The sequence below is a fragment of the Micropterus salmoides genome, unplaced genomic scaffold (assembly GCF_014851395.1).
Source record: "Micropterus salmoides isolate LMB-PRFRI ecotype aquatic unplaced genomic scaffold, ASM1485139v1 Ms_hic_scaffold_9, whole genome shotgun sequence".
Classification (NCBI taxonomy): Eukaryota; Metazoa; Chordata; class Actinopteri; order Centrarchiformes; family Centrarchidae; genus Micropterus; species Micropterus salmoides.
This window is the reverse complement of record NW_024044681.1, coordinates 10,539,401-10,611,489: the sequence shown is the minus strand read 5'-3', so window position 1 is coordinate 10,611,489 and position 72,089 is coordinate 10,539,401.

Here is a 72,089-nt window from a genome sequence, read left to right as displayed (position 1 = left end):
AACACTGAGGAGGAATTTGCAGAACGCCATCAAAAGGGCTCCACATTGTCAGCCTCAGGTGCATGTAGACCCTCTGGACAATTAAACCTCTGCTGCTGGACTTCAAAGACAAACATTACACAGCGGAGAAGGTCGAAAGAGAGTTACAGGTCACAATTGAACAAACATGTTTTGAGATGACCTGCTTGATAGTTGGAGGTCTGTGTGGATGTCAAGGGTGTCACTTTGTGTTGAAAAGTGGTGGGGACATAGGGGCTCAGATTAGGGGTGTGAAGAGGCACTTGCTCGCGAGACTTATTATCACAATAAGTGATATTAGGTTCACAAGAACAAGATGAAAAGATCCCTAAACAGCGCTTTAAAGGTATCCTCAATGCTGGGATACATAGGCTCGGCTGAGAGTTCTGGGGGAAATTTTGATCATTACATTACATTTAGCTTGACGCATCCAAAGCGACTTACAATTGCTATGTATGTAGGTCGCAAGCTGGTCTCTCACACCAAAGGCATGTGCCTTATCCACTGCCCCATCACCACCCCATTAAAAACTTCATTTCCTGCTTTCTGGTGAAAGGGTGTGCACCAATTTATGGTGGATTCTTTTTAAAATTTATGTTAAAGGGAGACACAAAATTCAGGTAGCACATTGCATTTTAAAATATATAAATATAAAAGAATATAATGCAGTGCAGCTCTCAGGCATTCTGTGTTGCTTTCAGATCTGTTGTCTTCCCTCCTCTTTTGTCATGTTCACAGGGAGAGAACGGAAAACTTGGCCATTAAGAAACTGTGGCAAGAAGTTAATTTTTTAACAAATTATCCTTCATAAAAGTGATGGGGGAAAAAATCAGCCATTTCAAAAAGTGGTGGGGAAATGGCCCCACGTCCACAGTGTAAATGACACCTATAGTGGATGTGTGTATTGGAGTTTAACCCTGCTCCATTCATTCAGGTCTAAGAGCAACAAAAATATTTCAGCCTGTCTCAAAGCCAATACTGTAAAATTATTTTTTGTCCTCTCTCTATTAATGCAGCTTTATGTAATGTTATAAGAACTGAGATGTGTAGATAAGATAGCTAGAGAGAACGGAGAACAAGAGCAGACCGCCAATCTATTTGAAGTTTCTGAGAATAAAGCGAATATATCTAACAAAACAAGCAATTAAAAACAAAACAAACAATTAAAAAATAAATAAAATCAGAATCAGAATCAGCTTTATTTGCCAGTTATGTGTACACATACGAGGAATTTGACTTAGGATTGTTCATTGCTCACGATGTGTCATATCGAAATCATATCAAAGTAGCATGAAGACTGTAGCATTAAGGTTTGTCCCTCTAAAATGTCCTCCTTTAGTGCAAAAAGATAAGTTTACATTAAACTCAATCACCAGATAGAGAACTGACATTGGATTAATCTACAAAATGCTAGATAATATTCAATGGCATTTTTAACAGCCAATACAAGTGTTGAAACTGTTTTTCTACAAGGTACGTGCATAGGAAATAACATTAGGAAAAGATGGTGGCTATGGCACATACACTTTGGATAAGGTATGCTTAAGGTTAGGCAACTAAAACAACTGGGTATGGTTAGCATTAATAAAAGTGAAGTAGTTAACCTCCTACCTTCAGATTATTCCGAGTATTTGTTTGAGTACTGTTTGTTTAGTTTTAGAAAGATGTTGACTGATGATTAAAAAGATTACACAAATGTAAGGAAATGAATCATGGTAAGTAATGGACAGTAAAGATGATGAAGATGATTATAGTGTTGTGATAATGATAGTAATGGGGTAAATTGTTCTTTCCTTCATAGCTATCTGGATTTACCTGTGAATTGTGGGTGTGATGCAACGAAAGCCTCTGGTTGGCTGTTTGGACTTGAAGACCGCATATTGACCGAGGGAGGAACCTGTGAACAGTCTTCAATTGTTCTCAGGAATGACGCCTCCAACGCAGGCCTGTTTACTTTTCTTTGAGGTAAGAGTGTAAGCATTGATCCAGGTAAACCCAGAACTGGTATACTTCATTATGTCAGTTCATCAGCAGTATGTACAGAGGTGAGACCTTGTCATGGTCAAGGTGGTGGGAGGAGGAGACAAGAAACAATAGGGCAATGGAGGACGTTTTTTTCCTGATGGATTTTTAACAAGTAAAGAAAACGATGCTGCCATAGATGTGAAACACAATCATACATACACCCGCTCGCACCGTAGCGTCCTCTTTTAAAAGGAAAAAAAGAAAAATGTTAAAGCTGCACCATTCAATATTTTATATTAACAACGGATCGATTTCAAAGTGTAATGTAAAAGGGGCTGCAGATGACCTCAGCTCTACAGAGCGTTTTAGGATGTTTTAGCAAATTGTTTTGGTTTTACTAACTGCTTTTAAGTGTTTTGGTTGACTCCCACAACCCAATTTCCTACTGGATAAGACAGCAGAAAGGCTCTGACAAATTTAGAGACTAGTTGATGATGTACATAGTGGAACATTTAGCAGCTATACAGTCAGAAAAATCCCTCAGGAATTGGGGGAGACCACAATAGAGCTAAAATGAGAGTGGATATTGGACTTGATGCATGAGCTGAACAATGAGACATTTGTTGGTGTTGTAAGAAACAAAGAGGGAACCACAGTTAAAAAAGAGGAATTTCATAACAAATATTGACGCAAATCACAGTATTATATTAGTATCATTTGGATCACTGCCAGGTTATATATGCTGATGGCACCTCACTTCCTATGAAGGCAAAGCAAGATTCGTCATTTTAGAGCTCTTATCTGTCCAGACGCGGCAATTCACTAATCACTGTGCTATCATTTTATTGATTGTATTCACAGGAAAGAGACAGACAGACCTTGACCCTATAGTATTCTACGGTCAAAACTGTACAGCGCTCGTTGAGTAACCATGACATTTCAATAAACAAACAATGATTTTTAAGGCAAGAATGTCAAATCAAATTTGACTTTACAGAGTTTATGGCTTAACAGTACAACAGGCTGTTATAGATTCATTAGCACCTATGGATTTATCACAAATATTTTCTCTTAAATTGTGATTATACACAACAGTAAAAACAGATTAGTTGAAATTACTTAGAGTAGTGATTAACTGATTAAAATGATAAATGTTTGTAACAGCTGAGAGTATTTGTTCAGAGATTGCGCTCCATTTTATTTATTAACAGCTAAAAGTCGAAAGAGTACGTAGTGTGCGCAGAAAGGAGTCTCAAACCTCTTGATTATTCGTGCTATGATTTTTAAAGAAACATGGTAAGCTTGAAAACTTGAGAAACATGTTAAAGCATTGACATTAAAAGTACACTGACATTTTACTTAATGTAATTTTACAGAATGTTTTATCAGCAAGGGGACTAACACAGTTTAAGGCCATATATTATTAGCAGACACGAAAGTCAGCAATGCACTGCAAAATATGGTGAGGCTGAGAGGGAAACATTGCTGGCACGGCAATGTGGCAATATATTTTCTGTGTCTGGAAAATTTACTTCTTAAAGACAATGTTTAAATAGTAAAATCCGCAAGCAGCTAGTCTGTCCATATTATTAGACTTTTATTCCAAATTGATCAGAAATAGAAAATGGACACATAACCAAGTATGTTGAGCTATCTTCACTCCTGCATGTGCATGTTAGAGATCATCTGAGAAAAAAATACTTGAGGCTTTTAACTACAATTTCGTTTGTATTCATAATAACTTAAAGGACCAGTGTGGATGATTTAGGGGAACATTTCCCAACATACTGGCAGAAATGGAATATGATATTCATAGGTTTGTTTTCATTAGTGTATAATTCCCCGGAAATAAGAACATTGGTGTTTTTATTCCTTTAAATTAGCCACTATATATCTACAGAGGGAGTGGGTCCTCTTCCATGGAGTCCGCCATGTTGAACTGCCATTCGACAGCCCAGAATGGACAAACCAAACAACCTTTTACATTGTTTGTGAGTTTAGCTGCCAACATAGGTTCTCGTACATGCTTGGAATAAGAGGGTGAGCAGAAGGGTTATTAGTTGGTTGCAATCTGCAAGTTCAAGTTCAAGTTTATTTATATAGCACATTTAAAAAACAACCCTAGTTGACCAAAGTGCTTTCCAGGTTCAGAATAACAAGAAATATGGATAGAGATGGGTCTTTAGCAAGAATTTGAAAGTGTCAGCAGTCCAGGCAATTCTTATTTCAACAGTTAAAGTATTCCAAAGATTGGGAGCAGCTACTGAAAAGGCTCGGTCACCATTAGTTTTTAACCTGGATCTGGGGACATCAAGGAGCATCTTGATTGGATGACCTCAGTGCTTTGACCGGAGTGTGTACATGTAAAAGTTCTGATAAATAAGAAGATGCCAACCCATTTAAAATTTTAAAGACAAGCAATAAAATCTTAAAATCAATCCTTAAGCGGACAGTTCCACTTAGAAGTCGAGCTGCTGCATGCACCCTGATTGGTTGATGTATCCCGGATCCGATATTTTTTATTGTTTTTAATAATGTCATAGAAGCCATTGAGTCATCCCAGAGAGTATTTGCATTTCAGACTTAGCAAACTAAAACATAATATTGTACCCCTCTTGCCAAATACCTCAAGCAGGAAGAAGCAAGAACTGTGTTTCACAACCCGGAAGTTGCTGTTAATCTTGGAGGATGTGTGACCATATTTGGATTTCAGGAAGTCCTGGAATTCCTTTAGATGAGATATGAGAGAGTTGGTGACATCATCATGCAGAGGAAAGGAGGGGTTAGAGTACACACTCAATGCTGTCTTATTTGTTTCCTCTAGCTGATAATTTGGCTGAATCAAACCACACTATACCACCACAGTGTGTGACCATGACAACTGCAAATCACTGCCATCCTGTAACCCCAAATGTATACAGATTCACTGATTAACAGATTAAATTTTGATTTAAAAAGCATAAACACTTCACTACAAATGGGCTAGGGTTAAAAGTACAATGACTACAGCTTTCAAACTTGGATAGAGAGCTTTTCTCCTCTGGCCTCAGCAATAGCTTTATAGCCACAGTTTTGCTGAGTAAACAACAGATTGTTGATTGTTATTTTAACCCCTGAAGACAGCAAGCTCCCACCATATCAAGTTACCCCTCCACCTGTCTGTGAGGGAGAAACCAAGGGGAAAAGGTGAGAGATGACTGCAGGAGCAAAGAGAGGTGGGCTAAGCTATTATTAACTCCTCATTGTTGGCGTGTAAAGTGGAAAACCTCCCCACAGGGTCACAAGGATTCAACCCACTCAAATGTGCTGCTTTTGTCTCCTGCTTTTTCAGGCTGAGCTGTGTCTTCCCATCAGCCACCTGGCTCTCTCTGGGACACTTAATCATGACAGATATGTGCAACACGTTACGTTAAGGCTTGCTGTGTGCCCCATTATGTAGTGACAATATCTTACTATGATGTATATAGTGCAGGTATTCAGTTAGTATTATGTACTGCGTATTATGTACTGTATTATGTATTATGTTAGTATTAACTTTAAAACATTATTAATTTCAATATATAGGTAGATATTACTGCTGGAGCTGTATTATATAGAGTACATGTGGTTTAAATATAAATACTGCATTTCTTAACATGGACCACTGAATAGTAGTTTTTCCGCGAAAGTAGCAACTGATCAACTGATACAATCAACGTTGTTTTTTGGTATTAAGGTTCCTCTCAGGTATTTAAATAACCAGGGAGCGGGTTGGAGATACAGTGCTAGAAATGATGTAGGTGGGTGCTTCAGGAAATACGATCATCTCCAGGATACAGTGTTTCCTCATCCATAAAACTGGTCTATATGTAACACCTGTTATCTGTTGAAGAGAGTGAATAATTCTGACATGATGCAATACCCGAGTCCAGTAAGCGTGGTTATGTACATACAATGAACTCACTATGGCTGCTGTGAATGGGCAGAGCTGCCATACTGGGACACTAAACACTAGAATTATGCCACACATATTTATCCCTTGACTGGCCAATATACTGCATTGCACACTGCAGTGCAAAACCCCTACTATACCAATGCAGCGGTCTTCATCAATCATTTTTTGACACAATGCTAATGTCGGTCTGAATGCAGCCTAAAAAAAGTAAAAATTGTCAGAATAAATATGATCCGCACAAGATACTGCGCAGATAGCGGGCTGTGAAATGTTGAACAAAGGCCATAAATGAAGTTTCCTGACACACAAAGGGTCCGAATTTGTAGATTTGTATGATGCAAGTTTGGAACTGAGGTTATACAAGCAAGCAGCAACCACCATGGTTGAGTTTGGCAGGGTTGAGAAATCTGTCAAACAAAGCAATTTCTATGAGTCTTGATGCACTTGATGCTGCTAGCTTCATATTGATAACAATTGATTGTTTTTCAAAACAGAATTATTGAGCCTGAGTTATGAGAACTAATAGGCTATTTCAATTTTATTACTTTTCAATTTCATTAAGAATACTGTTTTGTTTGTTACAAACTCTGCTGCTTGACATTGCTTCTCTTCTGTTTAGGCTTCAGCAGTTTACTTCTGCTTCTACTTATTTTATGATTTAGTGATACGCATGATGTTTACATACAGACAGAAAAAATGTTTTCTTAGAAATCATGGCATCTTTTTATTCCCTGAAACAAAGAGATAAGGCTTCTCTGGAAACTCATGAATCACACTTTCAGACAGAATGATGTTGGTGTGTGGGTGATCATTCATTAATTCATTCAATTTGTTGTCGCAGTTTTTCATAACCACTCATTCCTGTTGTGGAATAAAATGCCAAATAATAATCCTTATTATTAAATACTGAAATACAACACTGTATGTCTCTGTGAATGTCTTCAAGTGCTTTTATTCAAAGTGTTCTCTCTTTTGGCATCATCTGTTGATTTGGCAATGCCACGGAAGCACAGAAAATTATTGCAGGAAAATAATAACAATGTCTCATTTTTTTTTTTTCTTTTACTGCCAAATGCCTTGTGATTTCTGCTGCAACCTACTTTCCCCATGAGGACAACAAACAAACAAACAAACAAACAAACATTTGATAACAACAGCAAAAAAACAGGTAGTAAAGTGAAGTAACTAAATACCTGTAGTACACAACTTAAATATAAGTGAAACAGTAGAGGGTTTCCTGATTTGAGTCATCACAGTCGCTTCTACTGGAAGAAACTTCTGGAAGAGCAGTAATCGAAGTCAATCATTTACAACCAACATAAAACTGGTGGCACACATGCACATTAATTGATGAAATGTCAGAGACAACTCCACACACACACACACACACACACACACACACACACACTCTCCGTGCAAAGCTCATGATCACTTCAGCATCAGGTTCTCTGGCTCTCCAAGCAGGTGTCACTGTGTCACACCAGGGTAACTTAAACCCATCACGACACACTCTCAACATGTCAACGGGAGCACTGCGGACCACAATGCGCCATTGAATGGGTGACAGCCAAGTGGCGCTTCATTTACTTGCAGGCAAACCCCTGGAGACCTGACACGTTCAGTGTATGTGTTTTTGAGGTTTATGTTTGTAAAGAGGCAAAAAAATTATGTGTCTTAGGACTTTCACCCAGGAGACTGCAGTTTGCGTCCTGTGTAAAAACCAAAGGTCAACATTGGCTTATTTTAAGTAACATACGTGTTAAATCACCTAACGTGACTTATTGTGACTTACTAACATAACTTACTTATTTTAACCCAAACCACAATCTTTTCCTTACTTTAACCAAGTAGTTTTGGTGTCTAAACCTAACCAAACTGCAATTGTTTCACAACATTAACCATGAGTTTGTTGCCATGATGATGAAGATCCTGTCGTATGTCATTTTGGCAATTCTATTCTGTAAATTAGATATAAGGATATGTTTTCAAACAGTATGAACTATGTTTTCCAATTAGAAATGGATAATTATCAAAAGCACTAAAATCTACCGTAATGGCTACAATTATTATTATTCCGTACCGCAGTCATGACCGTGACAGAGCTTTGAGGGGTGTCGGTATTGTGCCAAAAATCTGAGATCAGATTTGTCAGAAAAAGCCTTCTTTTCAATACAGCTTGGAGAGTGAGCAGAAAGCAAGTTGAGTCAAGTAAGCGCTGATGGGCTTTGAGCGCACGCAGACTAGCTCTGTGTGAGAAGGGCAAAGCATGCTCAACACACGCCATAGCAGAACCCCTGAAAGTTTGTTTCCATGATATTTTGCAAAAGCTCACAGGGACTATGACTATGTAAAGACAGAGATGTAGAGACTTGGACTGTATCATCAACCTGGTTTCTAAAAAAGCAAAATTTAGACCACGTCCTACATTTGCAGAATTAAAGGCTTATCTGTCCTGTGAGATGGACGGTGTTTAAAAGGCTCTGAAAAGGCTTAACAAAAGCTGGTAGTGTGGATTGCCTTTAAGACAGTAGCAGGTGACACATCATATGTCTGCAAGACCATTACTGCCAGCAGTGTTGTTATGTGATAAATTGACAGCCATTAATAATGAGTGAGATAATGTGTTATGCCTGGTTGACTGGGGAACGGACACCAGACTCCCTGAACCAAATGACAGACACGTGTAGGTCATGTGTGTCAACAGAGACACATGATAAATTAATAAACAGGATGATATTTTTGCAGCGAACAAGTTTTGTTTTGTATTTTTTTACTTGAACTTATAAGACTGCAGGATTCTCTAAAGGTGAAACATCTTCAAGTCTAAAGAAAGCTTTTGAAATCCCACCAGTTAAAAGCTACACAATGAAGGTGAATAAAGTATCCTGGTAGACCCAGCCACGTCTCCCAACCGTGGCCTGAAGTCAAACATTCAGTGGACAGTTTAAATAAACTTAGTACTGTGTGTTTAAGTACACTCAAACAGTTTGAATACTGTTTTGTCTTCATACAATGTAGTTATCACTGTAGTTATCACACATCATTATAGTACCCTACATTTTGACAAAAATTTATATTCATAAAAGATTAAAGTGGCCTTGCCCTAAAAATGACTTTCCGGCCTTTGTATTGTATCGGTATACAACATGAAAAATTTAAATTTAAATTTTTAATGCTTAGATTAGTCAGTGTTAATGACAAGTGGTGTAATTGTCATCCAATAAGCAGTCAGGTATCAACACACATTTCCACACATTATTAAGAGAAAAGTCATCAGAGTTAACATGTGATGTCAAATTCTTTACTTTATGAAATCTTCACCCCACAGACATCTGTGATTCCAGTCTTGTACTGATGCACTGATGATCTTCACGTCTTGCTGAATGCAGGAGCACATGCAACTGACTTGACCAAACAACAACATTTTGCTGTTTGACTCTAGTCAGTAGACTAGGAGCCAGAGCGTTCAGCTATCAAGCTCCTCTCCTGTGGAACCAGGTACCAGTTTGGGTTCAGGAGGCAGACACCATCTCCACATTTAAGAGTAGGCTTAAGACTTTCCTCTTTGATAAAGCTTATAGTTAGGGCTGGCTCAGGTGAGTCCTGAACCATCCCTTAGTTATGCTGCTATAGGCCTAGACTGCCGGGGGACTTCCTATGATGCACTGAGCTCCTCTCTCCTCTACTTTCTCTCCCTCTGTATGCAACCTCATCCCATTAATGCATGTTACTAACTCAACTTCTCCTCGTCCCTCTCCTCTCTCCTCCTATCACTTCCTGCAGGTGTTTCTGGCTCTGGAGCTGTGGAGTCTGGATCTGGTCACCTGCTGCCCCCGTGTTCCTGCTCGACACCCTCTGCTGCAACAACTATTTCAACAACTTTTCCTTGCCTCTGTCGCCAAGTGCTTGCTCTTGGTGGGAATTGTTGGGCTTCTGTAAATAACATCACAGACTACGGTCTGGACCTGCTCTTTTATGAAAAGTGCTGTGAGATAACTGTTGTTGTGATTTGGCGCTATATAAATAAAATTGAATTGAATTGAATTGAATAAACCTGCTTGGGCTCTTTAAGGTTGGAGTGATTAGGTCTTATTCATGCTCACAAATTTTAAGTATGGTCACAACCACAAGTGAAACAGTGATTCTTAATAGGTTTTTTGGCAAGTTCTACACCGTGAAACAGCAAAAAAAAAAAAAAAAATTCCAATAGAGATTGTGTCTTTTTGTCAAACCTGTTTGTTGTAGAATAATAGAGAAACAGCTTTGTGATTTTTGGAGTAAAATAGGTCAAAACTGTTGGCGTACTTTTTTAACCTAGTCCTCAACAAAGATATCACTTCAGATTCTAAATACCTGACCTTAATACCTGATATCTTGAGTGTGATAATGATAATGCTTCAGTTGCACTTCAGGGCACCATTTCTGGACTTTGTTGTTTTCTAGGTAATACTTCCTCTGTGGAAAAGCATCACAAGCTGGCAGTGAAGTTGTTAAACTTGATTGTCACACTTTAAGGATTTCTTGGTATTAAAGTACAGACATCACCCCAAGGGACTTCTTGGTATCGGACATTTAAATTATACAGCACTGTAGTTGGCTCGCTGCCATTTTCCCCTGTCACATTCCAAATTTGCTCTTTAAACTAAAACCCAAACTCCTGTCAGATGAATCACAGGGGAAAAACCTAGATAGTCTTTAACGTGATTTAGATAAACCTGAGCAGCAAAGTTCATGTTTTAGTTAACATGATAATGTAACAGAATACCGGTTGTTCTCTGGAACAGAACTACCAACATATCTCTTCCCTGATTCATCATGACGACGTCTATTCAACCAGAAAAACTGAAACACCTGTGTAGGTGTGCAGCACTTTAATATATTAATTTGGAGTGATGTCCCACAGAAGGCCTTTTGGGTACATTTATGTGTACCTCGTGATCCAGTGATTAAGGGAGTAACGCAAGTAAAGTGGAGCTCAAGAAAACCCCATTTGTTACAAGTTGGCTCCTGCTTGTAACAAAGAGAGGAAGCTTGGTTTTATTGTACCAATTGAACATAAACATAAACTTCAAGGCAAATGTGGAAATCAATATTATCAGGAGTGTCATGAGTGTATGGGTGAGTGTAAAATGTAATCAGTGCAATAGGAAACGCTACATAATAAGTCAAAAATGAAGAACTGGCGTGTCCCGTGGGTGGTGCATGGTGCTGTGGGAAACAAAAGAGTGGGCAGGGTTGTCAGCCATCTTAAATACTTATAAGCCAGGCTGAACTGGTGAGCCACATCTTCTGACGACTGTGGCCTTGGCTCCGCTTACGGACAACCTGGAACACACAAACACCAAACCAGCACAACACAACACACAACCACAGGGTCGTCACACACCAACCCCCCCATAAAAAGGTTTTTTGTGCAGCGCTAATTACATTCAAATCTTAAAGTTAGAATTTACAATTTATCTTAAGTATAGACAATCACATGAAAATGGCTTTTCTAATGTTACAATTCCCTCATCCACTCAGCAACTTGGTACCTTAGAAGCAATTTAAGAGACAGGATAAAGAAACACTGGAAACCAATGAGAACAGGAACCATAACCACCTTAAATTGATGCTCTAGACAATGCATCAGCCGTAACATCAGAACCTTTAATGTGCCAAACATCAGCATCGAAAGGTTTAGGTTCTGTGACGAATGTAGGAAGGTGAGAGGCTTGTGATCTGTGGACATGACTAGAGGCCTACACCATCACCTGTGTACACTTCAAAGTGCTGTAGAGCCCAAATCAACGTGAGTGCCTCCTTCTGTACAGTCTGAGTTAAACTTGCGCGAGAAGTATCAGACTGGACTCTCAATACCAGATGGATCTGTTTGCGGCAACACAGCCCATATTGCTGGCATCCACTTTAATCTGAAATGGTTCCTTTAGATTTGGGGCTGCAAGCACTGGTGCACAAGAAAGGAGAGCTTTAACATCGTCAAAAGCTTACCGACAATGGTCTGACCAATAAAACTTGACCTTAGGACTCAGCAGGTCAGTCAAAGGAGCAACTACTGCTGAGAAATTTTCACACCATACTCTGATTGTTACATAAACATCAGGAGTTTTCAGAATATTTTGACACAAAGCAACTGCTTGATGACATGCCAAATACAGTATGTTACGGTGTTACAACCCTGTTTCCTAGTGTCTTTTTGTGGGGAAATCTGTGGACTGTGGGTTCTTTCCATTTGGCTAATGAAGCTCATGCACGTCTCTTCCTGAATGATTGTGGGATTTGTTGCTCTGAGGTAACAACTTTAGATAGGCTACACCTTTGTTTTCTCACTCGAGCTCTTCTAGAAGCCTCCTTTTGGTTTCTTATTTTATCTTTTAAACTTCCAATGATCTTTTAACCAGAAGGACTATCAGTAAGGGTGCTTTTACACCTGTAGTTTGGTTAATTTAGTTTGGACGAGGGAAACAATGCTACTGATTGTTGCATTTTAATTCTGGTTCTGGTTTATTCCTTTTTACCAACAATCCAAGATGAATAAACATGAAGTTACACAGACTGACAGGCACACAGACTCCATAATTTGTACTATCTTTGCACCGTATTTGCTTTCAGTTTTACCAGTATATTACACATACAGTAAGTGCCAGGCTTAGCCACAGGGCTTCCTGTACCTGTAAACAGACAACTGTGCTCTTTAGAATGGGAGCCAAGCCAGAGATACCAGTGATGGGAATTTAATCATGGGTTCTGCAGTGGTGGGAATGAACTTTGAATGAATGACTACATCCTCTTTTCCAGTTTTTAAACAGTTTCACAAATACTGTACAATTACAACTGTATTCAATGATTGCATCACAATCAGATCAGGTTTTGGGCTGAACACTGGAGGGAAACTGACATCAAGTGACTTATAAACAATGTGAACATCTCAGTATTGTGTGTTACTCTGAATTGCCTATAATTGAATTATTATTTGCATGTAAATGCAGCACCTGCCTAAGGGGGAACTGAGCCTGAGGAGTTACATGTTTGAACAAATGCTAGCAAAGAGCAAATTAGAGTTTGTTTGTTCCATGTCCACACGCACCATCAGCAGCAAGCAGAGCACTTCCTCCCTTTGCGTCACATACAACATTCCTTCAGCTTCGCTGAAGAATCCTGTCTGGCTGAATCAAACTAAACTCAACCAAACTATCAAACTGTACAAAATGCAATGGCTGAAGGGTAGCGAATGACATCTTTATTCTGTTGTGAATATGTGTTGCTACGGATTATCACCCAAACATGTTGACCCAATGTTTGAGGAGGAACAAGCTGTAGGTGATGTTGCTGTTCCAACACGGGATAATATACTGTAAGCATAGATGCAAAACGGGAGATTTTTCGGTGGTTGCCACTGCTGAAGATAACAAAAACTCCTGACCAATCTCTCCTTTTATGGGTCTACCTGCTGCCATTTCATCTCTTGCCAAACTCCTCCGAGGAAAAACCTCCAAGGCTTTGGGACTAGTTGAGGCATGACAGAAACACTGAGCAGATTGGCAGAAAACATCCAACCATCCAGTCGTGTTTGTTTTGGGACACACTGCTCCTGGTTACTAAAAGTGATTGGACTTGGAGATGAAAGGCAATGGCATCACCCTTTTAAGATATTATCAACATTTTTACAAACAGACATCATTCTGATAGATCAGTTTGCACCAGGAGATAATGAAAGTTGCACAGTTGCATGTAGCTAGACAGTGGGGATTGCATTGTGTTATGTAGAGTAGAAATTCTCACTACACTTGTGCATGTAGTATAATTCGAGCAGCCAATCAAATGAGCAGGAAATTGCCTGGAAAAAATTTCAGTTTCTACTACATTCAACAAAACAAATAATTAACTTCAACTTCACATTTTCCCTGGTTAAATGGGGCGCCAGGCTGCCTCGGTCTCCCCTCCCCCCTTTTTGAATCGTAACAGTCAGGCTGAGTCTGTGCACAGGTGAATAAAACATTTTCTTTGTTTGAGGTTTGATTCACAAAATACATAATGATGGAATAAAAAGGAAAACTGCAATGACTGAAATGAAAAATACATGTTAGTGACAGAAGAAATCAGCTTCAATTTTAACAACAGGAGATGGGGCCAGTTAACATTTAACAAAAGTACATAAATAATTGATTCCAATACACATTATATTTTCAGAACATGATTCTCCTCATTAATTGAATTCTATGGATTATGGATTTTTTTTTGTTGAGTTCATCATTGTCAGTGTCAACAAACATCAATTTTAAGTCCACAAATTTCCCAAACAGACTAGAATCAGAAACCTGTACAGTAAAATGTATACGTTTTGTATCATTCATCACCATTTTATACATTATGTTTGTCTCTTTTACTTTTATTGCACTTAAAATGAGTGGAATTAAAATTATTTGTTGCAGGGTAGGAGTTCCTATGGAATCTTATCTAATCTCAGTCATTTTTCTAATGTCAGGGATGGAAAGTGTTAAAACATAACTAAAACTTCAAGATATGTCTATATGTGAATTAGTAAAAAATCCAACACCTCTCTTGTTAGACCAACTACTAAATATTTAGATTTCACTCTCGGAAGAGTAACCGCAATAGTGGAAGCTATTCAACTAAACACCAAGTCAGTTTCTGAAAAGTTGATGCTTTAGTGATGACGGGGCAGGACCTGAGGGAGACAGTGTAAGAAAAAAAAAAACTACTGAGTGCGAATAGCTGAATGGTCTAGTGTTTGAGCCACAGAGCGGCTGCTGTGTCACCAGAGGTTGACTGCTGCAGGATGTCAGAACGGAGTTTAGCACTCACCTTTGTTCTCACTCAGGTATTGTTCTACATCCGTTCAGTGGGCGGCGGCAGTGACTTCATCACTGACGTGTGATACGCCTTTCTAACTATGCTGACTCAGGCTGAGGAATGTGTTCACACGCGCCTGTACACAACGTACATTTGGAGTGGTTACGCATGTAGAGGAAGTTATGTGGGGGTGGGAGATTTAGGGATTTTTAAAAGCACTTATAAATAAATAGAGACTTACTATATATATACTATATAATCTTACCAATTATACCAATTCTCTTTCTCAGACCCTTAACACAGTATTTGAGGTGTATTTGAAGTATTTAGTGGTGACAAAAGTAAATTACCTCACCTCAAGTAAAATACAATATATGGGCCTAAAAAGACAATACTCTGGCAATTATTCAGTATTACTGAATAATACTTATTTCATTTGTAGTTTTACAAACAACAAAAACTATTATGCTACGCTAAACTATCGTAGTGGTTTCAAAACCAAAAAAAAAGTTTTTGGTGTCAGAATCAACACAGCATAGTATAGTGGATTCTTATGACAATATTATATTATTAATTAAATTGTATTTGATAATGACAATGAAACAGATGTGCAAAGAGTTTATAGCTATTGCTAATGTTAAACTCTAGTCCCTATGGGCTTTTACATGTACAGTCTCCTTCAGATATACAGCTTTCAGTATCATAAAACCACAATACACTACAGATACGGAAACACAATAAAAGAGAAATACCACAGTACTCATAATGACTGTTATCATGGCAACAATCATTTTATCTTAATTAATGCTGTTCAAAGTAATTTACCAGGAATGGGTGGAATCTTTCAAACCAGGAATGTGCATTGGTAATTTTAGTTGAGCCTGTTTCAAATGTTTATATCAACAGAGCATTTAACAAAAATCTTCCAGAAAAATTTAAATACTGTTGGAAAAATACACAAAGATTTGAAACATCTTTGTTTTCTGTTTCTTTGATTTAATGGTATAGTATTTTGATTCATATTTCATTATCCTGAAAAGCTCTTAATGAACAGGTGCTGTGAAACTGTCTTCACCAGCACGTTATTACTACCCATATAATGTTTGTTGTGGCTGCGACCTCTAGTTGTTGTACAACTATAACAAAGAAGGAAATCGATTGACTTAATATTTCTACATTTATTTATGTCAACTGTATGTCTGTCTACGTGTAGCACCTTATCACCACAGCAAATTCCTCGTATGTGTAAAACACTTGGCAATAAAGCTCCTTCTGATTCTGATTCTGATAAATAGCCAGAAAGTCTGCCCTTTTGGTGTCACTTTCTCGCGTTAATGTGATTTAATGTGATTTAATGGATGCGTGTCTACTACTATGGATCCACACATGAAGTGTTTTGGTGCCTTATCTTATATCTGCTTATCACATAATGTTACACTGGCACCAGAAGGGCAGTGTCCACATCCAATATGCTTTTGTTGACCGGTTTTGTTGCAGTCATTGCGGAAGCGCCCTCACCAAGCCTAACATGCAGTTAACAAGAGGTTTTTTGCAGTATTTTGATTAATACAGATGAGTGAAAGAGAGAGAGAGACAGGGAGAGAGAGAGAGAGGACATGTGGGCTGTTTGCTTTGTCACTGCTCAGTTTAGTTTGTTTTCTCTGAGATTATAGCAACAAAAGCTCTCATACGGAGCAACCTTTGACCAGGTTTATTCTGACAGTTACTGTGCAAAACTGTGATGGATGTACGCTAGAACTAACTGGCTGTCCAAACACTGACATTCATTTCTATGCACTCACACACTTGCTTTTGTAAGTTGTGAGAACATTGAATTGGCTAGCATTTGTTCCCAAAAGGCATATTCTTACCATACACATAACTTCTATGCCCCTAAACCCCACCTAACCTTAACTTAGTCATAACTGTAACCCTAAAGGGTGAAGTGTAACCGATTTATACATCAAAGTCTGTTTTGCAGGTCTTTAGGAGCTGGGGAGGGATACGCATTGCTACACCTGACAGGTGGCAGTGGTAGTGACTTGTCAATCACAAGGTAGCCACACCCTAAAGCATACTTCACTTAATTTGTATTTTACTCTAAATGGAACATCATGCTGTATTGAAGACTTGAAACTAGCGACCATCAATTCATTAGGCAAGTGTTTACTGTGAGAGATAGGGTCAAATTTTGTCATAGACCTCTATACAATCAAACTTATCTTTACAATCAGTGATGTAGCTCCCTGCTGGCCATCAGAAAGAATGCAGGTCTAAGGCAGTAATGCTTCACTTTTGAGGCCGGGAGGTTCCCGCTACTGCATATGTGAAAAACGTTCTATGATGCCTTTTTTGGCTCAAGGATGAACTGCACAATATCTGATGAATTGCCTAAATTGATGTCACATCTGTTGGGGCTGAAGACTACAAGTTTGAGATGATAATTCTGTTACTAGCATGACATAGAAATATCGTTGGTTATGTAGGTGCCAGGTTTTGACAAGATCGGAGAAGGTGTGGATTAAAAAAGGTGATATCTGTGGTTCTGCAGCATCAATCCGTTGTGTTGTGCATTGAGAATCTGACAATGTTGCTGGAGTACAATGCTCCATTGGTGCAATACCCTTTTAACCCAAAAGCCAGATGTGATAAAATAAATAGTTAACTTTGTTGGCAAGGACCAACATGCCATTAAAGGGATTAATATTTTCTTAGATTCAAATCTTTAATCTTTAAATCTCTGATCTGTGCAACTGATCTCTTACTATGGAAGTTCACTTTTACAAGAACACATTATCCCACAAGAATGAGCTTAAAACAAACCATCAGATGTGTGAGTAGACAATGAGACTAATACATCTCAACAGCAAATCACTTCAAAAACTATGGAGGATGGCGTTCAACTGTGAATGTGTATGAATTTTAGTTAATGTTTTGTGTGTCATGTATTTGCAGCTACATTAGCCTCTTCTGTTTATAGAGTAATTTGTTTACAGAAGAGGAGCAGCTTTTTTGTAAGTTTTTTTAGACATAGATTTGGTGTTCACAAACCATAACTGCTACTATGGTTTTAGTTTTTGTTACAGTACTTCGATCCATTTTTCTGATTATTGTTTTTTAAGGTGAGTAATTTTCCTCCCACTCCTGCCAGATAGGGGCGGACTAAAGGAAGGGTTTGCTGGATTTTAGGGATCTGTGGTTTTTGTCTTCATATTTGTTCTTGTTCAAGCTGGGCCTTGTCAGCAGTGATTGTATTGTACGTCCATGACAAATGAGTATGGCAAAATGATTGCACGCTCTCTAAAGGTGAATCATAATTTTCTGACTGTCATCAAATTTTTTCAGTTGTCGAATGAAGAGCAGCACCAAGTTTCCATCATGTAACTACATCTTGAATGTCCGAATGTCCTCAAAACAACACCATGTACACAATGCACAGCTAAATGAGTATTTGCCATGGGCACTAACAAAACATAAATACTCAGTGATTGGGGTATTGGGCTATTAGTTGGAGGAGGCCAAAGATGAGGAAAAAGTGCAGCTTTCCAAGTGAATCACAATGAAGTAAAAAATGGTGCCATTTACTGTCTTTCTTCGTGAATGTGGTCTGAAATTATGAGAAATATCAGTGTCTGAGTGCTTGATTCCCTGTTTATACCCACAAAGATAGGCTGTTTCAGCTTCTACTGCACAGAAAACAGTATGATCTGGCACATCTTAACAAACACATTACATCACATCATGTGCTAACACAGCCTGTGGGTTTGACTGGCCTGCTCATCTCATTTTACTGGGTCACATCTCCCTCTGCTGGAAAACATAGAACATTTCATTTTAAAAAGAGACAAAAAAAACTAATAAATAGACAGTAATAAAACAGCTGAAAAATTAAAGAGTGAAACACACACGGTTTGAACACTGCAGGATTTAGAAACTACACAGAAGGATGAGGTGAAACTGATAAATGAATAATTGATAATTTTAAATTTTGTAAATTAGGAACTATTTTTTTTTTTAGGTAGAAAGTAGTTCCAGTGAGTTGACACTGTGTTTTTTTTTTATTTTTTTTTTTTATTAAATTCAGAGTAATTTGAGACATATGTCTGTAAAGAGATGTTGCTTATGAATTCTACAAAGTAATTTTTCAGTGTTTTGAGCACCACAAGAACCTCCATTGTTTTAGGGTGGAAGCAGAAATCTCCCCTTAACTCAAAAGCAGCTCAGATAAATCCCAAACTATCTGCTATCTGCTTTGGGTGTACTGACCCAAACTCATCCAGTCATCCAGCAGGCTACAGGTTGTTTTAGAAATAATTAAGATTGCCAGAAGAGCCTAAAGCAAATGATTTAAAATCAGAAACAATATGAGTCAAATTCACAATGAACCTTCACCCGACGTTCATCAACATAAAATGGAAAGTAAGACTTGGGTAAAGCAGTATACAGTGTATGTTTGTGTGTAACGTGTGCATGCTTCTATGTTATGTCAGCTGTATCACAGATGACAGGGAGGAAGAGTACAGAAACCTAATCAAGAGCTTCATTGGTTGGTGAGACAGCAACCAGCTCAACACAGGAAAAACCAAGGAGCTGGTGGTGGACATCTGATACAGCAAGAGGCCCCGCACCCCTGTCCTAATAAGGGGGGAGGGGGTAGAGATGGTGGACATGTGCAGGTTCCTGAGGGTGCAACTTAATAATAAAGGAGTGATCAGACAACACATAGTCCCTCTACAGGAAAGGACAGAATGCTGCTCTTCCTGGAGAGGCTCAGGTCCTTCATTGTGCACCAGGCTGCTAAGGATGTTCTACCAGTCTGTAGTGGCCAGTGTCATCTTCTTTGCAATGGTATGCTGGGGAGGTGGATTCGGAACTTCTGGCGCCAACAAACTGGGCAAGCTGGTGAGGAAGGCCGGCTCAGTAGAAGGGATGGAACTGAACAGTGTTTAGGCTGAGAGGGAAGCTAAAAGCCATCATGGACAACCCCTCTCATCCATTGAGCTGAGGCAGCTCAGGAAGCTCAGGAACACCTTCAGACTCATCCAGCCCCGAGCCTCAAAGTGCTACATATACTCTATTTGACTGTATTTTGATTGTACATAATTGTTTTTGTTATTATATTTGAGTGCAAATAGTGGAAATCTATTTATTCACTCATGTACAATGCTAACTGATTCTTCAGTACTTTTATTGTATTTTGTTCCTGTTTCTTTACATTCCTCTGTACTGCTGTACCAATCTGAATTTTTCCTATGGGGAATTAACAAAAGGGATATCTTGTCTTGTGTGTGGCTACCTGACTGATTCACAGTTTCCCAGTGTAGTCGCCACATACACACACACATCCCTCATTACTGACGTTGTATTACGATGTCAGCCTGGGTTGGTCTGTTTATTCTATTCTGTCATTGTTAAGCCGCTGTAATGCATATTGATGATCCCAACACACACACACACACTCTTTACAGGTTGAAGTGATGAGGTGTCAGGTTTCCTCCTGCAACAAGGTCCTATGGTAAACAGATGTGAGCAGTCCAAGATAGATCAATTCATGTGTGTGTGTTTTTGAGTGTGTGTTTGCTTGTCTGTGTGTGTGTGTGTCAGAGGGATCTGAGATAATCAGAGCTGCCTAATGACCCCTCCAGAGAGACCTCAGCTAATCCCCTGCACCTCTGGGACACACACACACACACACACACACACAGTGCATCTCTAATTCCAGCCAGCTCTCATTGTGGTGTGCGTTTGGTTCTGGCCTGGTGAGGCCTGGGTGGGTGGGGTTATGAGAGTAGAGTGCTGCTGCAGGTCAAAAGGGTTTCAGATGAGATGGTTGTGTAGAGTGGTGAGGGATGTGTGCGTGTGTTTCTGGATGCATTCACTCCAGACCTATTTTTCAGTGTTTAAGTTTTTAAATTGAATTCCAACCTTTCAAGGAGGAGACTGGTTTCAGTTAATTTCAGTCTCTCAGAGAAAAATCAACTTGCAGAAACCTAAAACTTTAAAAAATAATAACTTACAAAAATAAGGCCTGCAAGCTTCATTGCGTAGGATTATGTAAAGTCTTCACAAGTTTAATTTACAAAGCATGCTGACATTAACAGAAGCCAATGGCTGGCTCGGAGGAAGGAAATCAATAAAAAAAATGGTGGCGTGCTTTGGAAAAACATCAGCAGGAATGTAAAATAAATACAATTTATAGTTGACAACCTGAAATTTGAAAAAATGCTTCTCCTCACCACTGTTCATAATTATTCTGGGATGTGACCCACAAGGTAACACCTCTTTAAACATGCAAAGATGTTCGATTCCAAATTCCCACAGAGTCCCAAGTCATGAATAAAAGATTTACAAAAAAAAGAACAATAATAATAAATAAAACCACTGGCTCTGATTAAAGCCTACTGCTACCGGTGGCCTGCATCTTCTTTCATTTGGAGTCAGGTGGTGATGCAGATACTGAACCAAAAAAAGACAAAACATTGCATTAACACGCTCTGACTGTAATGTTGAATTTCTCATTTTAGAGATTTCATAAACAAGAGTTTGAGAATTGGAAACTGGATTTACTAAGCTGTCATATTATGCTATGCTTACTGCCAGGACGAAACAAAGTATCACCAGTGGAAGATAAACATTAAGTCCTCACAGGAAGTACATCACAAGTAATCCAATAAACATTATGCACAAGTCCACGAGAGTAAAATGCACAACATCGATGGTTAGCCCAACAGTAAATAAAAAGTTACATTAGCTTGGCTAGCAGTAGCCTAAAGTGACCGTAGAAAAACTAAATGAATAAAATGCATAAAAAGCACATCGCAGCTGTAATAAAAGTATCTACAGATAATGCTCTGACAAGGGCATTTGGAGAACAGATTAAAGGTACCTTTCAATATTTTCCTGGTCTAACAAAAACAGTTTAACTGCTGCAGAACTAAGCCAGTCGTTGCTACTTGCAACAAAACACCCAACTGAAACCAGCTGCTGGTGGAAGAACACAGAGGTGGTGTGAGGTGTTTGTGATTTCAACATGCATCTTGTCAGGTCAATGTTTCATCAAATCAAATCATTTTGTTATCATAACATGAGGTGTAGCACATGCGTTTCCTCTCTGGCCCCAAATTTCACACCCACAGCCACAGTGTGAACTGTGTGTGTGTGTGTGATCTGATGAGGTGATGATTACATGAGTGACCCCCAGGGCTGCTCTGTGATGCAGGAAAAGGCAGAGCTAAAGAGATTTCAGGCTTAGAGGCTTTAAATGTGTGCGTGTGTGTGTGTGTGTGTGTGGGGGGGATGTACAATACATTATTGAATATAATTATTAATTATTCAATATAATTATTGAACTGTACATTAAATGTATCTTATTCAGCAAGAAATGTGCTTTATATACAGTGGAGATTGCTGCTAATACAGGCTAATCTCCTGAATCCAAATATATTATCTGGGTGTGTATTTAACCCCTCACTCTTGCCTCATTTAACCTATGCTGAGGCTCATATCCTGACCAGATTGGATGCAGTGCGGTGAATTTGAGATGCAGTACATGAAACCTGTTCACTGAGTGAATGACTATAAAAGAGCGTCCTAGAACAAGAAAAGGTTTTGCATGAAAAGTTAATCATTGCAAAGAAAAAAAAAGAAAATATTTGTATGTATTGGCAGGGATTTTAAAGTTCCAGCCTCCGGACAGTGCTGAGCAGTGTATAAAGCCATAAAAGCAGTCGCACAGCCTTTATTGAGGCAAGATTTGGGATCTACTTCAAACATCAACAAAATGTTTGACTAATCAATTGTTTAGTCCATAAAATGTCAGAAAATAGTGACAAACAAAACTTTCTGCTGCTAGGTCAGCATATTTCACCATCTCATTAACATAAATAAAAATAATCCTTTCCAAAGGATTATTATTAGGTTTCTGTTTGGCACAGTCGCTAAACTCACACCGAACACTTCAAACACAAATCAGTCTCTCACAGCTGATGACTTCCTGAAGTTATTCACGAATAAGATTGAATGGATTAGAGAATTAGTCCCTTGTCCTCACTCCACACAGAGTGACATCAGCGATCTCTCCAATAATCTTATTGATGCAGACAGTATGACTCCAATTCTACCCTCACTCAATTTGATACTATTTCCTCAGAGGCCTTGGCAAGTTTGGTTAATGCCTCCAAACCTACATCCTGCACATCAGATGCCATTCCATCTAAGCTTTTTAAGGAACTTTTCCCTCCCTTGCCTTTAAAACTGCAATTATATATATTTCTGCTGAAAAAGCCCTACATCAATCTGCAATCTCTGAATAATTACAGATTTCCACTCACTCCACATTACTGGTGAAGGTGGTTAGTGATCAATATTTACCCTCACTTTTCCATTAACAGTCTCCTTGACCCATTTAAATCTGGTTTTCAGTCCCGACACCCTACTGAAACTGCCTTAACCACAGTAGTCGACCTACTGGTTACTGTTGATTCCCATCTGACATCCCTGTTGATGCTACTAGACTTGAGCACTCAAGTCTCTTCGCTTTTGACACCGTAGACCATGGCGTACTTCTAAAGCCTAGTTCACACTACGCGATTTTTAACCCCGATTTGCCGGTCAGAGAGCTCGGCGACCATCAGGCTGTGATCAGGGGTAAATCAGTGGTCGATTGTGTCGGCTCTCCAACACATCACTGCCACATCGCCGATCCCAGCCAGATATCTAGCACGCCAAATATCTGGAGGAGTTGGCTGACTCGACATCCACATCCAGCCAATGAGAGCAGGCAGCTGGCAGAGCAGGCAGGTACTTTTTCACAGCAAGACACTTTTTACTCACCTCCAGCTCTCTCTGTAGCATGGATGATACCTGCTTTCACTTGTATTTATTCAACAGATCCCAACTTGTAAGTTTTAACAACACCACCTCTGACTCCTCTGTAGAAAAGTTTGGCTATAAAGCCGAATGACCAAATAATAATAAAGGCTATTAACAAGTCAGCATTTTTTCACATTTCCAAAAGCCAGAATCCTGACAAAAAACAGAAAATTTGACCATATGACACCTGTTCTGGTCTCTCTTCACAGGTTACCTGTGCCAGGTAGAGCTGACTTTACGGTCCTCCTTGTAACTTTTAACTTGTGTATTTGATCTTGTGTCTTCATGTTTGTACTCTTTTTTTTTAATTTGATCCTGTGTATTTTCTGGAAAGTGTATTGGGACCATGATTTTGCACTGTAAATAAATATTTGAAAATAGACTAAAGTAGAAAATCATTTAGAATAATAAAAAATAAATACAATAATACAATACATTTAAAAGTCTTTGACCAGAGAATGTTTGGAATTGTTTGCTTCATAAATGACTTGATGATAATGATTAATCCATTACCAAAATTGTTGTTGGTAAATTTTCTTTTGTTTCCTATTTTTCTTAATTAATTAACCAGTTCTTTATTGGGAAAGTCCTGATGCAAAACAGCCATGCTACTGATCTCTGGGAATTGTAGTCTTAAACTATCAATACATACATGATATGATACAATGTAAAGATACAATCAAATGATATAAGGCACAGTAAAATGACTCTGAGATTATTTGATACACATATTTAAAAAAAAAAGTAACCTAAATGTTAGTAAAACTGATGCCTTTGAAAGGAAAGCACTCATGTCAGATTCAGTATTCAAACCCAAAGATCTAAATGTAATCTAATTCAAAATAAAGGTCTAAATAGTCCAGCAAACATTTGATTACTTGCAGAAATGTAGGTAAATGTCTGCTACATTAGAAAGCCTGGACAGATTACATATGTCTTCCTCTTAATGTCAACAGAAAACATAAACAGCATATAAAGCTGTGATGAAAGAGCTGGACTGGGTGAGTGCTTTGATCTCTGCACGGCTTTACCTCTTCAATGCGCCTCTGCCTGTGCAGATGAAAGGCAAGAGGGTGATTTTAAGACATCAGTGTTGGACAGAGCCTGCAACTCCATGTCAGGAAGGTGATTCTGACAACAGGTATATGTTACATTTGTACTCTGTCTCTCCCCTCTGTGCCATTACAACTCTGCCAAAGTATTAAAAGAAACAAGAACCCCCCCCCAACTAATTCTGCTTTTGAGAGAAGCTCCTCCGAATTTACACTCACCTCTCCCAGGCTGAGTTTCATCGTCTGGCAGTGCTGACATGATCACCCACAACATCACCTTAGGCTACCATCAGCCTCAATGTAGATCACCTGCCAGCAGAGAGCAGAGGTGGGCTGCTCATGTAGACTTGAATTTGTCAGAGGCACAGCTCACCACCAGGTGGCAGTAGAAGTCAGAGTTCAGGGTCATCTTCTGGTTGCCAGTCAACAGTTTCCTATTCTTGGCAGAGAGCCATATTTATATTAGGGACAAGTTATTCAGAGCTAATTGGCACCTGATGTTCACTTAATGAAGACAGAGGCAGACAGAAGTGCCCTGTGAGAGCATCAGAGGCAAATCTCCTGACATGACAAAGAAATTATACCACCGCCCAGTAATTAAGACGCAAGTATTTACACAGAAACACGCTAGATAAACCCAGACACATGTGCATATATACATATGCCCACAAACCACTAATGAGCTCAACAACCTGTTGTAATCAAAACACCATCAAGCAAATTACCAGGAGAATCTGTCACTTGGAAATGAGGTTTTACTTTTGTAAGTGAAGAAGGAAAGATGTGAAAATGTAGAAAATTTTCTAGCAAAACAACACAGCTGTTTCAACGTTTCTCTCCTGTCATGTATAATGTTTTTCTTTCAGTTAAAACTTTTTGGATGATCAAAATATCATACTCACTGAAAGGCTAAACAGGACTTTCATGGTGCAGTATATTATTGTTGCAGTTAGCATGCACAAAATAAATGTACTTTACTATTTTGAACTACCAGGAAATAATACAGGATGTAGTGTCAGATTGGACATCAAAAAAATAATAAATTTAATGATGGCTGAATTCCATTTAGCTGCTTCAGTTTTAGGGTCCTCGAATTCTGCATGCTGGTCCACTGCCGCTTACTGAGACAAGCCAAAATGTCTGCTGTGAAAAAAGTATATTTCTCTTGTGCTGTTCATGGACAATCAAACATATTTAATGCATACTGGTGCTTCTTAAGTCTCTTATTTGTCGTTTCCTTGCTCCTTGATCCTCGCTTAAACCGGAAGTTATTCTGACCGCCATCTTGCAGGCCGTCCCAAAGCTCTTGATTGAGGAGAGATCTCTGAGGAGCTATGAGCGAGGATACACCAGTGCATCCTTCGCGGAAGTCTTTTACTGACTGGCACGCCCCCTTATTGGGTAGCCGTCATATAGATTGACTGATATGATGCATCAGGACAGATAACATCAAGCTCAAGTGTATCACTGCTAAGTCTTATATTTGATTTATTTTATGATTCACTCTCTTGTTAAAATCTGACTTCATTGTAGGCCTGAACAACAAAAGCTCCACACACACCTTCATTTCTCCCATCAACTTTTATTATGGAGACAATTAAAGTCAGAGAGTCTGTCAGCCAGAAACACGTTTTACATAATTTATCGTCATTTATATTCAGTCACATGTGAGGCTGGTTCATTCCTGTGTTTAGCATAAGGAGTCGGACAAGTCTAAACTGCATTAAAGTCTCAGGCATCATAAAACCATGGCTATTGTACGCAAAACGCCGTTTTTGCGTGTGTATGACACGCTGCAGTTTGCTATAGCGTTGCAATACCAAGAAGGCTAACCCTACCTGCTAGCACATCAGCCGTGAGGCCTTTGTGCACAGCTGTAGGGTTAGCCGTTCGACATATATTTACTGACTTAGCTTTAGGACCTAACTTCTGTGACGGTTAAGGTCAGGGTAAGTTGCCTCGGGGGACTGTCATTGGCGTAACCACAAACATCGCTAGCATGCTAGCTAGTTAGCGACTGGAAGCGCTACTAGTGTTTCCAGTCACCGCAGGCGTCTTATACAGATGTGTCTTTATGCGTGAAATAAATACGCTTCTCAAGTGTGCATACATGACGCCTGGCATGAGAACAGGCTTCAACCAGCAAGCAAAGGAAAATAAAGCCTGCACATCCAGCCATCTCACATACTGCTTCTGATAAAAGCAGCCGGCGGGTCCGCGAGTAAAATCAGCTGATGAAAGAATTAATTAAATTGCTGTGCTAGAAAAAATTGTTGGATTGATATGATGGACCACAGGGATCGACTTACAAATAAACTGTAGGCTATGCAGTAGGCTAGTGTTAAAAGATACCAGAAGAGGAAATAAACAGAAAGCCTAAAACTGAGCGTCGACTTTGATATGAGTTACATCATTTCAATTTCCCTTAAACATTTAGCCTAATAAATTCCAAGACACCATGATCATATTCTGGGTTAGGCCAGCTGTTCAATAACAAATTCACAATCAGAATCCATACATCCGTCGTCAACCGCTTATCCTGCGTACAGGGTCGGGCGAAAGGCGGGGTACACTCTGGACAGGTCACCAATCCATCGCAGGGCCACACATAGACAAACAACCCGTACAATCAGAATCAATAAATATAAATGCAGATAATATAAGCATTGTGCCAGCAGAAATTATCCTGTGCCTCTAAGCAGCCTATGATTAGCCTATTCGTGTGCAGGTGTTTGTTAAACAGGTAACAGCTACAGAGAGAATCATGCTCCTCTGCACTGATAACTGTGAGACTTTATTAGTACCAACATTGTACAATTGTGTGCAGACACAAAATCCATCAAAGGTCTTTACAGCTGTTAGAGCGGACTGACAGCTGATCCAGCTGTCGCCGTCATCAGAAACAGACGTGGTTTCACATTCGGAGGATAAAACGTCTCATGTCTCTTAAAATATATTTCCTCGTTCCTTCTCTCCTCGCTTCCTTGCATCTCTCCATCCATCCCTGGTGGGCGGGACTAAGATGCAAGGAAAAGACGCAAGTGAGGGAAACATGGATGCAATTAAGAGACTTGAGAAGCACCCACAGTCTTTTCAGGCAAATTTAGCTCATTATGCTATTCTGTCACCCGCAGTTGGTTTCAGATGGAGAGGTATTCTGTTGCAAATCGCAACCACTAATAGTACACTTCTACACACAGCTATGGCTACATCCAGTCTTCCATCAGATCCATGACCAAGTAAATATTGACAGGCATTTAATCTATACTCTTGTTGGAACATTACCTTTAGGTACTCTATTTATTATAGCTGTTTTGTAACTGTTGTTGAAATACTGTTCTATATTTCTCTCTTTTTAGGTTCACTCTTGTGGACTCTGTGTGTGGATATTAATTAGAGTGCTGTAATTCTTATGGGGACATAATGTAGTCCAATAAAAGCTTAAATCTGCTGTCTTCAACCTTTATTGGTTGGAAGTGTGTTTTGCTTGCTGCATAGCTTTGCACCTACATGCATACAGAGAGCAGAAGATTTCCAGTCTAAACACTTACAGTAGTATGGAATTGGGAATCAGGTGCTGATACAGATAATGATGCAAAAAAGACAAAACATTGCAAAATATGTCTGACAAACATTTGATGGTGATAAGGCTGCACAATGAATCATATCTGAGTAAAGGGATCTTACTATTAAATGTACACTCATTGTATTGGAGGAATTTATCTTACTTTGAACCTTGTAACTGATCCAATCTGATAAACACAAACTGTAAGAAGACCCACCACTGCTGCTAATGATAACAGAAAAGTCCAGATCTGCTGGACTGATGTTTCCAAACTCACCCTCAGTGTTTATGCCATGCAGTGTGAATAAGCCTCCCTAACTGGCTCTGTGGTTCATTAGTATAAAGGTTTATGAAAAGCCTTCATTAAAATTGCATTCAGCATTTCAGTGCCTGTAATGAAAGTTAGTGCGAGTGTCAAAACCTCTCCCATTAACCAAACTCACCGAGCGCTGCACTGCTGGAGATTCATACATCATGTGGTCTGAATCCTCGCTGCATTCAGCATAATTTATCCAAATAAAGAAAGCATTGTTCAGACACTACTGTGTACTCATGAAGTTGCAGAACTTTTATGTCGTCCGCTACCATGAAAGCAACTGTTTAATGAAAATCTCACATACAGAATATTGTTAATTTATTGTTACATAAAAAAACAACAGTGATAAACATGTGCTTTAATATCCCATGTTCATTCCTTCAATTCTCCAAATGCCATAGCTGGAATGAGGCCTAAGAATGACTGACTTAGTCAAATCCAGAAGGTGTCTTAAAGTTATTGTGCTTTTCATACAATATTCCATCTTTGCTTTACTATCCATTTACCGAAGCTCAGCTAGGAGACACTGTCCGAGACCCAATGCCTCTTGCACTGAAATGGCTTTAGGAATGGATCACTTCACGGTATGTACAGGACTGATTACAGCAAATAGTAACATTATCAATGTATAGTGTATATGGACACATGTCAGTATTGTTTTAAGACAATAAAAGAATCCTATAACCATTCCTATAAAGATGCGCCATCAATTTAGCAATACACTCCTACAACCTTATTTGACTCACAATGGCTTTATACAACTTTTTTTGTTACTTATGCAGATGTTAATGTGCAAAATCTGTGGTTCCCCTTTAAGATGCGTCCAAGGTCATAATAGTTTTGGACTTTTCATTAGTTTTTATTTTTATTTTGTTTTGACTTTTAGTTTTCAATTTCAATTTAGTTTTAATTAGTTTTGCTAGTTTAGGTTTTGCTAGTTTAGTTTAGTTTTTATTTGTGGAAAATGCTTATTTTGAATTTAGTTTTTATTAGTTTCAGTGTTAGTTTTAGTCTTTGTCACTTCAGGATGCCAAGTTCAGTCCAGTTTAGTTTTTTCACAAAACATTAAAATACAAGTACAGTCATTAGAAATAATGCAGATTTGTGAAAAGGGAAGTTATAGTTATCTGAAGCTTGTACATAGGGGCCCAAACACTGAGCAAACATATATATATATTTGAAGTAGCATACTAACACATTGTCTAAATAAATACTACAAATAAATGAAGCACATGCAATCTACAGTATAATTTCTAACCTACAGAAAACCCTAAGAGCAAACTACTACCTAATCCTACTACCCAGAGGTCCCAAGAAATTCAAACATCAGTCTCTAGCTCCATCATTCTTGGTTAAATAGATGAAATTCAATAAATATGTTTGTATAAAAGATAACAGAAAACATGTTCAAATCCCACCAACTACGCAGCAGATCCCTACCTGGGTCTCCCCGACTAAGTTAGCCTCCCCATAACGTTACATGGGGCTCTCCATCTGCTGTGCAGTGGCCAGACGCCGCCCTGACCCCGGGCTCTCTTGACGGACACGCAGCGTGCCAGCTCTTCACGCTGATTACAAAAGCATAACACCCGTGGCTCACCAACAGGTGTCTATCGACTAATCACCACGCTTACCGCTGAACTGCCTGTCTGGCCAGACCAACTGCCCCGCAATGTCAGTTCTCCCGGCTTCATATCCACTCGGAATATAGGCTTATTTAGGTCCTATGAAATAAATAAATAAAAGACATTTACTCTTTCATTTTAGTTAGTTATAGTAAGTTTTCGTCTTCCTTAACGATAATAACCTTGGTTCCTTCCAATGGCCAACCAAGCTTGCTCCAAAACACTTTGATTGCATTGAAGTGAATAGGTAAACGTCCAACATTTCAGAAGTACAAAATAAATTGCATGTTTTCCACAAGTAGTTTGACTCTTAGTAGCCAATTTCACTTCATTTGCTGTGTGTCTTGATGGTGATTTTGTTTTAGGTAGGCCTATCAGTCCATCCTCAGACTCCCAAAACTTTAACAGCATGACCTCAAAAACAGGTGCCCGTGTTTTCCTACAGTCTGTGGGCTCAGGGAAACATCAAATAAAGAAATTTACTCATTTGGTTAAATCTAAACAGAGTAAGTCTTTTAACATCAAATGCACCATAACTTTTGGCAGAGAGCTTTTTTTTCCTGGTCTTTCTGTTTGTGTCCGTTGGAACCTCAATGCTATGGGCCAATGGAATCTCCTGTTCTCCTAAAATGTTTTACCTTTCAAAGAGAAAAAACACTTTAACGTCCAGTGTAGATGATGGCCTTTGTGTGCTACGTTCATTAGTTCAGGGGTCTGAGTGGTAGCAGTCACTCCAGGTCCATCATCACCAATCCTCGCACGTTCTCTTTCCTGTTCTAATTGCCCGAATAGTCATACTGCTGCTGCCCATTAGTATAATATCCATTAGTCTGCCTTTCCTTCCCCCAAACCACCACTCCCTGCCTTTACTACACCTCTGAGACACACACAGGCAAAGCATAACACACAGGCATGGAGAGAGATTTGCAATGAACATGAACAAGCACAGAAACAGTTTTTCTGTTAATTTTAATGGTGTTTTTTTGAATGCATGACCAGCCAGCTCTTATTTGAATTCCTTCGGCAGAGCGTTGTTCTGTTCGCTGCCATATCAGCCACGACTTCACACTTTTCCACACACAAACAAGCATACGAGCAATTTGCGATTCCTCTTCCCCAGAAGTAGGGAGCTAATGTCTTGTTCCTCTGCGCACATCTGGGTAAGAGCTGATCTCTTTGCCAAGATGCTTTTATGAGAGTGGAGAAATGGAAAATGAGAAAATTATTTATCTCACTAACCCTTCAGGAGTGTATTAAAACCTTTCCTTTTACTTAGTTACAGGATTGCTCTCTAACACTATCCAAAATAAGGCCATCAAGCAAAGTAGGAAAATTCTATCTGACAAAGAGGCTGAATAGACTCAGACCCTCCAGAGATGAGTCAAAAAACTTTCTCCAGAGTGATCTGTCTGCTCACTTCTGTTGAGATAACAATCTGTGACGTTTTCACATCAAGCTCCACTACTCAGTTCATGAACACTTTTTCCATCCATCCATCGTCAACCGCTTATCCTGTGTACAGGGTCGCGGGGGGGCTGGAGCCAATCCCAGCTGACATCGGGCAAAAGGCGGGGTATACCCTGGACCAGTCGCCAGTCCATCGCAGGTGAACACTTTTTCATTTGTTGATTTTTATTGTAAACACAGAGTTTTTTCATCTGCTCTCTTTTCTTTTAAGTGTGTTGCTTGAAGGTGAAGATGTAGTTTAAAACTCCAATGTAAAACTGTTCTCCCCAGCCTCTCATTCATCCACCAGCTCTAGCTGGGGTTTTTTTGTCTCCTGCCACCAGTTGATCTTTCCAGTCCCAGACTGGGAATGAAATCACCTAAAGTGACCCGAAGCCCTGCCTGCTTCTTTTTGGCCCTCATGTTAATCAATTGGGGTTGTTCAGACAGAGCGAGCCCGGTGTAGGTACAGACGTAAGCTAATCTGATAAAAAACATGCTGATAATCTACTTTAAATTACAAATGACATATGCTATAAATGTTAATGATGACATTTGCATCCAATGCTTGCCAGTCATTTTGATTTTTTTGTCCCTTTCCCCACTGTTCTCCTGGAGTTTCATTTCCCCTGATCCCCCCTGCTCCACACATGATAAAAAGTTATTGTGTTTTTTAAATTACATACTTAGGAGTTGAAAAGCTGCCCCCCTATTTGTTTGGGGCATGTGGAATTACACATTGAGTGTGAGCATAGATGTCGTAGGTTTTGGCCGTACAGAATGGCGCCAATCAAAGCAAGTAGTGTGAGTTTTTCAAAAATGCACAGCGTCTGCTCTGCTTAAGAGGACACAATTAACTTTTCTGTTCAACAGTTAAACCACAGTTCTAAATCCATGTGTGAGGTATATTGAACTGCAGGTAACCACAGTCACAGTACATTTGGTAGCCATTCAGTTATCACAGCACTAACCTAACCATGAGTTAACCTGACTACCAACACACTCTTTTCGTCTGTGTAAGTGTTTGTGATATAAGCATGATAATACACTTTCATGTGCTCTCAGTCAAAACTAGGCTTAAGATGGTGAAGTTGAGAAGGCAGAGGTGAAAACAAATAGATGAACAAGAAGGAGATGGAGAGCAAGAGGAGTGTAAATTGGGAATGCGGCACGAATGAGGGACTTCTGGCATATGATAATGAGGAGAAATCAGGGACTGGGCAGACAGAAGTAGAGAAGAGCAGGGGGATCACAGTATCATTATTTTATAGTCTGAGGAGGCAGATCCACATCAAGCTTCCCACAATGCCAAGCAGTCAATCATCTCCAGTGTGTGTGATTAATGTAATTTTCGAACAGTGTTATGTTTCTGTCACTCATTGCTTTGGGGCAGTAGAACAGGTAGGGAGAAGTATGGGTGGATTACACAAAGAGAAAAAACTAGATTAAATATTTAAGTTGAACTCCTTTGACCGACCTGGCGTAGAAAACTGATCCAAGGGAGGTCAGGCTTTTAAAGGTCAGAGGTTGGGACACGGGTTGAGAGCACAGACAAGAAGGAAGAGCTGAGGGACTTGCTTGTCCCCCATCATCTCCATCCCCAGCCTTGGGGCGATTCGCCGCGGCGGTTTCAGACAACTGAATTGCTGTCTGAGTTTCAGCCGTCAGTTGTCGCAGGCCAGAAGATGTTGTAATCTTAAAATGTGTCAATCACGGGAGATTAAGGTAGGTCACATGAGCGTAGGTCTGCTGGGATTCTCTGGTGTCAGGCTGTCCAGGCGATGAGACGACTGTAACCTGCTTCTCCCTGAACCTGCGCTCAGTGTACACGTGTGAACAAACAAATGTGCAGATGCAGGCGAACCAAGCACACTCCCCTCTGGCATGAAAGAAAGATGATGGCATGAATGATGTAGTGTGCTGATACACACTACAAACTCTCTCTCACACACACACAGACAGTGCAGAGCAAAAATTTGAGAGATATGATGGCTTCTATAATTCGGTCTGTCTGCTGCAGAGAGAGGGAAAGGAAAAGAGAGACAGAAAGAGTGAGAAGCTGACTGACAGACAGCTCAACCCCCAATGTATTCCTTTTTTTTTCATAGAAGAAAGATAATAGACTTCTCTGGTAAATAAAAATTGGATTTCACCTCAATATTTGCCAATATTTCAAGAAACCTTCAGGTAATTAGTCCAAACTGACTGATTATTAAACTGTGGTATTTGCTCGTCATGTTGCAGGTTATTACAAGGCTTTAATGAAGTTTGATGCACAGAATTCATTTTGGCTGAGGAAGTGATTCATTAGTGATTCAAATAGGTCTGGTGTTGTCACTTTAGGCTGTTTCCCCAGTTGGAAACACATCCTGAGTCAATCAGAGCTTTGCAGGCGGGCTTGTCTGAAAGTCAGAAAAAAAAAGATGCTTTGGAAGGATGAAAAAGAGTGTGAATGACAGTGATGCAGTTATACAGGTTGTTGGAAGTCAATTAACAGAAACATGAACTCCTAAATCTGCATATCTTTTACAGGACTGCTTAAAGGGGACAGTGATTTAGTGTTGCACATCCATAAGACAGGGGGACTTGTGAGAGGCAGACAAGAAAACAAATGATCAAAATCGAAGCTGCAGAGTCCGAGATATCCTGACTTTTAATCCCTGTTATGGACATGTTGGATCTGTGTTCTGGTACGTTTTTGACCCTTTGCTAGTTAGATTTTTAGCAGTTACAGTCAAGGTGATTTGAACTTACTGGGAAACTCCCTTGGCATAAATACTATTGACAGACAGATACAAAGACAAGTTGGCAGGCAGACATTTTTTTTCACATTGTTTGTGACACTGCTGTCATTTTGACATCTGTCTGTCCAGAAACCTGTTCAGTGCCAACAGCAGCCCAAACATCAACATTTACAAGATCACACAAATAACCAAGTAGCTGAATCATACTGGTGTCTTGCTTAAAGTAGAAGAAAACATTTAAAACTAATGTTTTACCAAACATACAGCTACGTGAACAGCTGTTCAAGCAAACAGTGCTTCTTAATTGAGCAGTTGTCCATTATTATTATTATTATTATTATTGCATAGTTCCACCTCAGCAGTTTGCCCATCACACTGAAGGATCCTGTGTGTCCCTGCAGGTGAATGGCTGTTGTGGCTCAGTCTCTTAATCATAGTGTTGTATGTTTTCTTCCCCTTGTCCACATGTAGAAGTGTCCTTGAGGAAGACAACAAATCTTAAACTATTGCTTAGGCCAGTATCTTTCATGGTAGATCACTGCCATGTGTGTTTGAGTGTGTGTGTGTGAATGGGAGACACATCGTAAAGTGCTTTTTGCTCTACAAACCTAAACCTCCTCTCAAAGACCTGGCAAACATCACTTTTGCTTTTAAAATGCAGATGCAAATAAATGATTGAAAATGCAAATGAAGTGCTTAAATCGGTCACATCCTCTTCTATTACTAATAATATCTCCTTCTTTGTTTTACTCATTTAATGTCTAAGGACTCAGTTCTGCCTTTAGATTACATACCAGGCCAGAAATGTGGTTTATTACACAAAATACAACAAAAACAGTATAGATGTTTTGCCAGATGAATTGGTCGATTAGGGTTTAAATTAGTTGTACAGCTTTGTTCTGATGTCCTTGAAGAACATCATTAATTGCACTGCAGCATATCTCATAAACTGACCACACCTTTGACAGTATGCAGGAACTGAACCGAACGTAGATAACCGCTATTCTTCCTGGGCTTCAAACTAACAAAAACATCATAATAAGAAAATATAAACATGATCATTCTGGGCAGATAACGTTCCTCTGAAACAAGACGCTTGTCTTACATTTACATACCAACTGTCATGATATGATAACATCTTCATCTGTAAACAACATTTACATTTTTGTCTAACAACCATGTACATGGGCGGCTACATAGCATTTATTTTGACCATGTGATTGATTTACAGCTTGCTGTGGGCACTGTTTTAGGCTAGGTGATGTTTCTAATAGCAGGTTTCAACAGGGTTCAAAAACATATAGTACTGTTTAACTGACACTCCCATTGATACTGTAACTTAATGTGCTATTAAAATACCAACACACTGTAAGATGAGGCTTCTTTAATTAAAACCACTGACAGAAATTTGCATGATTCACAACAAACATCAATCTGAAAAAGGGAAGCCAACTTCCCTGGAAACTTTCTTCCCTGCCTAATTGAGTGGGTTCCTCTTTCTGGGCTCAAGCGTAGCCAGGTGACCCCTGAGTGACATCCTGACATGACCACGCCACACCTAAGTGCCTTTTCACCATTGGAGCCAGCAGAGATAAGAATAACCGAAATGACTGCTCACCATATTTGGATAATGTACAACAGTACAGTTTAGTGATGCGTACATCATCAATTGACATCTCAACGGCAAAACATTAATTATGACCATTTATTTTTCCTTAGGGTTTTAATTTCAATTTTTTGTCTACTTTCTTCCACCTGAAGCCAATGTTTGAAATAAGTTCCTTTTTTTCTGTCCCCTGTCCTGAACAGGGTAGGCAAGTAAAATGATTAGTTGTTTTAATCAAAACAAAATTTCACCTTAGTAGAGTGTTTGTGGTAATCCTCAGACCTCTGTGCACTGATTTCTGATTTCTTGATTAAAACCATGTCAGCTCCTGCCTGGTTTTCTCTCCCTTTCTTTGAAATCTTGTGGTTTATTGTTATTTTTAGGATAAAGTTAGGCTAATCAGTAGAGCCATCATTTGGCATGTGAAGAATAGGATATTCATTACGACTTTTTTGTAATGTTTGTGGTTATGTCCAAATCTGAACCCGATTTTATACCCAACTCTATGTATGTGGATCACTGTGACCAAGAACACTGGGGGTTCTGCTTCAAAGTAACCCTTCCTCTTTTCCGTAATGACCCTGCAGCATTAACTAAAACTTTAATACATTAGCTTAAGTTGAGTGTTAGAATGAGCTTTTGCTTGGAATATGCATTGTGAAGTTGGGAGAGAAATGCTTTTAAGACTACAATCCTAATTACCCATATTACCCTCTTTCCTCATGGCCCTGGGGCTTGGACTCATTATTCTCCTGCTGACATCAATGGCAGGAGAGAGAGACAAAGGGTTGTAGGAGAAGGGTTTATACAAAACAGCTTTTTTATCAGGTAACAGTTGCGGGGCCAAAACCACCCACCTGTTCCCCTCCCAGTCCCCCATTTCAAAACATAAAGGAGAGGTCCTTTATCTATTAACTGTCTCAGGACAGTCATTTGATCTTAAAAAACTGTCATTATTATATATATATATCGGCTTAGGCTTTATATCCATTTTGTAACCCCAAATGACCAATTATTTCTTTTTACTAGGTCTTAATACTTAATTTAGCTCTTAAGATGGTAGTAACACATTATTTTCTTGTTTCATTCTGTTTGTCTAGTAGTAAGCAGATATCTCTAAAGGTATTACTGGATTAGCACAAGACTTTGCAAAAATTAGCCTTAGGATTGAAGTTTTACAACAAAAGAAGACTGCAAACAGAGAAAAAACAGGAGACAGGCGCACAATATATTAAAAATGTTTTAATGTGAAAGAACACAATTAAACATTATGTTAAATTAATTTATAGCATCAATTAACTTGTTTATTTTCTAAGATTTCCTTCAAATATATTTTATTTTGGCACAACAAAACAATTGGAACCTGTAAAGTGTAAATATTGCATTAAACATTTCAATGTGTTCAATCAATGAGCTTGTTTTTATGAACTTTGAGAGGGTTCAGGTCCCATGCACAAATCATTTACTCAGAGCAATGTCCAGCTGATGATCTTTGAAGGCTAAACATGTGAGTAATATGTTTTCATCTTCATGTGCACAGAGTCAACTCAAGTAGTAAACAAAAGACAAAGCATGAAAATACACACATAAATACAGTGTGTTCATGCAGGCCTTCAATCCAAAATATCTAATGGCATTCAAATATAATCAAAACTGGTGTGTGATACTGTTTGACCTGTCACACAACATGAGGAAAATAAAGTAACCTGAAAGATTGTTGTGTTTACTCTGGTCTGAAAAATATTAAAGTGGGCCACATTTACATAATAATAATGATAATAAATAATAACATAATAACTATATGTGAACACAGCCCGTCTGAGTGTCTCTTTTTTTCCTCTTATTTGTAATCACTTTCCGTCTCGCTCTCTGTGTGAAATCAATACGGGGTAACAATAAAAACCAAATGATGAACTCCAGATGACCAACTAAGTGGTGTAAATTGATTGTTTGCCCTGCTGTACCACTGTGTATGTAAATGTGTGCCTGTGTTGTGCGGGTCTTCCTCTCTATGGTTATGTTTCCTTGTGTGTGTGTGTGTGTGAGTGTATTTGCCCCACAGGGAGTGTGTGCTCTGTGATCCAGGTAATGCAGACCAGAGAGTGAAAAGGAGAACAAACGAGAGGCGACCGCTCTTCATCCATCTTCTCTCTCTCTCTCTGACTGACCTCGTTCATCCCGACTTCATTTATTGATCGATGGGATGACGCTGTGTTTGCAGGCCGGTCGTAACAACCTGGTGACAAGACTCCACAGGGGACATGGGGGAACGAGAGTCCCTCAGCAAGTACAGAGAGAGGGAGAGAGAGACAAATGCTGATCCTTAGAGCTGTTCATGAATGTTAATTTCATACCAAATCAGAAAGAATATTTAATTTCTGTGGAATCACAATCAGTGAATTTTATTACAGAGACAATGAAAATTTGTGCTTTTGCATTGAGCTCAACTTAAGCTGGGACATGCGGTAATTGCACCATTGACCATTTGGACAGTGCCGATCTTCAAAGGTACAGAGAGAACCAATGTTATACTAATAAATACATACTTTTTGTTATTCATTTTGCCACAAACAAAATTAGCTGCAACCAACAATAGTCACTTTTAGCTAATTTTGTTTCACAGCCTAAAATGGTTTTCCAGTAAAATAAAGAGAATCTTTGAGAGGTTTGGAGGAGTTTTGATGAGGATTTTTTGATGGATGGATTTGCTTGTTTTAATAATGATTCTTTTGCCAATGTAACATGATAACAAGAATAACAACAATACATGGCTAAAGGAGTTCATGGAAACCAAACAATGATCCACTTTTTAATTGCCACTCCAATGCTTTGTTCTTTTTTAGGCTGTTTGGAGTCAAACTACAAAGCCATTATTCATCCAATCTAGAAGTCATTTCAGGCTTTAGTTCACAATCACTGCAGACATTTTGCTATCGGTCAGTCAATAGTGGTCGCATGCAATCTGCGCCTCATTTTAGCTTGTGGCTTCCCTATTGGCATTCCCTTCAAAAGCAGCATGTGATTATGGGTGTTGACATTCAGAGTGATCAGCCATTACACTGATAATTAGTAACACTGCACTGATTCAAATGATCCATCATGGCGATGCCTTGCAGATGAAGCCAGTGATTCATCATCATGTTGAATGTCTGAAACATGGTTTCTTAAACTGTGGACTAAGGACACTACATGAGACAGGACCTGCTGGTGGAGAGGCTTTAATGAGTTTGATCCCAACAGAGGGAAAAATTCAATGAAAAAATGAAAAAGCGCAAACATGGATGCCAAACAAAAAAAAATCTAACTTTTTCAATACCAACTGGGTAAAGTTGTAAACGTTTGTAAAAATGCTGTACAACTTGCTATCTGTTTCTCCCGGTGCGACTAATTATATGTGTTGAACAACATAAAAGTCAGGCAAAGTTTTCCACCAGGCAACCATCAGAGGAAAAATACTTCACACACTTTATCATTGTGATGAACATCGGCTACATCTAAAACACTGCGAACAAAAACTCAAACCCAACAATCCCCGGTGAGTTTTTTCACCGAAAGCAAAGGAAGAAAGCTTAAAGGATAACTTGGTGAAAAGCAGTGTTTTCCTCGCTGCTCTGGTTGAAAGTTTCAAGACATGTTTCAGGTCTGACCAGATGTGGTCAAAAGTGTGCTTTGTTGTAGCCACACCCAGCAGTGATGCCACGATGTACGGGCACACCCTGGAGTGCACTTCTGCATCACTGCAAAATGATAAGTTGCTCTTTAAATGTATATTAAAATTGACTTAAAGTCTTTAATTTATAATCTTTGTTGTTGTCCAACCTTTAGAAATTTAAAATGACTAACTCAATCTTTTATTAGTTGTTTTACAGGCAAGTATCGTCAACTTGTATTAAGTTGAAGCCAACCCTGGGAATTATTATAAAATGCAAACAACAATTATATTCTCATTTTTGAAAAACAGTGTTTACATAAAAATATCTCTGGTCGGTAAATTTGTGTCAGCATACGCCTCAGGAATATTATATTACCCAAATATGGACAGACAGATACAACGATATAATTCAGACAATACAGATCTTTACTTTATCTGTACAAAGTTTATTCATTTGTGCCGTATTCAAAACTGTACAGTGACATAAAGGCAGATACAGTATTTAGTTTCACTTTTACATCATTAAAAAAAAATGTTTTGTTTGGCCTACAGTATGATTACGTGCTGTTGTCAAACAGTTTTCATGCTTAAACAGATCTTCCTGTTTCTAAAGAGCAAAATAAAAGTTAATCATTGCGCATCACACACCATATGGAATAATTCAATGTGTGGTAAACGGCTGCAAGGCTTCAGTTGGTCAGCTGTTTTACAGACAGCGACAGACACCAAGTAGAGGGCGTCAATAGTGATAATAGCAGCAGTCGCAGGTTTGTCTGAGAGCGGCAGGACAGAGACAGATGTGGCTGCTGCTATAGATCCGCGCTGCATTATCTGCCAGGCCTCAGGCTAAACGACAGCCTCTCAGGACACAATAGGAAGCACAGGCACACACACACACCCACACACCCACACACACAGGAACACTTATTTTGTTGCAAGCAATTATTGATTTCTTCCTGAGTTAAAACATTCCATATAGATATTACAGGTATAGTATTAAATGATCGGTAGGAAGATGGGATAGGGTAGAAGTAACACAATGTTTTTTTCAATAATAGAAAATGTAAATAGATATTCAACTGTAACAGGTAAGACAATTTTAATGTTTTTGAGATATAAACTAGTTTATAATAGTCATATTTAATCTGCATCTAAATACAGATCTGCATCACATTACAGTGACAGACAATATTACGATATTTGATCTACACGCTGGATTATTTTTAATTCAAGAACATTCTGAGAAAATAGGCCTAGTGAATTTTTATACCTTATAAAACTATATTATACCTTATTTTACAATGCTAAAAAAGACATTTCATGGATCTGCCCCCAAAAATAATCACTTGTATTTTAGCTCTAGGCTTAACTTTTCATCAAACTTTGACATCAAAAGTTTTTTGAGATGTACGGCTAATGGTTAAACTGCCAAGCTGCAACAAAAACATAGAGTTATGATGTGCACTGACCTCATGCTGTTGTTTATCTACACTACATATGCTTTAAATTTTTTGAATCTCCCGCCAGCTCAATACAGCCAGGTCATCAGATACACACACCTGAAGTGACACATGCACGCCCAGGAACAAAAATCTGTCCTGCTAACAATGAGTAACGCCACGCGCCACACAAAGCTGAGGAGATACCAGAGAAGGGTGTCGGTTTGAGCTGTTGCAGTTCCCGCTTGTCTTTAAAATAATGACAGACAAGAAGAAGAAAGGACTTTTTTGACAAGCCACCAACGCCTGGAAGAATAGCTAAATCTGTTGTTCAACTACAAAGAGATGAAGTGATTTGAGAGACAGGGGTTAACGGATAAAACTGATATATATCAAAATATACAGTCATGTAACCACTATCTCACTGAGAAGATGGTGCATCTGAACATCACTTTACAGTGCAGGAACTAGCCAGAGATGGACAGATAGATGTTTTTAATAGCAAATTCTTTGTTTAAAGCATGAATTGTTGGTTTAATAGCATTCGATTGGTTTTAATAAAACTTTTGTTTTAATTAAACACAGTCTATACTGTTCTTTGTCTCATTCCTGTTTGTTTTGCCAACTGTTCTAAGAGAGAAATAATTATCTACAATGGCAATGTTTTTTTGAGTGAAGGAAGTGCTACTTTCTTGTACAGCACAGATGTCATAAAGAGGAGGTCGGGTGGATGTAGGCCACACAAAGAGCGGGATTTGCAAGGATAGGGTTCACAACCTGACATTGGTAATTTTAGGCAGCAGAACTGTGGTTAAGGTTAGGGAAACATGATTTCGATTAATTGTCCAGTCCAGTCACTTTGGTCTTTTTCTGTAATTTCAACACATTCCTTCCCTCACCTTAAAATTCCAGTGTGTCGTATTTAGGGGGATCTATTGACAGAAACCACATTATACACATCACTATGTTTTCACCTTACATATGTTATGCTTTTATTATGTTAGAATGAGCCATTTCTATCCACATAGACCGTGGATCCTCTTAAATGGAAGTTTCCCCACTTATTTCTAGAGCCCAAACGGACAAACTGCGTTTCGTCACTGCGTTGAATACGTTTGAAGAAGAAGAAGAAAAAGAAGAAGAAGAAGTAGTAGTAGTAGTAGTTATCGTCTGGTTTATTAGATGTAAAAAGAGTGAAATTTGGCCAAATTGGTGGACCACACGTATTATTTAGCACAAGAGACGACATAGCGTGTTGGCCGCCGTAGCTTCTCCTACGTGTTTTGAAAGGGAGGGTTGAGCCGTGACTGAGCAGTTGGTAGAGTTGGCAACCATCGCCAACCATCGCCACTAAATGCCACTAAAACCTACACACTGAACCTTTAACCAACCTTTAATATTCCAATGGAAGTTTAATTTCACATCACTGTCAGGTCCATTGTCATATAAAAGCTTTCGCATCTTTCTGCTTGGATTCATTTGAACAGATGATGAGTGAAAGCTGAACCAGTAACCTCAAGAAAATCTAATTATTCCTTCAATTATACACAAACTAGTGAATAGCTTTTGATAATAACTTTCTATTGTGTGTGTGTGTGTGTGTGTGTGTGTGCAGTGAAGCCAACTAAGAGGTCCAGACATGAACGTATGGTAACATGGCCGACCCCCGGCGCTGTAACACTTGTAGAGCTGCGCGCTGGCCTGCAGGTCCTATTGTTCTGCTCCCATCAGGCCCAGCGGGCAATTGGGCTGCAAAGGTCAAAGGTTGATTCTGTCTTTAAAAGAACGGGACCTTGTTTTCCAGATGACTGCCAATGAAATACCCCCCATCTTCTTAATTCCTGCCCCAGCTGACCTGTGGGCGTTGCTGACAGAAATATGTTTGGTTTTTTTACAGGATGAAAAGAAAATGATTCCAGTGTTATCAATGAACTGGGAAAAATGGTGTTATGCATGTATATGTTTGTGTTATTAATGGATTTATAGAAAAATGACACACTCCAAGAAAAACAATTTGATGACTGACTGTCGTGAAAGTAAATTTACAAAATCTAAAAAAAATATTATCAAAAACCTGAGTTATAAAAATCTTTTAAGTAGATCAATAACATGTGTTAGTTTGTGCTTATTTACGTTGAACTTGGTTTCACTGTCTTGTGGGGAAGTTCATGTTAATTGTGATGATTGTGGAATACTGACTTTACCATAAGATACTGAAAACTGAAAGCAATAACTAATAAGATGCTTAGAAACTCCTTTAGTATACTTCACAGCTTGTTTTCCCACACATGACACCTACATATACCTGTTCACAAGATGCTATAGGCTTCAGATGATTCATTATCAGTCTGTGGGAGCATGTTTTGACTTTGTTTGTTCATAATATCTACTGCATTACTCACCAGGAATGAGACAGCATTTTCCATTTTTGCTGATTTCAAAAACAAACAAAAGCTTATATTTTAAAAGTAGCAGCTGTTTTCTTTTACAAGAAGAAACCACAGTTAACAAGATCCTCTTTTCAACGACAAAGAGGAAAAATGGTGTGAAGAAATATGTGAATTGATGTTTATGTGCCAGAATCCCTTTATATCTGTGAGGCTTTATTTAGACACCATGCATATCTGTACCAAACTGTAATGGCAATCCACAAAGAAGATCAACCTGCTGGTGGCGCTAGAGGAAGAGTCAGGGGATCAACAAAGTCAGTAAGATTTATATTCTGGGTACTATAAATGTTTTTATGTGTTTAAATGTCTTAAATATCAAGGTAGTTGTAGAGATGGACCAAAGTGGTCGGTCAGCTGACTGGCTGACATTACCATCCCTGCATGATGCTGGAATGGCTAAAATGGTAAAGACACACACACGACTCCCTCCTCCCCTGACATCTATCATATGTTGCGCCTGGAGGAAGAACTGAGGGGAGCCCAGGAGGAGGAGAGGAAGAGCAAAGAGTTTTATGACAGCATCTATAAAACAACACAGATCATTTGTCCCCTCCTCCACATTTTTACTCCCTCCCTTCTCACCCCTCAGGGCACTCTGTAACTCCCCCCCATCCTCTTTCTGTCCCTTAATCGTCCCTATGATCTCAGAGCTTCATCTAGCTACTGTGTAATCCTCTGTCTGCTCCTCTTTCAGACTGCGTGTCCTGTGGAGGTCACTATGACCATCAACCAATAAACAACCTGCCTGAATTTTGAACTCTTGTCAACATGTTTTAGCTGTTGCCATAAACTCAAATAAACTCTCGACAGCCGCAGCTAGCTATATTACAATTAAAACTCTGATATAACATATTGATATTATATTTTCATTTTATATTTTATTTCATATTGTAAATTTATTTAAATAGGAGAAGCTGCAGTTTTCACCATTAGTTGCGAGACATATTTGAGACATTAAAGATTTATTTTTTATTGCACATTTTTATTTTGAAACAATAAATAATAATGAAAATATATTTATATACCATATCAATTTCTTAACAAAGTGCTTTTTGTGGAATAAAACAATAGGCAAAAACAAATACTGTAAAAGGCAAAATAAAATAAAAAAACGTGAAAAAACAGGACCGATAATTTAAGTAAAGGAAAGTTGCAATGATGTAATGGTAAAACTACAAAAAAGAAAAAAAAATCAGAGAATTTTCTATAATAAATAATAATAAAGAAAACATGACTTACAATACACGTCCGACCTGAACTCAAACCCAGTCACTGGCGTTATGTGTTGATATGTTTCAACCAGACGCTCCAGGGTTTGTTTACAATTACGCAGCTCCAGTGACTTCCTACATAACAAAATGCTAAATTAGCGTTAATCATTTGATGGCTAGTTAACTAAAAGTTGGCCACAAATTAAAATTCCTATGATTGTGTTATATAAATATATATTCTCATCTTCTGTAAATGCATACAAGTACAGACAAATATTTGGTTGAAGCCATGTGGGATGCCCCAAAAATTCACTGACTTTTGAATTAACCAATGAGATTGTTTCTGCCTCTCAGACATTTGTCCAACTAACACTCTGATCAGCCACATAAAGACCCAGACAGTGAGGACAGTGTTGTGGCCTGTGGAATGGCCTGTTGAATGTGAGAATGTGTAATGAACAAGAGGCATTCATTATAGATCACACACATCATTTATTCATCTGTCTGCTCTGTCTTTCTGTCTGTAAACACGCCTGTGATCCACAGTGTGTGTGTTGCTATGTGATTCTGTGTGATTGCTTTGATAGTTTATGTTCTTATTTCTGAGTGTGCTTTCACATGTGTGCATATCTGGCTCACCTGTACTGTATATGTTTGTAAAATGTAATTTTGTTTATACTCACTGAACTGCTGCTTGTAAATCTAGGTTCTTCCAATGCAAAATATGTTTACATTTTTATGGTCAGATTATTTATAGTCACATTATCTGCTGCAGATACTACACGTGCAGGCTTTTGTGTTGACTATTTTCAGTATGACATGGCAACTTCCCAAACAGCAAGTATTAGCAAATATAGCAACTGTGTGTGTTATGGTTTTAAAAAACAGAAGTGACTCCAGCCCATAATGCAAAGCACCTTCTGCCAACACATGAACCACTCACCATTCAGGTAGGTAGGTCTGTAAGTTTCTGTTCTCTTCATACTATTTTTCTATCAGTACTCTCTCATCTTAATGGCCTCTGAAATGCTGATATCAACAAAACGCATTAATGCACCTGTGAGTGAGACAGCTTGATGAGTGCCAAGTGCGGATGATCTATGGATCAAATCTTAGGGAGTCTCTCTCTAAGACAGCAGGATGGTAATTTGTTGTGTTTCGACATGTCCAGATATCAATACGGTGCATTATGTCTGTGCACTTCATTTCAGCCAAACACACCAGGGAATACGAGTTAAAAAAACAAAACAATTTGAACACAGAAGAGAGAGTCCTGAGAATGAACAATTTGAAGGTTGTTGCTTAAATTAGCTGTGTTTTTTTTCTCCCTGAAATTGTGCATATAAGTGAAGGGATGGGAAATATAAAGACAGAAGATAAAAATGAAGCTGAAAGACAATCAGGGAAAAAAATATGAAAAACAACAACAGATTAAACAAAACAGATTAAAATATGGCTGAACAAGAAAAATCAGTTAAACTCAGTAAAACTGCAAAAACAATTGTAGAAAGTGAGAACATTTTTCAAGCTTTAGTCTCCAGCTGTATTGATGACAATAATTTACAGTGGCTTCCAGTATGTGAAGGCCACAGATACTCCAACAGTCACAAACATGTGGATGGTCTGAAAGCTCCAGAGTCTTGAACCTATGTCCTTCGAGTTCCAGGGTGGTTCCTCTATGTACAGGTCATCCTTATTTTAATGATGTGCCTATGGGACAGAACCATGCAGACAGTCAGACATCAACTCAAAATGAGATTCCTTGCACATTTATATGATATGTAGTTGAATGTTCACAAATGTTTTGTATGTGAACATTATTATCATTAATATCAGTATTAATATTGTATTAATACTGTATAATCAGGCCGGACATTTATAGTATTAAGTAGTATTAATACAGTATTGTATACTTTATTGTATTAATAAAATTGTATCTTTGTCAGTTTTTGGAGATTTACATCAGAAATGAATTTGTTGAACCTGGTAACAGCGCAGGTTATGATAAAGCTTAGAGAAGCAGGCAAAGAAAATGCATTTGTCGACCGGTGAATGACAGGACTTGATGAGCATGAAGTGGGGCTGTTATGTCCTTGAGGTCAGGCCAGGTAAAATGGGATGGTAATTTGCTGTGCTTTGACATGTCAGATATCAATATGGTGCATTATGCTCTTGCACTTCATTTCATCCAGATATACACAAGGGACTAAGAACAGAAAACTGCTTAGAGTGCGTGATAGAAAATTGACGGTGACCTAAAGGTCTGAGAAACTTGCTTCTGGGCAAAAAGTAATTCATTTGTATTCTTGTTTTTTCGCTGCTGAAATGAAATAAGTTTTTACCGGACATTGGTATATATTTCTATTAAAAGGAACGTCAATTATTATTAGCTTAACATTTACAGAAATTAATAGAACATGTAACACAAAGTAAAACAATTTCTCAAACTTAAAATGAGATTTGCTTGTTATTGTAGACAATGTAGATTGTAGATAATTGTCTAATCCACAGTAATATACAGTATAATATAAGTTTAAGTGATAGTCCTGTTTTGGCTTTTTTATCAGTTTTCTGTTTTTTCAGTACTGCACCACCTAGAGGTTACTTGTTGATGAACTTATTCCATCATGTTAATCATATCTGAAGGTCTTTAATTTAAGATATACATGTTGTTCTGGTTTAGACATCACAAGTGTGGCATTCATGATCAGCAGCTGTCAGTGACAACAACAAGTTGTATGTGACTACAGAGTAACAGGATAGCGTTCAGTTCTAGTTGATCCTTTGGCCCATGTGCCATATGCTCTCCCACGGCTCCAGGTAAAGCACAACCAGAAAGGCTGCTGTACGTGGGGCAGGTTCTTATTGCCAATGTCACTGTGTTTGCCCATAATGTTTTCCTGGTGTGGTAGAAAGGCTGTAAAGATAACATTTAAAATGACAATTGTTTCGTGTCTTCCAGGGATTTTTAAAATACAGGTAAAATTGGAGAAATGATTTGAAAGCATTTGTAATTTGCTCCCGTTTTTATTCTATAAATGATTGATAAATTTTTTTCCTTCAAACAGTGAAAAATGGTATTCTTGGACTTGACTTCGGAGCGCTGTGGTTTACTTTGGACTAAGGCTGGAGGGATGCAAGTGGAGTTTCTTGGCAAAATAGGCTCTATAACCAGATTGTCAGGTAGCTTATTATAAATAAATATCAATGGTTTAATTCCTGCTACACTGAAGTTACGTTAAATTTCACGATGAATTTCAATGATTCCTTTAACTTGGCAACTGTCGATTTAAAATGAGAGAGTCACAAAACTGACTTAGATGGAGACCTTATTAAGAAAATACGTCTCAGTCAAACAATTTGTTATACTATTTTTCAGTTGTGTTCTCGCGGTAACACTTGCAGCAGGCAAACCCAAACCTGCAGAGAGACATAAACGCTGATATCTTGAATGAAAATACATTATTACATAGAAATCCTGTTCATATTTTACTCTTATTATTATTATTATTTATACTACTTTGCAAAACAGGTACAATATTGTCAGTCAATTACAATAAAATAAAGCTAATAAGATAAATTTTAGGTAACCAACTTGCCAAATTTTAATTAGTCCTGAAATTACATAAAGGATTACACAGAGTTGACTGTGGGAATAAAATAAAATAAAATTTGTAAAAGCTGTTTGTACAATGACATGTTAGTAAAATAAAAATGAATACAACATGTAATATAATCCTTTAAACCAAGACACTGAGAGGCAGCAAAGCTGTCAAACAACAATCGATACAATCCTGTTCACTGATGAGCCTTCTATTATTGCAATAACAACCCTGATCACCATAACAACCCATCAGCATCCAAGCTCCTTATCCAATCAATCTGACTCTTCCCATCTCCTCCTCAGTACTGTCATCTATTCAATTAATAATTCAGACATTTGATTGTCAGAAGGGGATCAATTAACCAATTGAGGGTCTTGCACTGCATTTGTGTTTTGTTCTGTTTTCTGTCTTTCACTGTGGAAGATGCACATGCTGGAGCGAATTTTGATTGACAGGCCACGGAGTAGCCATCACACTTGTCACCTCAGGGCACAAACCGAGTGGTCCATCTGATCAGAAACCCATCTGCCAATCCGCCATCTCATATTCACTGTAATTGTGAGTTTGTGTCTGTTGAGTCCACAGGTGACAGAAGTTACAATCGTAAATAATAGCAACGATGCCCTTGTGGAGTAAAAGGTAAACAACTCTCCATTTCTTAATTCTCTCCGCTCTGTCCATTCGAAGTTGAAGTCAAGTCGAAGTTCTGAAAAGTTGTATAAATTGATCGTGTTTCTTCAGTCTGTGTCAACTCTGTTGGTAGAAGTCAACAAATACTTCAAAGTACAAGTACAAATACCCATATTGAGCAGTCCTTGGGTTCCTCTGCTCAAACTTCTACTTCAGGGTAAAAGTATTGTGAAGTTCTCCAATAAATGAAGACTCGAAGGAAGAGGTGTTTTAAATTTCAAGGTTAACTGAAACAAAAGGAGAAAAAAGGGGAACGGACTAGTTAGCATGATCAGGGATAGTCACTGTGGATGAACAGACTAAACTTAATGAAAAAAAACTTAATGAAAAAAAACTTAAACTTTAGCAACAGATCATCCACAAAAGATACTGATCTCTGGGAAAATGGAGCCCAAGTAAACACAGCAAAGAAGAACCTGGCGATTTTATGTTGACACCTCACTGCAAGTATTAGACTGTAGGTTTAGCTGAGAGACAGTAAAGTTATGGAGAAAGAGACAGAAGAAAAAGTAAGTGAGAGAGTGCATGAGTAAGCCTAAATAAATGAATGAGCGACCAAATTATTGATTGAGTGAGAAAATAAAAGAGGGAGTCACTGAGAGAAGGTTCAATTCGAATGTGAGAAAGCATTAAATAAGTTAGGAATGAATGCAGGCAGTGAACACAGGTAAAAGTTTTCTAGTTAGCAGGATGTGTTGACCATGTTGGAACATCGAAGTCATTAATACAGGAGGCACAAAAAATAATGTAAACACCTCACTTGAATGGTCTCTAAAGGCCTGGTCACGCCAGCCTTTAAATTGAAGAAAGTTTGAAATAAATGCTTTCTATTGGAATTGCCATGCTCAAAGTAAATCTGTGCTTACTGTTTGTGTCTACTTGACCTTTGGTGAACTTTAACATGCAAATCCATGCTTTTGCTGCCCTGATACTTCTGAATGGAGGAAATAATCGTAGGTTGAACATGGTGCTTTTATTAAAACCTCCTCCGTCGGAGTAACTGCTTCACAAACGAGGAATGGTTTGCAGACATTATGAAACAAATGTTGATGGTAAAAACTTTTAACTAAACTACGTGAACTCATTATCTTGTTAGCCAACTAACAAGCTTGCTCACTGTCAGTTAACATGAGAGCTTTTTTTTTGTCATAGCAGTTAAAGTATGAAGGACCGATCCTGACACAGGCAGAAATAAATACAGAAATAAATAAATGCTCAATAAATAAATAAGCATCCAATTAAATACACAAAAAAATGAAGTAAATAAATAAATGTAGGTAGTAATTAAATTATACAAGGAGACAGAAATGTATATATTTTAATTAATGCCATTACTTATTCACCTTTGTTATAATTACCTTATTTATTTATTCTCCGCTATAATCTTTAACTTTACTAATTTTTTTAATGTATTTATTTATGTGTGTGTTTTAATATTTTTGTCTGTTTTATTCTTCCTTTGTATTCTTTACCTTACCTTATTTATTTTCACCCATGGTATTTATTTCTGCCTGTCCTTTTAACATTTCTGTATGCATTTCTGCCTCATTATGCAAATGAGGAGGGGCTGTGTCTCAAGGGCCTAACTTCTCTCCTATTGGTGGACGAGTCAGACAGGAGAGCTCTAGGCCGATCTGCTCCTGACACAGTCAGATGGCTTCCTTCAGTGCGCTGAGGTGTTTAACAACTCTGAAGACAATACTACCAGCCATGTCTTCTTTCTCTTTTCATGTAGACGCTCCGACAGACAGTGCTTTCAGTTTGCTGCATGCATGGACACAGAACTGCGGTATAGGTTAAGCACACGGTCAGCTAGCTGCAGCTAAATCTGGAGTGCACTCGTATTCAATTCTGTATGGTAAATTCAGTTTTAACGGAGCAGAGCGAGCCCATAGAGTCCATAGAGGGCTCCGCCTGTGCTAATAGAACTAGGGTTACCATATCGTAACCTTCATTCTATCTCACACAGGCTCCGCCCTCTATGGACTCTATGGGTACAGTGGGTGGAGTCCGATGACTGTCCGCACTCCGCACTCTCACCTCCCTGCACCCTAAGTGGCATCCAGATTTATTGTCCTGGACCTGAACATGCTCCTTACTTTCTTAAGAACAAGAGGAGGTGTGTTGTCTCAATCTGGCTGCACTGTGGACACCAAGAACCAGCATGCAGCTGGGATGAACCGACAAGCACACAGCTCACTCACCTTCTTAGCAGAGGTGAGAGCAAGGCGCAGGGCTGTTATAGCATTTTTAATGAGTACTGCTCCAGGGGCTCATAAGGTGCAGATATTAGAGCCACCAACATAAGCAGCAAGTCCTACTGAGGCGCCGAGAGACACAACACCGGTCGCTGTCTTCTCATACCCTGCAGAAAGTGTATCACGAGGGAGTGGGTGAAGACTGTTCTGTCCCCAAAGGAGAGACAGCTGCAGCGCCCCTACTCCATCAGACCTTGCAGAAAAGAGAAAACGGATCCCACCGAACGAGGTAGGCAGATCCGTCTCCCTCTCAATGCATCAACGCTGAAAGCCCAACCACTTAGCTTTACAGCAAGACGTGGTGGAGACTGCCCGCCGCTTGGATGGTCTGTGCGACCTCAGCGGCTAGACCAGCCTGAGTCTGCCTCTCCACAATTTTAGGAGAAAAACCTGGAGAGTGACAGAGCCCCCCAGACCATAGGTACAGGCCAGGGCTCTGTCACTGTAGGCTGCGTCACTTCTACCAGAATGGTGTCCTTGAACGCACCATGGGCCGTTTTTGAAAGGTTGAGTTGGAAAGCTGGTGTGACTGTGGTTGACACGTCACCCAGTGTTGACGTCAGCCTCAAGCTCACAGCTTGCATGTGAAGCAGCGGCAGGGTAGACAGCCTCGCCTGCTGCAACAGGCGCTACGAGCCACTCCTGGAGGAAACTAATCCAGCCGAAGCAGCAAGTGATCTCTTTCGTCCCGCTATACCGAGAGAGACCTGACTTTGGCTGTGTCTCTCCGGCTATAGCGGACTAGCCTAGCTGCGCTGTGACCGCTCGGCTAAAGAGATGTCGGCAGGGCAGTGTGTCTGTTTATGTAACATGCTTTCACCGCCGGTGAGCTATCAACGTGCCTGTGTGAGCCCTCGTGGGTGCGCTGGGAATGCAGCGCTACAGTAGACTGCTGCATTTCCCAGTTTCCACGGTAAGAACTGCTTGTTTCTCGGCTGTCACGGCGTGGAAGCGGACCATTATGGCCGCGCAGACTCGGTGGTCATGCTAGCGAAGTGGATGCCCCGGGCCTCACCCACCCACTCACTCGGTTCTGACCGGGAGAGTGGCATGGGCCGCGGGGTGAACCGTTTCAACCACATTCAACACGGCTAGCTCAACGGGATGGGGTTGGTGGTGGGGAATTAGCACTAGAATGTAATGTATTTCTAATAAACAGTTCAACATTCACAGGCATCACCACAGTGTACACACAAGCAGCACATGTTAGAACAGTGGCTTCGTGAACACAAGGCCGCAGGGCGAACCCTTAGCCTCACCCCAGGAGTTAACGTTAGCTCCTTAATGAGAGAAGTTAACTTAGCTGTTTGAGGAATGTAGTTAACATGTTTTACTCAAAAAACGGTTTCCACATTCTCAAAAGCCTTACCATAGTTTTACACAAGCAGCACATGTAAAACAATTGTGTCTTGAACACCAGACGGGGGATTGTGGCAGCGTCATCAGGCCTAAACTCTCCATAACGGTCACTTGGCCAGTCGCTCCCTTCCCCAGCTGCAGGTCGGCTGGCCTGGACTTGTCCGGGCAGAACATGTCTCACCCAGCCCAGGTGCAAAAATAATTTTCTAGAAGTGGCGACTCCATCCGTGGAGGTGGTGAATTCAGTGAGCAGTTCGCTGTTTGCTGAAGAAAAAAGGATGCTGAGGCAGTAGGGACACTGCTATTTATACGTCACGCACGTATCGGTAGCGATGTCCTATTGGTCGGCTACATGCACGATAAAATTTCAGTGGGTAAGTGCGTGCATGTGATTGGAGGAGGTAGTACCCATAGAGTCCATAGAGGGGGGAGCCTGTGTGAGATAGAACAAGCCGTCATTGAACATAATCCTGGGTTTTGCAGAATCAATCAATATCAACATTCATGTCTGAAGAAAAACGTACTTTATTGTCACATACACATTGTAAAAGTCACCCTCTGCATTTAACCCATCCCTTGAAGGAAGCAGAGGACAGCCCAGCACCCAACTCCAGATTGAGATGCCATGCCAGATCAAACAGCACTGACTGGAGAACCTACCTAACATGTTTTTTTAAAGGTGGGGGAAACCAGAGCACCCAGAATAAACCCAAGCAAACACAGGGAGAACATGCAAATTCCACATTGAAAGGCCGGGGCAACCGTGGGTTTGAACCCACAACCTTCTGGCTGTAAGGCAACAGCGCAATCCACTGCGTCACCGTGCCGTCTGTCAACACAGTTCTCTAAAATCTGAGCTGGAAGCAGCAAAGAAGGCTAAAGTCATCCTTCATCCGTCTTCCTCCTACAGAAAGGCATTTGTCTCTTCGTTCTTCTCTGATTTGACTGTTCACTCCCCCACCCCAGATTTCCTTCTCTCCGTCCTTGTCTCTTCCTCTCTTTCTCTCTCTCTGTACCTTGCAGTGGATGTCATTAAATATTCACGGCTCCATTCTGGGCTAATTGTCTTCAACATGGCAGAGAGCAGTGGAATGATATTAACCCATTAGCCAGGAACCGCTTTCATCAGAGGGCCCATGAAGTGTGTGTGTGTGTGTGTGTGTGTGTGTGTGTGTGCGAGAGGCTCACTACAGACGTCATCATTCAGGGAGTGTGCACGTGTTTGATTATTGTTCTTTATTTATTTTCTTTAGTGTAATTTCTTCAATTTTTTCATTGTCCTCTTTTTTTTCTCTGTCTTTCTGTCTTTCTACCTTCTCTAATCATTTAATTAATTAATAACATTAATTCCCCTCAGTTCTGTGAATCACATTTTTGACTAGTTGTACTTGAATTAACACATAGTACTTTTACAGAATTTGCTTTTAATTCATATTCATAGCAGATAAACATTTTGGTGGCTCTCATCTCACTGTCTGTGAAGCAAATCAGAAAAGTAATCTAACTTTACTTTGTACAACAACCTACAATTCATCATATAACCTAGTAACTGCTCACAAGGAACATGGTGATGACAGTGATATTTCCTGTAAAATGTAACTCAACTTAATAAATGTACTTACTGTGCGTTCATTTTCACAGGATTGCAGAAGGAATGAAACAACAGATAAAATATTCTTTTACAAATCGATTACATTCAGTTACACACTGGCTGGAACAATGCAGCTAAAGTGCTGCATCCCTACTAATGTGTTTGTCTCTCCAGATGTGGAGATGCACTCATTAGCAAGTTCACAAACTTTGACTTTAGTTCTGACCTTTTTGTTGCTGCACAAATATCCCAACATGTTCTGCGCCCTGAAGCACTTGTATGATGAAATGAAGGAACTGTATTAAGTTCCTACATTTCCCTTTTCCTTTCTTCCTTTCTCATCTCATTCCTTCTCATTTTTTATTCTCACTTGGTTATTGGTTCTTTCTTTTTTGACATATTTGTATGTGCTTCCCTCTTTCCAGGTTTCATCTGTTTCTTGGTCACCGGGAGCCCATCTTACAGCTTAGGTCAATAACGATCTATTGAATGTATTGACAGGGTAAAGTGGTCCCACTTAACAGGGCAGAACGCCTCGCTCTCATGACAGTCTCCAGAGGCAAAGGACGAGTGAGGATGAGGAGAAAGGGGGTTGAGAGACAAAGAGAAGGAAAACATAATCAAAACATATTGGGCAGATTTTGGAGGGTTGACTATGGTTCATATGGACACAATTAATACATTTCTTTTTAGATTATAATACAATTACAATAGTTTGTTCATTTTGAATTTGAGCATATTTCTATATTGAAAATAAATGTTTATAAATGGGTGAACACACAGGACAAGGGGACAAGGTGAAACAAGTTCAAATAAAGCAAATTTAAATACCCACTTTACTTGGCAGAGATGCTGAGTTAAATTCATCCTCCTCTGGGATCAAGATGCAACCTGTCAGCTAATTAGGATGCCGCCTCATTTCTACCTCATTAGTGGTAATTTCCCTTCCCCTCCCTCCTTTGTTTATTTTCCATTCTCTTCACTTTCTCAATCTCAGCCTCCCTCCCTCACCCCCCACAAAAAAACCCCAAAACATAAAACACCTCCTCCATTTGTTTGTTTTCCTCATTCCACTGCATCTGTTGCGGTGGATAAAATTAAATTTGATAAACGAGACGATCTTTAAATATTAATTATGTATTAATTACATTCGCAAGGCAAAACAAACCTTGCTTAATGATTTATGAGGATCAGTCCCACTTTACTCCCGATTTCATTGTCCAATGAGAATCAGGAGAGAGGAGGGAAATGGAAGAGCTAGCAAATTAAAACAATGAAACAAAATGTGATTAGAGAACGAGCATGAGATGGTGACTGTGTGTCTGTGTGTGTGTGTGTGTGTGTTGTCATGCTTAGAAGCGTGAGATAACTAAGTTCAGGCGGTTGAAAAGCTTTATAGAAATCAAGATAGACACTAAAATACAAAACAAATGTATAGGAGATGAAAGAAGGGAGAAGACAAAACAGAAAAGATTATGAGGGTTTGAGAAGGAATTTGTTGCTACTTTCTGGTCATGTTTGAGCTTTGACCTGCCTCATCTCCCTTCTTCAGTTACATCCCATGTGGAGCTCTATGACGTGTGACCTCACCGTGACCTTGGGTTGTCCTGAGCATCTTCTTTACTGTTTCCTATCCAATTACCCTGAACATATAATATATAACATGTTTAAACACATTTTTGGATTAGACCTTATTCAGATCCTTTACTTAAGTAAAAGCTGCAATACCACAGTGTAGAAATACTCAATTACAAGTAAGTCTTGAATTAAAAATTGTTCTTAAGCAAAGGTACAACTAATATTACAAGTAAAAGTGTCAGCTGTAAAGTAAAGTCAAAAATACGTGCAGAATGGCCCTTGTCAGTATTTCTATTTTGGATCATTGTGATTGATGCATTATGATGTGTTAAATGTTGCAGCCGGTTAAGATGGAGTTAATTTGAATTGCTTTTTATACTTTTGGGTACTTTAATCTACAACAACATACTTTATAAAGTGATTTTACGATAATTGGCGCTTGGAACATTGGAAATTAAGTTGATGAGAAAATAGATAAAAGGAACTGAAAGGCAAATAATGTATTTGCTTAAAATGATCACTTAGGGCAATTAGAAAACACAAGGGCATGTGACAACACCACCATTACATAATTTACAATACTTGACTCTGCTTTGTGCTCGTGCTCTTCTGGTTGTTGCTTGTGAAAGTTAAACAAATACTTCTCATGTACGTTTTCTATGAAAACTATTCTACTACTATTCTACTATTTGATCTGTGCCGCCGAGGTACAAATACCATCTGATTGGCTAAACACAGGCTGTAGTTTGCACACACACAAACACACACGCTCACATTAAGAATATAAATTGAACGTAAGTGTGAAAAACAAAATCAGTGCACGTACATATTCAAAAAAGTCGTCTCATCCATACGTGTGAAAACACACAAATGAACTACATACATAAACACCCCTGCTTGTGAACTGAACCAACGCTTATTTAAACACTTTTTTACACCACTGTGACACAAGTCTCTCTCTCTGTCTTTTACACACACTTATCACGTGTTCCCCTGATAGTTGGCTGTCTCTTGGGTAACCTCCCTTCTCATCCCATCACACACACACTGAGCCTCCCAACTCTAATAAATATTTCAAAGGCGGAATATTTAGTAAACAAAGGTGTGTGTGTGTGTGCGTGTGTGTGTGTGAGTGTGAGTGCATGTGTTGTATTGGAGTTTCTGAGGGATGCTGAGAAGAGGTGTCATATTTTCTTTCTACCACTCTGTCTTCTCATCTTATTCTTTTCCTCCTCACCCCCTGCCTCCTCTCTCCCACTCCTCTCCTCTCTGAAATTTGACCTTGTTGTCGTGCTGTTTTAACCAAACAAACAGTGACTACTGCCGCGTGTTGTGTGAAGAAGAGGAGGGAGGCCCAACCCACAAATCCCGGCCTCCAGTATCAGGTGTGTTGAAGTGTTCGTGCATTTTCATGCAGGAAGGTCAGTCTAATCTAAATCTAAATCTAAGCCACCTGGGTTTAACATGGTTTTGTTTTGATTTCAGACTGAGATATGTGGTTATACTATAATATAAATAATAAAATGATTTTGCGTGTTAAAAACAGCTGACCTTTGGTTGACATGTTTAATGGGATAATGGACTGTTTATGTTCTGTAAATTTGAATTGTGAATTCAAATTGTGAATTTGTCGTAAAGGAATAGGCAAATCACTTGGACACCTGCTGGGCGCCATGAATCCACAACACGTGGGTGCAGTTGGGGCAGCTGAGGTTGTGTTTTTGCAGACCACATGGCACAGACACAGGAAATTAGGTTTGAATGTTTGGCATTCAGGGTGTAGTGAAGTAGCAGCTTTAGCTGGTAGATGCACACATGGACTTCTCAAACTCAAAACAACCAGCTTTTCAACCACTTAAATAATAATAAGCGTAATAGAAATTATTATACAAAAGGTTGCTATAGTTATTGTTTGTGTGCAGTGATATAATCATCTTCCAAAACAACTTTGGTGATGCTTTCTAACCAGGCATCCTTTTGTAATAATGCCTTTTCAATGTTTATAAATAATTTACTAATGCTTAATAGTTCAGTTATAAACCATTAATAACAGACATTTATTGGAAGGTGGTACCACAACCTCATATCATTGCCCACAGACAAGTATTTAATGGTAATCTGTGATGTAAATCAAAAAGTGAATAATTCAAACATTTGACAAGCTATTTTTGAGATGTAAGACTAATTGCTACAACAAAGGGAAAACATCTAAAATCTTACTTTTACTGCAACATCATAGGTCAGTTATCAAGGTTAAGAACCTGTGATGCTGCTTATCCAAACACTGTTTGGCTCCGCCCATTTGAGTTTAAATTCTCCAATAAGATCGCTCCTGTATCCAGAACAGCTCTGCCTCTGAGAACTTCAGCTCACATGCAGCAGTATTATATATGCATATTGATTTTATGTGTGGCTAAAACCATGTTTATGTATTTCCCACTGTGTTTGTGCATACGAGTCTGTGTGTGTGTGTGTGTGTGTGTGTGTGTGTGTTGGGAGTGTGGGGGGGGGGGGGGGTGCGGCAACACAACACTGCCACCCACAAGTGTGTGACACGAGAAACCCCAATTCCCCACAGCAGAGGCAGAAATTATCATACCGCAGCTCACCAGCTCCAAGTAAATAAAACATTAAAGACTCTCCAAATTTGGCTCACAAATTTGGAGAGTGGGAAAAATTTAAAGTGCTTAATACTTAATACACACTTTACAGTATGTTCTGCCATATCAATATGTAATGAGGACTAACTGCCAGTCCGTTAATCCAGTTTCACTCCTGTATAGTGAAGATGCATGACAACTTATTGTCCTGACAATTTTTTCACACAACATTCAAGTCTGTCTCATCAACCACAAAATTCAGCTGAGAAGACAAAGAGGGCTCATACACTTCAATCCGATAAATGATGCTCCGGATCCAACCAGAAACAGAGAATAGGGCTGTCCCCGACAAAGGATTCACATAGTCGAATCAGAATTGTCAAGCATTGCCTATAGTCGACTGATCGTTGAATCATGTTGGGGGGTGGGTTACACATAATCTTGAGAAGCTGCAGAGCAGTCTCTATTCATTAGTCACTGCTGTAACTTACACTGTACATTTACTGCTAAACTGAGGCTTATTGTTGACCGTTTGCTCTCTGCTCTGCTCGCCTGCCATTCGCCGTTCTGTTGCACCAACTCGCAGAGAACTGAATGCACGTCGCGGATCCTTGAGGGTCTATTCCGAGTAGCCTACTGTTTAGAAACTATATAATATTCTTAGTGTGGTTCATCTGTGGTGATAAATGAGTCCCGCGAGGTTCAAGCACAACTCAGCACAACACTGGTGAAGCTGGTGCGATGTCTCTCTCCCTCACACACATACATGCTACACCACACATGCGCACTGAACCCCCCCTCAAGGGTTAGGGTAACAATTTTGGATTTATTCACGCACTTTAAAAATATTTATTAAAAGCTCTTTCTTTTCACAGTAGTATTTACAGCATACAATCTTGATATTTGTATCACAATGGGCTGTATAATAACTTACTGTGATCAAACTGGTAGTTCCCTGTAAAATAAGATGTTGAGCACCCCCCAAATGGCCAAAATTGTATGATACTCGTGTCATAACGCCTCTGCGAAGATTTGATGGTGAGATTGGCAGTCGAATCAGGCTCCTCCTATCGAAGCATTGAATCTTTGACTATTCGGGATCACCTCTACAGAACATGATTCTGTTTTTCAAAGTTCAAAGTTCATGGCATGGATATTACCTGGAATTTGCAGTAAAATTGCATTTGAGAGCTTGTTGTTAAGCCTAAATGTGGTGATTTCTGTTGAAATATTGTGATAGGGCAATGGGATTTTAGAAAGGATGTGAAACAAAAACAAAAAAGCAGCACATTCTGTTGCATTGTTGCAGTTTCTGTTGAGGGGGGGAGAAGGGAAAAGAAACTGTGAAGGAAATTTAGCAAAGGTATGAAGAAGTACATTTCAATCTGATCTGAGCCTCATCTGACAGCAACTCAACAGCAGTTGAGAAATTAATGAGCAATTGGATTTGGTTTCGACCTGGTTCTTCACTTTGATTGAATTGCTATACATAACTTGTAATACATTTGTTTTATTCAACTTTTATTCACTTTAAAATTTTCAGATTTAATTGCTTTGTGACATCAAAAAACTTTTTTTGTTGCTGTTTTGTTGCTGTTTTTTTATTATTTAAATTCCACCAATACTTTAAACACAAGCAGGAGGTTTCTTCTGTTGTTTATGTCTTAGGGTGTTTAATTAACGTCGGATGTTGCTGGGAGGACTCACAGAATAAGAATTTCATGGTACTGTGTGACAACTGTTTTATGTATGGCTACTGTACATATGACAATAAAGTTTGATTTGATTTGAGTCAATTACAAATGTCATGCAAGTCAAGATGTAACTTAGACAATGAATAATGCAGTTCTCCTCTGACCTACTGATCAGCTGTTTTGTAGCTTTTTTCCAAATTTTCTAATGTATCTCCTCATAACAATATCTATCAAACAACAAAATTCTACTAAATGAACCATATGGTTAACTTTTTAGGGCTATGATGTACATAGAAACAGAGACTGAAGAAAGACAATTATGAAGGCAGAGGGAGGAGTCGGAGAAGATGAAAAGGCAGCATCGGCGGTATATGGATATGTGGCTTGTGTGTGTGTGAGTTTGTGTGTGGAGGGGGGTTACGGCTAAGTAGATAGGTGACAGCAGTGAGAGCAGGAATTGTGAAACTGTAGCTGACCCCGAGCTGCTGACAGGGGCCCACACAGGACGAGAGAGACAGAGAGAGAGAGAGAGAGAGAGAGAGATGGAATATAAGGATGAGAGAGGAGATCTAGGGGGGAGGAGTGGTTGTAATGTAGCAGGGGGAGGGCTAGTAGAGAGGGTAAAAGGGCTATGAGACTTGAGAAAAGCCTGGGGCTAAACGCTGTGAGGGAGGGCAAAGGGACACTGTAGGGTGGCTGAAAATGGCTCGGGGTAAAAAACAGAGCTACACTGAAAAAATGTCTGTCCTCACAGACAAAAATACATTTATATATATATATATATATATATATATATATATATATATATATATATATGTATTGCTGATAGACAGGACTCGTACTGGGGTTTCTCAAATCAGTCACTCTGTACACCCTTTCTCCCCCCAATTTTTTTGTCTGTATATAAGAACATCATGCTGCTTTCTGCTTTGGCATTTAACATTCATATGTAGGTTGCTTTAATGTTTGATGATCACTCATGTCATTTGTCCTGACAGTCTCCAACAAATTGTATACTCAGGTATCAATGACACACCAGGGACACACTGGTATGAATGATGGATTATGATGTCTTCTTGTCTCCTAGCCAGTAAGAAATATCCCCCAAACCTATCTTTCTTTCAGAGACCCTGCAAAAACACCATTAAAGATGGACAGTAATCAAATTCATGCAAGATGAGACGTTAAGATTAACAGCGTAATATGTTTACTTGGGTCAAATAGCTTAAACGTGCATATCAAGAATACTACACATACTAGTTAGAGACTTGCTTGACTTTATGAGTTTAATGTAATTTTAAAAGGGGTACTAATATCAGCACTCTGTTGATGGGACCAAGACTTCTTATTCCACTCTGATATCCTAATCCTAAATGGCAAATTAACTATTGATTTACCAAAAATCAACAGATTAATATGTCTTTTGATAAATAATGAGAGTACATTTCAGTGCTATGCGTCCATGTATGAGTACTGTGCAGGAATCCCTTCACCTTTAAAAGCATGTAAGAATGATGTGAAACAAAACAGTAAAATAACATTGAGTGCACTTCAGAAGTTTTGCACCAGAAAACAAAACAAAAGTTCTTTGAACTAAAAAATGCCATGACAAAAATGCCCGTATTATAATCATTGTCTCGTCAGGGTGTCGTTTTTCTGAGTACCAAACAAACAAACCTTTCCTGGTAAATCTACAAACCCCCAGTGTCTAAAATCAAATACACAAAAATGTAATAATACAGGAATTGCTGCAGTACAGTGCTACAGTACAAGCTTGAATAAGGCAGTATGGAACAACATACAGTATGTAAACTTATATACATTTATTAATTTTTTTGCACCACAAAACTTGTGAGGGCTAAAAGTAGTGGTGATAGTGGTGGAGGAGGGAAGTGAGAGCATAGTAGTTGTGGTGGTTTGGGGTGGGGGTTGGGGGGGGGGCCCACCGAGGCTGCTCCAGCGAGGATAATGGGAGCAATGGGACCAGCCCAAGCAGCATATGGCCAGGCTGGGCTGCCTGCTGGTGCACCAGCTGTGGAACTGGTGGCTGAGATCACACAACCACTAAAGAACCCATCACTCCCTCCCTCCCTCCCTCCCACCTCCCTCCATCTCTCTATTGCTCTCTTATTCTCACTCTCTTATTCATTCATATCTCTCTCTCTCATGTGCGTTTACTTTAGTATACTTTATTTCCATGAATGTTAATTCTGAAAAAGACCAGCTAATACTAATTAATATATGAAAATTATATGTTTTTTTTTACAGGATAGGTTCACCTTTTTCATGTCTGTTGCAAGTCTACATTACTCACATGCCCATATGTACACTGACAGTTACGAGTCCTCTTCATTTAAACCACATTCAGTTTAAAGGTCACACCCCAGCCTTTTATTAATGGATCCGTTGTATTTACTGTGTATTGTTTGCTTTATTAACTTAGTGGTCAGACTCCTGAGCTACACAAATGTCCTCCTGGAATGTGTTAGTTTGTGTGTTAGTGTGAGCATGTCAGCTGCTCTCTTTTGTGTAAGGACAACCGAACCAGTCGTCCCTTTGGAGATGAATAAAGTCATGCATCTATTTGTCATATTGGCCATGAAGCGATCCCTTTGTTGCACGACTTTGCAGCAAAGATGAAAAACTAGAATCATTGTTCTGTGCAAAAATACATAGAAATGTCCAGCTAATTTGACGCTTTAGCAGTCTAGTGGGTCTAGTGGGTATCTTACAATGTGGGTAAGTAATCATTCAAAACTAAACTACATGGATGTAATGTTTGTCCTCCAGCTTTGTAGCCTTTAGCACCAATTGTCGCAAATTTGCATCACAGTTCCATTCAGACTGCAACCGTGATAGCGTATGTGCTTTTTTTTTTTTTAACCATTTATGCCTTTTGTCGCTGATTTGCATCGTCATTTATATGAACTCAATTTATATCTATTCTATGTGCTACAGGCAAATTAACATTTTCCACTGAATTTAGCAGCAGCATCAGTAACATCGTTGGTCTAGAGATTCAACTTTGTTGTTACTCTAAGATGTTGGAAGATAAAGTTCACAAAAGACATCAGTATTGTGTAAAATCCTGGGATATATCCTTAGTCGCATGTATATTTGTAGCACAACATCAGTGATGCAGTAATGTGCAGCTGCCACGACAAAGACACCTACTTCATTTGGTTAAATCACGGCTGAAGCCTCTTATCCTCATCTGGTAAGAGATCAGAGTTACTGTCCTCGATCTGCGAAAACAATCATTTCATTAGAAAGGGATCACTTTGTGGCCAGTATGAACAGGGGGAGTTATTACAGTAACAAAGAAGTCTTTCAATGTACATACGATGTCATGTGACAGATATACACGCATACTCCACCCAGGCTGCTCCCATTTACTCCCTCAGCTAACCTTTATTTAAATGACAGCTCTTAACAGGCTGATCCCCCCAACCACCACTCTACTTGCTCTCTCGCTCCCTCAGTATCTCTCTGCCTTGCATGCCCCCAGGCAGCTCCTAATGCAGAGGGACAGGCGGTTGATGGGATCGTGTGTGTGTGTGTGTGTGAGGCGGGTAAGAGGAAGATGACTCAAGAATCGGGTGTGTCATTTTGCATAAAAGCATCTCCCTCTCCCTTTCTTTTTCTGTTTTTGAATCTTGCTCTTCCTGTGTTATTTTTCTTCCCCCTTCCTTAATTATTCCTCCTTTTCCACCTTCTCTAGTCTCCTAACTTGTCTCCATTTATCCCTCATTTCCTATTGCATATTTCTCCTAATTCCTTCTCTCCTACTCCCTTAATATCTCCTTCAATTTTTCCCTTCTCCTCCTTTACTTCCTTTCTTCCCAATTTGTCCTTTTCCTCTCTTCTTCGTAATCCCTTTCCTTAATTCCCCCCCCTCCCCTCACCTCCTCTCTCTGAGCTCATGGTAAAGACGATGCAATATGGATGAGGCCGTCTCAAAGGCATCAAACAGGCAGCAGAGCATCCCAGAAGGCCGAGGGACCGAATTCACATGCAGAGAAACGCTTAGAGACGCTTTTCGGTGGTCGCTTTTATCCCTCGTTCGCTCCCCCTGTCATCCCATCTCTTTCTTTATATCTGGTCCTCTGTGTGCGGTTAGTATGTGTTTGTTTCTGTTGAACATGTGTGTGTTTGGCTTTTTGTAGAGAAGGCTTTTAAGTGACGTGATGCACTCTGCAGAAACCATACTGGAGGTCCAGAGCGCTTCAGAGAAAAGCTTTTCCCCTTTTGGCCCAAGCTGACTGCAAATTATCTGCATGACCAAGTCTTAAATCACCATTTTTTTTGTTTAGTTTAGAAATTAACATGCTCTGTCTCGAAAGGAAGGTAGCACATAGAACAAGGAGCATTTCATACATTCAGTATGATTTACACAAAAAAAACACTAAAAGAACGGAATAAATGACAATTTAATGGCAATTTAAAACATTATAATAATACATTTCATAGTGCAGATCGAAAAACAGAGCACGAGAAAGAAAGTGTAGAGTCCATCACTGGGCTTCTAAAATTAGCTGAATTCACAAAATTCATATATCAGAATTGCATTTACGCACATCTTCCTCTCATAAAACGGGAGCCCATATTAGAGGAATTAGTCAATATCAGTGTTTAATATATGCGTGTGAAAAAAACTGCATGCATAAAATATATTTTAGTTCTCTCTGACTTAAAATTGTGCATACACGGTCTGCAAAAAACTGCTGCAAATGTTACACTTTCTTTAATCACTGACACAACTGCATGCTACAGCAATGAATCCACAGTGATAATTCAGAGCCAGTTAAAGATATTTTAATTTCTTCCACTATGCTGAACACAGGTATCAAGTGCTATAAATGAATGAATCGCTGAGAGCTTTGGGATGGGTGGGAATGACACCTCTAACCCTGTTGGTGAAAGTCAGAACAACACACAATGCCAAGAAAACAGTTGTAATTTATCTTATCCTACTCGCTACTTGTTTAAACACTTTTTTCACTTAATATTCTCCAGTGAAGCTGTAGACAAATTCCTTTTTTAAAACACCCATCATTCCTGAACATCGGACTTTGCAGATAGTAAAACATGAATGAAAACATTAACTTTAAATATTTATACTCTCATGGGAGCTAGTCATTGTCTTGTGGCTGCTGCATTGGGGGATGCTGGCTTAATAAATATGTTATACTGTGAAATATATTGCACAAAATATCTATAGCAATTAAAATGGAAACCATTGGGCCTACATTTTGGATTTTTCTATTTTATTCAAATAATCAAAAGTAAGACATTTTGAGCACTGTTATAGTCCACATTAGGGTTTAAAGACATTAATTCTTTATCTGTTCATTTTGATTTGACAAATTGTTAACTAACAGCTATTCTGAAAGCAGGGGAAGAATTTTTGAGGGGATTTCCTCAACTTGCAAAAAGGCATAATAATAATGGGGTTGTGGGAAGCTGCAGGTGATTCATTCAGTGTCTTAGAGGTACGGGTAAAATGTAAGTTAGCGATACACAAAAGTTTTCCTTTCCTTTCTCTTCCTTTCACACACACACACCGACACACCGACACACACACACACACACACACACACACACGCACATATAAACTTGGTGCCTTAAATGGTTTGCACATCTGTTGATTTCAGCCAGAGCTCGTAAATAAGAAATTGCTCTTGTACAACTTAAATTAAGGTCAAGTAAAAACATAAAAAATGCATTCCCTCTTCAATAGAAGACTGTCAGGGCGGCCAACAAGGTGATAGTTTATTCTGGAAGGCAGAAGAATTATTTATGACGATGTTGCACTTTAAGGGGTCTGCCAATCAATAACATGTGGCCTTAATCACCCTGACAAAGTTGTATAAAAACCCCTCCACACACACACAAAGAGAGACATCTCCCCATAGTCCTAAGCATCCACAAAATGCTACTGTGCAAGGGATAGCTATCATTGCAGCATCAAGTATTAATAATGTTTTAGAGAGGGAGAGAGGGGAGGAAGGAATCCCCGTCCAACTGCACCGTCCCAATAGAGAGAGAGACTGAGGAGTCCCTCTTCACTATCCAACAGAGGTAGAGAGAGGTGTTGTAGGGGGAATTAGTGAAATAGTGAATTAGAATTGTGTGGCTAATAAGGAAACCAGCAAAATATAACTACAAGTGGTCACCAGAACTAAAATGACAGGCTTCCCCATCTGGCCTTTTTTGTCTTATGCCTTCTTCTTTCTTAAGCATACCTCATACCTTTAATTGAAGCTGAAAGTGAAGATTTGAATGAGTAAGAGGAAAAGTTGCACACACCAAGGAACAAATGAGTTGATGAAAAAGAATGCAGATCTGCCTGTAAATCCTAGATTAATAACATAAAAATAAAAATGTTGAAATCTACCATTTAAATAATTGAAAAATAGGTGAGTGTTTAATAATGCACTGCTACAAATGAGGGAAGTGATGAATGTTTTAAACACAGAGAGAGAATGTTTGACTTACCACTGGCCTGCTGGATGGACACACATGCACACACACATACACACACATTCTCAGATGTAAACAAAAACACAGACACCAATACATACAGATGTTGTGCAACACACACAGATTTGAGTCTCAGCAGGTTGCCAAGAAATAGTTACAACACGTAACCCCCTGTGAAGCCACAAATTGTTGCTTTAACATTTCTCTTCATGTACAGACTGAAGAAACTGTAGACATAATATTAATTAATCATTATAGGTGTTGGTACTAGTAGCTGGTAGTAGCAGAGCTAGGCTAGCTGTTTTCCCCTGTTTCCAATCTTTATGCTAAGCTAAGCTAATTGCCTCCTGCATCAAGCTCTGTACTTAACACACAGACAAAGCTTTAAATTTGCTTGAAATAGAAATCCGTCACACTACATAATTTGTCGCCTTTAAAGTTTTGTCAAAGTAGCATAGTAGTTTCTGTATTTGAAAGTAGGGACTCTTTTGAAAGCTTGATGTGTTGATGCGTTTACTGATACTCCGACATCTTAGTTTTTAACAGTCCAGTTTAACATTCCTCAGATTTCTATAATTTCTTTATGTGAGCTCACTAAAGCAAATTCCTGTCAGCTAAATTAAAATAGCAGTAAAGTGTTGAATCCTACACCTTGTGAGGACTTTTGATCATCATGAAAAACAGACTGACACTCCACAACCACCAGGGACAACATATGCACATGGCCGCTACCTCTGCAGGTAAACAAAGTTGGTTCTCTGGTGACGTGAAGCTCAGAATACTGTGGAAAACAGATGGGCGACCAAACACAAAACAAACACACTATCAATCCATCAGGCTCACGTGCTGCTTCTGTGTGTCTGTCTATGTTTTTATGATGCTCACACAGATAATGATGCACACTGTTGGATATACAGGTGGCCTATAGGACACATGAAGACGACTACTATAGGAGTCAACTCCTCCCATCTCTCTTCATTTATCTTTGTACTTCCTCCACTTCCTCTTTCTTATATTGCCTCCCTCTCACTCCCTTTTTACATCCTCCTTCTCCTCACTCACTCTTCCTGCCTTCATCTGTTTCTTTTTCACCCTAAACCTCTTTCTCTCACCCATGCATGTCTCCCTCTTCTCATATTTCTCACCCTCTTTCTCATTCTCCTCTCTCATTCATTCCCCCTCTTTCTCCCATACAGGATGCGAGCGCTGCGCTTGTGGTTGCCAGGCAGTTACCACGGAAACATTCTGCATTATTGATGGAGCGCGCTCATTGCGTCCCAAGCAGCACCCAAACTGTCCCAGCAGAGCACAACAAGCAGTGGTGCTTTCTAACTGCCAGAGGAAGCATCAGCCAGCAAGAGTGAAATAAATAAAAGACAAATGTAACAGTGAGAGCTGTGTACAGCAGAGCTCTAAGAATCATCTGACCAAGATGGTAAATCCACATTTCTTAAGAAGTTTCTGACTGGATACATTTTCCCTAAAATGGTCCAGTAATTTAAGACTTATTGAATTACTCAGCAAAGAGAGAGAGTATGCAATAAAATAATAATAGATAGGAGCATACATTTCTTTATAGAAGTATCACATAACCAAAATAAACCAAACATAAACCAAAATACAGTCTAAATTCATTAAGGGCAAACGTATTAGTAGTAGAAATAATTATGACAACTTTATTTATAAAGTTGTAATTTATAAATTTTATTTATTAGATCTGGCGGTTACAAAGGGCTTTGCAAAAATAATTGAAAAGCAAAAAGCAATTGAACAATAAAAAAATTGAGAGACACACACACGTACACTTACAAATCAAAACTATGAAATCCTTTAGATAAAACCATGTAAAAGAAGATACTGTTTTTGCAAGTCTGACTTCATCACTCAGGTAATTCCAGAGTTGAGGTGCCCAAACAGCAAAAGCTCTGCCGTCTTTTGTCTCAAATGTTGCTACTGGAACAGCCAGCCAGACCAGCCAGGGGAGAGTAACTCAAGAGATATAATCTGGGACCAAGCCATTAAGTTTAAAAAACAGAAAAAGTAATGAGTAAATTAATTTGAAACCAAACTGACAGTCAGAGTAAATGCATTAAAATAAGAGTATTGTGATCTCTTCTCTTTTTGTCAAGGGAGTCTGGCTGCTGCGTACTGCTCAGTTTGGAGTCTGATTGTTTTCTGAAGCTCCCATTGTTATGGATAATAAAAATGTTTGCATATTCTGCTTTTGCATTGATATCTATGGTTTTCAGATTCAGCTCCTGTTTGGTGACAAAAGTCCTGCCGTGCAAATAAATAAATATAAAGACTCTATTCTAACTGTCACATAATTAAAACATGTATCAACATCTGTGTATGTACATGTAAATACATGTATTGCAATAGTGCTACACTGTCTTCACTTTTGAAAAGATAAAACAGCCATAATTTGAAAGTGATGAGCAATGTAACTTTTGGTCACCAAACTCAAAGCAATAACCTTTAATGATGTGTTTGCACTGGAGAGTTAATACTGATTAATAAACTCTTTCTTGTGAATCACAGATGTTGTCAGAAACATTTTTTGTTGTTCTGTTTAGAAGAGCTGGTTTAATCAATAATGTCAAAACCAGTCAGACTTCCAACACTTGTGTTTCTGTCAAAGTGAAACAAGATCTGTTTGAACACGACACTCGAGGAGGCCATGCAGTGAACTAGTAATTCAAACCGACACTGAAGGAATATATCACACTTGGCCTGTTAGTTGATTTACCCATTCGACAACAGGAACGCAGATGCCAAAATCATTCTGTTGCACCTGGTAGCTTCGTGCTAATGCTTTCTCTCTCCTCTTGTTGTTGGTGAACATTCTCCCAAAAGTGAATAAACCAATGACATTAAATGTCCAGTAATCTTAAGTTTGGCTATTTTGTCATGGAGTGTAATTAACATCACTTATAAACATATGTTACGACAAAACAAAGCACAATTTTCCATTGCTAAAATGTCAACACTCTTCATATTCTACTTTACTTTCACAGTTTCCTTTCATGTGTGTTTTGTCATGTTTAATGTGACCTGAACTCATGTTACCTGCTGCCCTTTCCATTTAATTTTGGGTCACCTACTTATTTGTAAGACTAGGCTTCATTCAAACAGCACGTCAGCCTAGCAAACCAATCTGTAATAATTAGCCATCGCTCAGTGCTTCCAGTCAGCCAGCCGGACAGTCAGCCGGCCGGCCGCATCACTCACCTGTTGTGCCCCAGGCGACGCCTCCCTCCTGATCCCCATGATGCAGCTGTCATCCCAGCCACTCCACTGCTCTCTCCCTCTCTCTCTCTTTACCCTTCTTTGTTGTCCGTCATCTCTTGCACCACCTACACATCCACCGCTGCCTCTGAATGAGGCCTATTGTGCAGCACGCATGCTGTTGCTGCAGCATCGTCCTCCATGACCCTCTGTGCTCCACATTACAAAGTTTCTGTTCACAAGTCTGTCTGGCCATCATGCAACATTATCCTGTGTTTCCTTTTACCAAAGAAGCAGTTCTCTTTGTCTTCTTCAGTGCAACGTTGATAGAGGGCTGTTGATCAGCAACCATTAGAAAACTATATATATATATATATATATATATATATATACATCGTCTTGGCCACAGTATGTCCATGAAAATTGATAATGCATCCCATAAACCCCAGTTAGTCCTTGTTTGTAGTCCTTTGGTTAAAATTGAGTTGCCCCAGTTGTATGAAACGAAATAACAAAACTGAAAAAAAAAAACATAGAAAAACAAGAGAGCAAATAAAAAAATAAAGATGAGGGCAAGTGTAGTCCACAGCTGGCAGGGCGAATTGTGTTAAGGCCTCAGGGCCCCGATAGATGCTCCCTGAGCCGCATCTCAGAAGAAAAAACAACAAAGAAAAACAACCCAAAAAAAAAGAAAAGAAAGAATGAGAGCGAGCGAGCGGGCACCTCTGCTTTGAGCAGCAAACAGGAGCTTGAGTGAGGAGGAGAGGAGCGAGGCTGGAAGTTTATATGTGTTCTCTCCCCCTGAACCAGGGGACTGGCTGAATAAATAATACAATAGATATTCCTGTGATGAGGTCTCTGCGCACCATTCATAATTATTTCATTGTAGCTGTAATGAGAGCGGCGGCCCTCCTGATGCACCCTGTACTGGCAGGTAGGCCTCTTCTGAAACCAGGGCCCAGAGGCAAGAGGTGGACCTGTGCTACAGCTACACACAAGGCGCAGGTCGGACATCATTACTCTGGAAACATCTGTTGCATGATGATTCAGTGGAAGAGTATGACAGATGATATGATAATCCACTAATCTGCAGCTGTTCTCATCGCCAGTTGTCTCAAGGTACAATAGATGGGATGTGTCAGTCCAGGGAGTGAATGTGATTAATCTGCTGCTTTTCTGGAGCATTGATGCACATCAGCATTAGGAAACTGGACAGTGGAATATCCTGATGTGGCGCCATGCTTCAGCTGGGATAATGTGCTTCACACGCAGCTGGTATATGTTGGCCTTTACAGTACTCTTCCTAAAAAGAGGGTACTTAGGAATGAAGAAGCAGTAGGGTGTCATGTTATTCACAACAACAACAAACACAGAGTGAGAGACGGGAGCAAAGTTGAGCGTTATAGCAAGCGATGTATTGTTTGGATACTGAAAACACTGCTTTTAAGAACTAGTGCTGGCTACCTCTTTCTTTTTTCTGTTGAAAGTTACACTTAAGACCTAGACTACAGCCAACTGTCATGAGAAGTGACTATATGTCAGATTAAAAAATAGTTTCAACGGGTGCTGCTGATTTTGATTTGCTTTGCTTTTCAGTCCATGGTCTTTTGCTTGGGAAAGCGCAAAAGGTGGAGGCAAAAAGTAATGAAATACTGCACTATAGGGATGAAATCACTGATTCACCAAGCTAGACAGACAATGAGAGAATTCACTTTTACCAGCTGCCTCACCAAATGACCACTGATAAGGGCTGACTTGTGCCAACAGACACACACAAAAAATAAAAATAAAAATTGTGATGTTTTTTCCAACAGTGCTTGACAGTTGACTATTGGCTTGGCATGTGTGAAGGGCCCTTAAATAATCCATTATCTGTCACCATCCAAGTGTTGGTTGCAGACACACGAGTGTAACAGGTGATCTAATCCCAACAGTGTGTTGCTATTGATACAAGGTGTGTGATGCACCTCTCCTCATGACAGACACTGGAGGCAACACAAAAAAACTCCCTGATCTCCTCATGCTGTCTTGATCCAGGTTTTAAAAGCACACTTGTGACAATATGTCACTCACTGAAAATTCAGAGAGGGAGAGCTACACCCTAACCACATGCATTCAGCCACACCTTTTTGTCTCTGATGGTATAACAAGCATGAAGAGAACTCTTCAGATGGGACGACGTGGACAGCTGCTCCGTCTGAGGGGACAAAGGAAAGGGGATGTCGAATTTTCCTCAAGTTTTAAATGTATTTTACCACAGGAGGTTGATGGAGAATGAGAACCTGGAGCTTACGT